The sequence below is a fragment of the Perca flavescens genome, chromosome 21, assembly GCF_004354835.1.
Source record: "Perca flavescens isolate YP-PL-M2 chromosome 21, PFLA_1.0, whole genome shotgun sequence".
Taxonomy (NCBI): Eukaryota; Metazoa; Chordata; class Actinopteri; order Perciformes; family Percidae; genus Perca; species Perca flavescens.
Genome location: NC_041351.1, coordinates 9,126,707 through 9,189,726, shown reverse-complemented (window position 1 = coordinate 9,189,726; position 63,020 = coordinate 9,126,707). Strand labels below are relative to the sequence as shown.

Here is a 63,020-nt window from a genome sequence, read left to right as displayed (position 1 = left end):
GTACCAATACAACAATGTAGAAACAGTGTCCACAAGTACTAGTTCTGCTGAAAATGCCACTCATGTATGGTTATTAATTATAAGATTGTTTATGCATCAATCTACAAGCCACATACAGTTGTAGCTGGTCGAAGTGTGGAGCTAGTTTTAACTATTTTATATATGGTAACGTGTGGTTGTTCCCATTCTAGGGGTCGGGGCCCCTTCAAAGAGTCACCAGATAAATCTGATTTGACAAATTCATTTTTCTCTAATCTGTGCTTTTATTCTGAAATATTAGAGAATTTTACTTATTTGGGCATCCAGCGATTTAAATTAAACGCTCCTTATCCCTAAATTGTTTTTTCTAAGAGGCCACAGGCCTAAAAGATCTGGAATCGCTGGTTTAATCTTTATATTTTATAAGTTTATCATGTCTGTTTATTGACTAATCAACTTTTACTTTTGACATGTTTTGCGGATAATAGCCTTGTGCTTTCACTTCACATTTAATATGCAGGAATTGTACTTTTTACAGTGTGGTATTCTACTTTTACTTATACTTCTGCCTCTTACTTGCCTCTCACACAACATGAAATGCCCCTCTCCTGTTCACACCCTCCACTTTGAGAACTTTTGTCAAGGATCCTGAAATAATAAGAAGGTGTGATCTGTGCGTTGGTTCTCTCTGGGTGGCTGCAAGGCTTGGAAATGTTATTGCTGAAAGAACAGATAGGTGCTAGTGGCTAAACTTAACTTGTTGTAAATCACACACGTGCACAAGCACATGCACTCACGCACGCACACACACACACAGGCAAGGCAACATGTGCCCATGCATGCTTTGACTTAAGCCTTTTGTCAGACCGTGCTGGCCTCCCACCTGGTTTCTTTCCTCTGTCCACTGTTATACGCACTGTGTTTTTGCCTTAAGACTAAACTTATGATTGAGGCTGGGTGTGATGTTGTGTGATGCTGTGTGTGTGTGTGTGTGTGTGTGTGTGTGTGTGTGTGTGTGTGTGCGTGCGTGTGTGTGTGTGTGTGTGTGTGTGTGTGTGAGCAGCAGGAATTGTAACGGGGCAGCAGCAGTGTTGGTAATGGCTGGTCAGCTGGTATGGCGAGTATTCAGGGCGGGGGCAGTGCATTGTCCTCTCATAGCTCCAACAATGCCCCTCTGAGCAGGCCACACATCTACCAGTCACGGGCCTCTCTCTCTCTGCCTCTGCTTTTCTTTCTGTCTGCCATATTTATTCAGTCATAGTGAAGTGTAGAGTGAGATGTGATACGAAGTACCCTCCCTAACATTTGGACGGAACGTCAAGGTCAACCCATAACCCCAGTTAATATGAGATCATGTTTTCACCGGATAGACTTCACACATTACATGTGCATTATCACTTTACATCATTAATAAACGCCTCAAATGTTGCATGTATTCATCACTGCAGCTCCTTTATGCATAATTAATAGCTCACATTCATTTAATTCAAATTAAAATACTTTATTTGTCCCTATGGTGGCACTTTGCAGAGGCATGTATAGTAGTACAGTAACACAATATAGGAAAAATAAAATTAAAAAAAAGTTAAAAAAAATGGGGGATAAGCTGTACACATTATGATAATGGTGGTATGCAAATTGTCTGATATGAGAATATAGCAATCACTGATTTTATCTAATGTACTCCATTCATGTATCATTTTACATTCCATAAATTAACTCTGGTTTTAGCTTCTTAAATGTGAGGATTTGCTGCTTTTCTCTGTTTTTACTGATTGTAAATAAATTTCTTTGGTGTTTGGGACTGTTTGAAGGACAAAACAAGTAATTTGAAGACATCACCTTGGGTTCTGAAAACTTGTTATGGTCATTTTAAGAGCTGTAACGATTAGTCAATGATAGGAAATTAATCAGCAACAATTTTGATAAGTGATTAGTCTGTTATCAAGCAAAAATGTTCTGTTTTATATAATTTTAAACAGAATAGTTAAGGGCTTTGGAGTGTTGGTCAGATAAAAAAAAAGATCTAAAGATGTTACCTTGGATTCTGGGAGATTGGAATGTATATATATATATATATATATATTTTTTTTTTTTACCATTCTGATATTTTATATAGACTAAACAGTTAATCGATCAACCAAAGTAATAATTGGCTGTCAAGGTTGGCGAGCAGGCAGCAGGGAAGACACCAAATGTAGAGGACAGGCAGACTGGTGCAGTTCAATGATCTATTAGGAAAAAAGGCTTACAAGGCAGAGAGTCAAAATGCAGGCAGGTATAACAGGTACCAAAACTCCAAACATAGATGAACCGACAAAGGGACAACTGCAAATGGACCAGTATATGTGCAGTGGCTGACGAGGGAATGAGATGCAGGTGAGGAGGCGGGCGGGGCAGGCTAGGAAGAGCTGATTAGTGAAGTGGGAACAGGTGATCAGGTGATCTAGAAAAGAAGGAAAATCTGAGGGCATCTGGTGGATGGAGGGAGAATGTCACAGATTTGGTTTGAGGAATAGGCCATGTGACTGGAGAGGGACAGAGACCCATACTGTGTCATTGGCAGATTAATTGATACTGGAGATACAGTAATGGTTAGTTACAGCTGTCTTCATTTTTCACTACTTCTTATAGAAGGAATGATTATCAAAAAAAATAATCAACAGAAGTAAAAATAATACAATTAATATAATAATAGTCGTAAGCTGTGGAGAGTTTCAGCCAGCCACATATGAGTATCTTAATCTGCATTATTCATTATAAATTTTATAATAAAATTTTTTTTCCCTTTCACTTTTTGATACACCAAACATAATCGATTTTTTTATCTCCAGCCTGACTCCATTTTGTTTCAAGGGAGAATTCTGTTGCTGATTCAGGTTTTGTCCTTCCATCTTCAGTGTAAGTAAAATGGGTCTTATTAAGGTGTTTACAACATTACATATCAAGGGTCTGTATTGCAATGTGTTTCATTTTAATTAGCATCATGCCAAAATAATAGATTCTCTTCACCTTTAAAGGATTCCAGCAGTGGGGACGCCACCCCTGTTACATGTTCACTGATGGAAATACACCCTCTAGTGGACTTTTAATGTAACCGAAACCTTACAGAGTGAGAAGCCCAAAGTGTCGATGCGTGCCAGCACATTTGTCAAAGACCGAGAGGAAGTTTGGAAGGCGTTTGGAGTCAAAAAATAAATCCCATCTGAGTAGTTTAGTATAAAAGTTGGCTATCAGCAAAACAGTGGGAGTGTTGGTGAAATCACAGATCAGACCGTCATGGAAAAGAAATTGAATGAGCTGGAAACCTAACTACAACTCTAACATTACTGTTGGAGGTCTTTAAGGGATTAGATTCACATGCAGTCCGTATATGATTTTTATCAAATTTGATATCCTGCAGTCACCAACAGAGAGCAGCAGAATACAGAAGACACACAGGATGCTGTCTGCAGCTTGTTTGTGTCTCTTACAGGATAGTTAACAGATGTTGGCTCTGTGGGAGAAGCTACAGTCTTTTTGTGAGTAAGAATTGTTTGGTAAAGAAACATTGGATGCAAGATTTTCTTTGGATAATTATGTATTTTAAAGGTAGTTTCTTCTACAAATGTATTACTATGAAACAAAAGTATCTCTGATAGTAGTTTTGTCATGCAATAAGAGTTATTTTGAGTGTCTGCCCCCAGAAGCAAATGGACATTAGAAACCAGTGGTGCAAAGTAACTACTAGTACGTTAGAAAGTAATTTGATATTACTTTATACTCCTACTCCATTACATTTCTAAGGAAAATATTGTAATTTCTTTACTCTGCTATATTTTATTTAATAACTTCAGATACTATTTACTTTACAGATAAAAAAATACAAAATCAACCTATGAACACTTTAAATATGATGCATTGTTCACATATCAAACTGTCAAAATTAGCTCCTCATCAACCAGTTACACCAAAAAGCTGTTTACAAGGTAAAGCATCAGCAATGCAAGTCACTTCATAATATATGTAGTAATATAACAGTCAGTGAGTGTTTGTGCCGCATGCGTGCTTTTACTTTTGATACTTTTAAGTGTATTTAATAAAAAATGTTCTGTACTTTTACTAAAGTGAGATTTGTTTATGCAGGACTGTCACTCTACATCCTAAGCAAAGGATGTGATTTCTTCTTCGACCACTGTTTTTGTAGAAAATCTCAAATCTCTCAAATCAGCCTCTTTTATCCCACTCAGATCGTGACTTTCTCTTGTTTGTCTTTCTATCTCTGTCTCCGTGACGTGATCCCTGCACCAGGACATCACCTGCTCACCTGGCTGAGGGGCTCATGCTAATCTAAAGCCGATTAGGTTTCTTATCTACTCAGGCGCTGTTATGTGCTTTGGTCCAACAAAAATACCACGCAGGGTTGGCCTCTTTACCGTTCCCGCTGACTCTTCACAGCTCTAACTAAGCCACACTGGCTTCAACATCATGGCTCCTCATGTGTGTATGTGTTTGCAGAATATGTGGATCTCAGTTCAGATTTACATGTTTTTTTTTGGCGGATTCTGTTTTCAAGAGAATGGATAAACAGAACCGTACTGATTGCTATTCATCAATATATGGACTGAAGGGATCAAAGGATTGCTTACTTGCATCCTCAGAAGTCAAAGCTCATTTTAGAGCTGATTTAATAATAAAAAATATCAGGTTGTGCTGAAATCAATAAAAAACTCCAGAGAACATTTTACAAAGAAAAGTCACTTGCAAACACATGTAGATGCACTCTTTTTTTTGTGAATGCATGTGGTGTATAACCCCCCCACCCCACCCATGTGAAGAGTCATCCGATGTCCATGTGAAAGCAGTAATGCTGCTAATTGTCCTTATCCTATTGACTTAATCAGGAACCCTGCAGCACTCACAGCACGCCTCGTCTCAAGTTTGTGTGACTCAAGGTCGAGACAACACAACATTCTTATTTCACTGTCGAATCACATCTCTAAAATCCTTTATTTGTTTATACAATCAACATAAGCGCTTCTCCTACACAGACACATAAAGCAAAAAAAAAAAAAAAAAAAAAAATGGAAAAAATGTACATGGATTTGAATAAAAGATTTAGCTTAATTACATTATACATGTTTTTTAAAAAAGTTACATTTTGTCATTTCTACACTATGTACAAAGACAGCAACCCAGTTGTTAGAATATACATACATGTGTGTCAATATACAGATACTGAATGCACAAAGGAAACACCAAAGAGGATCTGAGATTACAGTACAGGGGTCAGGAGCCAAGATTTAGCTGCCAAATTCAGTCATCCTCCACAGGTTTGGTGTTGGCCCTGCCTCTCTACAGGGCTCACATCCCAGTTCCCATGCCTCGCTCTTCGACCGTGTGCCGGAACATTCACGCATAATTCATACCGATTCATTCAATTCATAATTTTACTCCATCTCAGGAGCTTATCCAGTCTTCATCGGGGGACTGGAGTATAAAAAGAGCTGAGTGGGGCGGTTAATTTGTTTGCATTGTTTATATACAGTATCAGCTACGAGCCAAAGTACTATAGACAGGTCAACAAAAATAAAACACTGCGTTTCTTGGGCTGTAAATATCTTCCATCTGCACCATCATGCAACCACCATCCCCGCCAAACTATCTGACAACAATACAATGGAAAGAAATTACGTATTTACTTGTGATTGCAAAACATCTGCCATTTATCAATACATAACACATTTAATTGACTCATCATTTTTGAAAAGATCCAACCCCACCGAGTGTCTCTTCACAAAGTTGGACAGTTGGAAGCCTGAGATGGATTGGTTTGGTTGGGGATTACCAAAATGAAAAACCATCACATAACTCGTCCTACACATTATCTCTCTCTCTATGTATGAATATACCGTTTATAATTATTTATGCAAGGAGTCCATTTGAAAGGAGTCCATTTAAAAGGAGTTCAAACCCAAATATGTGTTTGTGTGTGTGTGGTAGTGTCTACATGATAAATGTTGGTAGAAAAAAACGTAGCAATCTCACACGTCCCCCCCTTCCCCTCCTTTTCAGGTGGGAGTGATGTCAGTTTTTTGCAGGAGGGGTTAGCTCAGCTGACTGTGGCGACCGCTGCCTCGCCCCCCTCCTCCACCTTTGTGCCTTTGCCCATGGACTTCATCGTGGCCATGATGTCGGTGAACGTCTCCTTCACAGTCTTCTCCAGGATCCAGCCCTCGCTCTCACTCTCCGGGTCCTCCGGGTTAGCCAGGGTGGACAGGGAGCTGTTGACGTACTGCAGGCCGATGGTCACAGCAACCTGCAACGGACGGGCACACATATCAGAAAAAGGTTTTGTTTGCAACAATAACACTCCAGGACTCACAAAATGAGTAACTGCTGATGTCATAATAAGACAAAATGAATTGCATCAGATAGGTGGAAAAATAACATAGTTTAACTGCATTTAAATTGATCAAATGTTGCTTGACTTAGGAAACATACTGTCATCAAGATAATAGTAGATACAAATCTGTAATATTATTATCAATATAACGGATGAAAGTTTGGAACAAGAGCTGCGACGATTAGTCGATTATTAGATCTGCAGAATATGAATTGGAAACTATTTGGATAATCGATCTATCGGTTCATACCCTTTTCATACACAAATGTCAAACTTGTTCCAGCTTTACAAATGTGAGAATTTGCTACAAAACAAGACATTTAATGATATCTGCAGCTTGAACTGTAGGGATTTTCACTATTTTCTGAGGTCTGTAGACCAAACAATGAATCCATAAACCCAGAACATAATCAGCACATTAATTAATGCAGTTGTAGCTCTATATCGATTATCCTTAATCGTAGAAATTGTTTCTTCTGTTACATAACGCAAAGAGACAGCATAAATTAGATGACAAAATTTACAGACAACAAAAAGGCAAATAAAGCAAAGGTTATGAGTTGTTGGTTTGATGTATATATAATATGTAAAATAAAAAAATAAAAACATAAACCCAGAACATTGTATTTATTTCTGTCCATGTGTGAAAGTGTGTATTGTAAGGGCAATGTGTGAAGAGGTGGAAATGTACTGTACATATTGATATTGTAGTAATCTACAGCCTAAAGGTTGAGTTGATCATTAGAAATGTCAAGAAGTAATTTAAGACTGTGACTTTAGATCAGATTGAGAGCTCAAGCTCCAGGAAGTGGGTCTGTCCTTGTCACCTCACGCAGATTAACCCATTACTCCACCTCTGAGCCCACTATCTGTGTCAGCATTGAGACCACTTGCATAACTACTCTTAAATCTGAGATTCCTCCGACTGTGCATCTGATCAGCTTCCAGGGTGTCGCCGAAATCCAAGTGTTCAGAGCAAGGGGTTGTCTGCTGGATTTCTGGGCCAGAGGTGATATCTAAATGGTGCTGTGTACTGTCTGCTTGAGGTGATACAGGGTCTCAGTGACTTTTACTGACTTCACGGATTTATCTGTACATGTTTGTCGCTTTTCCGTGTAATGGCGCTCAGATTCTTGGACATTAACACAAACAACAACAACAACAACAACAACAACAGATGTTGGCAATGGAGGCTCAAGGGAGATTTGACAAGAGGCAAGGTGCCATTTGGCTGCTGAAGGATTACAATTTGGGTAGAAAGTAGCAGGTAAGATGCTGTAAGTAAGCTGCATGTACGTACATGCCAAAGGTGGCGCAGGGTAACCTGACAGTAGGCAAAGAGGATAGAGTTGTTTGGGAAGATGCAGCAAGTGTAGATGGAGGGGGCAGAGTGTGGAAAGGAGGGAAGAGGAAAGGAGGGAGGTGATGGATGACAGACGTGCCAACTGGTTCAAGGCCTTGCATGTTTACAGGCTCCACCTCACGGTTTGCTGCTAGGCCATCACAGTCCTCAACTGACTTCTTTGGCCTCTCTGAATTTATTAGAAAATAGCTAAACAATTGATTCTGCTGTAAAGCTTCTGTTTTTATGCCAGAAGGCTGTTTTCACTTTCATCTGCTGAAGGAGGAAAGTTTCTCTGTGTTCACATTAAATCTGACTTTAAGGTGTGTACTTACAATCATGAAACCAATCGTGGTCCAATATGAAACTTACTCAAGAGTCATGAGGGAACTTTAACCTCCAGCACAGCTGAGTGACATTTCACTGCAGCATCCAGCAGGTGAGCTTCCTTATGCCAAAATCCCATCATATAAACATATTACTTAAAGCAGAGTATATCCATGTGTATCATATGTCTTAACACATACCCTATAAGGGTAACATTTCATAGTAAAGTGATGGTAAAGCCCTGTTTCAGTGGGAGACGGTCCTGGATGGTTCCATAGAAAAGCTCAGTTAGTCCTCATCCTTAAAGCCTTGTTTCTTTTCTCTTTGGTTTGAAAACACATCCGAAAAGCATACATTTCACCTTTTTTGTTTGTTTTGGAGTATAGAATGGGCTCATTGTTGCCCCTTGTGGCCGATGGGGTAAAGTAACACCCGCTACAACTCTAGCTGCGGCCGACTAGTCAAATAATTACATCCTATCAAATTTCCTAACCACTTTTCCTAAACCTTAATGGAAAACATCATGATGGCAGTAATGAGCCCATTACGGCTTGTCACATGATAATGAGGCAGAGAAGACGGCGCATTAGAAATTTTGTTTTTGCTGACACAAGTGACACAAATCCAAGATTCATGCTTTATCATAAGTGCATTCAAATTAAATTTTTTGGTTTTACAACAAAAAATATTTTAAAGGGCGAAGACTCACTATGTTGGTTTGTCAAATGCACATCTGGTTAATTTCCGCTTGCATTAAACTTAAGCAGGATTATATCCCACACAGTGGATCAGCAGTACACAACGAGGCTAAGTGATGGTGTAGGTAATCTACCGAAACTTAACATGATGGAGTAAACATCATTTTTGACGTAAGTTTATACATCAACAGGGAATATTTGTGTTGATGCATCGCTGGCCCTGACCTCCAGTATAGTGACCAGCAGCACCAGGGCTCCGATGGTATTCATCAGGCCTCCATAGTAGGACAGCATGGCGTCCCGGCAGCCATGCTTCCACACGTTGAGCTCCTCCGTGTAGTGGTCGTAGCTGTAGTGGGCAGTGTTGTTGGTCATCTGGTTCTGGATGCAGGGTCTGGGGGAGCTGGGGTTACAGCAGCTGAACGGGACCCCATCCATCAGATACTGGCCGTCCACGTTGCTCCCAAGGCGGCTAAGAGGATGAGGCAAAGTGTCACGTTAATGCCATGTTATGATGGGCTGGAGGTGAAAGTGAGGGGAGATTAAAGGTTAGGAACTACATTTGTAGTATGTGTGGGCTAAAATTACTTGAACTACTAGCTATGACTTTTCTTCTACCAAAATAACTATAAGGTGTGACGTTTTCTTGTCACACATTGTGCATTTTTTCTTTTCAGTTACAATTTAATTGAATAAAATTCTGCTTATAAGCATAGGAAGAAAGTCTTTGAGGCTATAGTTACAATATTATGCAATACAACAGCACACATTATTGCCAACTCTTCTTACCATATCGGTAACAGAGGCTAAGCATAAATCAACATTTAACCCTTCACAAACTCAGCATTATTGCAGAGTTGTGGTTTTTATTGCGCTAATAGTTTATTTCACTTTTTTCATTGTGTGGAGCTTAAACAACACGGTCACTACTTTTACTTAAAGGGCTCGACCCAAATCCTGTCAACTGTGATTGATGGTAGTAGGTCAATGGAAAGACACTAATGATTGGATCACTAAGACTTGAGAAGGCCAGATTTGGTTTAGTGATTCATAGGAACACCAATCAAGCCTAAAATAATGTCCCAGATAACACTTTTGGTCCATACTACAGAACATATATGCAATACTACACTATAAAGGATAAGTATACGTTCTGGATACTAATGACGGAAATTATGAACTAGAAAGATTGCTGTACTGATATTTAATAAAGATTACTGTCCTGTAATGGCATCACAAGTTTTCACCAATCACCTCTCTACGTTAGGCCTACTCTCCAGTATCATTGTAATCAGACAGCCAGTGTCCATACTGATTTTAAAATCCCGACTTCATATTGTGTTATTGTGCAGTGCTGTTCCTGGAGTGTTGCCAGATTCTTTCCTGATTGAACAGGACACTGATTCTTAAAAAGGGCACGGACGCTGTAATCCTTCAGATTAAACGCTAACTATGTGCCAATGCGCAAAATTGTCCTCTTCACAACCGTCACTCACAAACCCAACTGTTACTTGTTGCCCAAAAATCAGTGCAGATATGAGCAGGTTGTCACAAAGAGGCCACATATCACTAGACAGGAACAATGTACCTTTAATCTTGCTCGTGCCTTTTTGACCTTGTGTATCTTTTTCTGTACCTAATCACCTCCTCAAGTCCCTCCTCCATTACTTTATCCATAAAACTGCTTGTAACCTCTTCCACCCTCGCTGCGCCCGATGCCACTTCCCTGTTGCTGTCACCATTTCTGTGATGATAATCCTGAGTGGATGAAAGTGAATAATACACCTGCTCTGACCTACCTTCATCTCAAATCCACTTATACTGAACTCTTACTTTGTATAGACCACCCCTACAGCCCTCCACCTTGATACACTGAGGCTCATCTCTTGTAATCATTTCACGGTCACGTCACACATTAATGATAACTTTTTTTTTTTTTTTTTTTTTTTTTTAAAAGGTTATCACGAGGGATTTAGTTCCGTCACTTACTCTTTGACTTCCTTTGCCCCGAAGTCCAGGTAGCGGTTGCTAACCCACTGAATCTCAAACCAATCTCTGTAGTTGTCATTTCCGCAGCAACGGAACTCCATCTGCATCAGGTCCAGGGTCCTCTTCATGTAGCAGCGTCCCGGTGTGTCCGTGTCCTTGTAGTACTTCATGCCGTTCTTCAGCCCCTCAGCCAGGGTGAACTGCAGAGGAATCCTCATCAAGAAACACAGCAGGGCCGTCATGAACAGTAGGCCGTTGAACACCATGCATGACACCAAGAAGCTCTTCAACATGGACTTCCACTTTACAAACTTGTTAGGGTCTAGTGAGTCGTAGCAGATTTTGCCTCCAAAGGCGTTAATAGCGCAGGCTATTAGACCCATTAATATAAGCAGGTTGGGCAAGAAGTGGCTCTCTTTGTTGTCCATAAGTTCTGAGCGCTTTCGCAGCTCGATCTTAAAGAACAGGCCCATGCTGAAGACCAGCACGCCGGCCATTACAGCGAACCAGTACATGAACCAGACCGTCTGAGCGAGCTTTACTCGCTTCTTCAGGTCAAACTTGACCGACATCAAAACCATTGTTCAACCTGGGATGTGTCCTTGCCTGTGAAAAAGAGAGTCGAATAATAATCTAGAACAGCAGGAGCTTCAAGGTGTTCTTGAATGTGCGATCCGTCTCTTTGCTATCAAGGTCTCCTCGGCTGGTCCAACGGGACAGGAGAATCAGCTCAGCCTGTAATCCATCCCACGACAACACAGCAGAGATGAAGCACCCAGGAGGACCTGGGAGTAGCACAGGATTGTTATTTCTTCAAAGCTATCTCCTCTCCCATTGTGACAAAAACTTAAAATTTCATAATGCTTTTACCCCCCAAAGTTTTACCGGTTTTTCTTCCTTTACACACAGGTGAGGCTAATCGTGATGTTCCGTTCTCCTGGAGAAGTTGAGGATTGCCGAGGATCCTCATGATTAAACTCAAAGTTGCAGTACGTCATGCTAAGCCCCTGTAAGCAGCCTGATCCCATTTGCAGAAATCCCTCTACACAAGATGAGCCTAAATGTAAGCCTCTGCCAGGGGCAATAATTGGTTTGAGCGTGCACGTGGTCATGGTTGCCTTGATCGAACACCCCAGGAGCTGTAATGGCATCAGCTGGAGCCTGACAAAGACCATGGATATGAAAGTGGAGCTAATAATGGAACATACTCATTCACAGCTAGGGGTTCACAAGTTCAACACAAACCGGATGTCTTCACAGTGGAGCAAATTCATGTAGGCTGTGCTACTCAAGCTCCAGTAACCTATTCACAGAGACAAAAGAGCTTTCAGGCTCACACATCAACCCCCCTATTATGACTAAATATATGCTGCACAAAACGGAGATCCATTGGATGGTTAAAACACATGGTAACACATCATTAAATATGCACCTTTAAGACACCTGTAGTAAATGTAATCTTACAACCTAATAAATTCATTCAAGTGCTCTCTATTATCTTATTGTCACTTGCTATCTTGGCAGTTGGAATCAACACTGTTTGTGACCAACACGAGCCAAATGCTATTAAGAGTACTGAATGCTAAGCCTCCTCTTTCATCTATTAATTCTCTTAATGTTTCAATAACTGCATTTGTGTCTTTTTAAAATCATGTTTGTTGATATTTGTCCTCAATTAAGAAGTTTCCTCTGTATTGTACATACTACGATGTCCTAAGTGTCAATCTAGAACCAACCCTCAACACTTTCTTGTAGGGCTGGGCGATATGGAGAAAACCAAATATCACGATATTCTTGACCAAATACATCGATGTCGATATTGCAGGGTTGACAAATGGTGCTTTAACAAAATATTTTCCCCAATGAGATTTCAGATAAATAATGTCGACTAAATGGAAAAAAGTGGATAAAAAAAGTGGGTAAAGGCAAATAAATAAAACCCTGCTAGGACAGTCTAGTAAGTTCAGAAAATTACATCAATTTACTTTAATGCACCCTTTAAATAGTTGTTTTGTTTTCTTAATGTCATGCTTTGCCTCGTCTCAGTCTATTTTTAATCGTAAGTCACCTTTTAAGTGTGTGAGGGAGCGTTACTATAAATGCTAAATAGGGAGGGTTAAAGTGAAAATATTACGTTTACTTTTTTGTAGCGTCATTAAAAATTTTATGAAGTGCATTCTGGATCTGCTTCATATTCATTTGTGTTTTGTAAGTGGGCTGGGTATATTTGGATGCAAACACTAGAAACAAACATGTTGTTGAGCAGGAAGCCTTTTATTTGTGTCTCATTTCCATTCCAGTACATTTTATTACAAAGAACAGATTAGACTGAGTTGTGTTCTGTAAGATCAGACCACCACTAAAGCATTCAAGTGCAATTGAGGGTCAGGGGTCAGCAGATTAATACAACATTGTTAGTTAGTTGCAGCTATATGCTAACTACACTCAGTGCCAGTTTGTTAGGTACACCTAGCCATGCAGTCTAATCCAACATTCCTGCAATAAATCCTACATTTATGAAGTTTATGTTTGCATTATACAGAGATAACTACAAACAAAAACTGCAAACATCTACCAATTTCTTAATACTTCCTTCCCAGTGTGATGTTTTTTTTTAAGATTAAGATTTTTTTTTTGGACAGGTGAGAGAGAGGGGGAAGACATGCAGGAAAACAGGTCAGAGTCGAACCCTGGACCTCTACGTCGAGGCATTAACATCTAAATATATGTGTGCCTGCTCTACCAACTGACCAACCCGGCCACGTGTGAAATTGTCTTTAACTGCTATTTTTAAGAGTTCTGCATTTTTCTGTTTAGTGTCAATTGTGCGCTAAGCGTGAGCAGAAGAATATAAGCCTGCAAATCTCCAAACCAGTTTAACTTGGGCAAAAGAGTGGATGCAACAAATCAGCTGAGATGTGATGTTCTTCTGTACCAAAGGTCCCACTGTGATTTGGTGGATTTTATTAATTTTTTTTTTTTTTATCTCAGTGCAGTTTTAAGCTTGTCATCCATACTACCCTTTTCTCCAGCTCTATGTATCAGGGCAACGCAATCAGTGGATGACATCTACCAACAACAACAGAAAAAAATAAACACAGTCACGGACTTAACAAAAAAAACCTAAAAAAAACTTAATTAAAACCACTGAGCTTTGTGAAATAACCTGGACAAAATAATATTTGTGTATTTGGGTTGAAAACATTTCATTTGATGGTTTGACTGACATGTTACTTTGGCAGATAAAAAGGTTTTAAAATGTTTAATTCTAGGGGTCCCAGTTGGTTTTCCGGTCTACTTCTGGAATGACAGTCCAGTTAGGGGAAGGTGTTCCTGCAGCGAGCCAGTTGAAGTCATCCACCTGGTTCCAGTTGTTTCTGTCCTGGTCTAAGCCAGCCACAGTAAAGTCCTCCTCTAGGGTGGGATAAGACCAGGAGAACGGGGCGAAGCTCACTCCACGACAGTCCTCTATGATGGCTCGGCTGGTGACGTGCAGATACACCTGTGTGTCCGTGGTGTTGTGAGTCCGCAGCTGCTGACAGGGGACAGCCAGAGTACTGTTTGTACAGTGATCAATGAACACTGAACTAGACACAGGCCCACACAGGATCTCACAGCTATCGATGTGTTTCAGGTGCAGCGTGCTGGGGGCACCAAACAGACGGACCTTGCAGTTAGTCAGGTGAGTCAACAGCACGTCTCGTTTCTGTATCTCCTCAGCTGTCTTTGTCAGACTCACATTGTCCATGTTGGAGAAGCTGCACTGCTCGGGCGCTGCAGCTCCATCCACCTTAGTGCTACCAGAATCTGCAGGTGTGCCGGCATCAGGTAAAGGTGTGGCTGACACTGGTGCAGAGACTGGATCTGTTGCTTTAGTGCGAGCTCGAAAGCCAAACTTCTTCTTGGGCAGGGCCTCCTCTCGGATCTCAGTGAGGGAGGTTTGGAGTTTCTGGAGAGCGGCCTGGGCTTGTCTCAGGTCGTACTGCTTCAGAAACAACATGCTGTCATTAAGAAACTTCTGCAGCTGGACCGTTTTGGCCGTCGCCTCCTCCAGTGTTCGAGTCACCGCAGCCCGGTCAGCTCCGGAGCAACTGGACAGCAGCTCCTCGATGGACGCCCGCTCTTTGTTGAAAGTGGTGTAGAAGTACTCGCCCTTTTCCTCCGCGACGGACTGGCTCTCTTTCGCTTCCTTCCTCCGCTCAGCATCCTCCACCCTCGCCTGGTGCCTCTTCTGTAGTCGCTCTTGTAACTTGTCTGCGCCGCTTTCGCCGGCAAAGCCAGTTTCCTGGCTAACTTCAGCCACCACGTCCATGTTGTTGTTGCACTGTCAGTTCGTTGTTGCGGAAGTGATAACGTCACACACTTTCTTCTTCGTGACTGTTGTAGGCCAAAGTTAAAAGGTGCTTACTGCCACCTATTGTATCGGACATGTCATGGCAGTGAATCACCTGGACAATGATTGTAAATAAACAAAAAAAAAAAAAAAATCAAACAAAACCTAAAATCTATTTATGTTGTAGTAACATGCCTTCAACCAACCAACATATAATACTTAATCAAAATGTATCTGGCAATTGTTGGTTAATGTGCCTGTCTAAAATGTTTTATTATTATTTATTTATAGTTTATTTATATGGACAGATTGAATGTAGACAAAATGAAACAGCTATCTGATGCAGGCATCATGGTGTTTATAGCGAATGCAATACATTTTATGAAACTAAGAGATTAGAACAGTAAGAAGCAAGATACAATAAAACACACATTGAAAGCTTGCAGATTAGGTAGTTCAAATCTTTAAAGTCGTTTACAAAAACAGGTAGGAAATGAAAAGAGGAGAGATCGGTACAAAATGTATATGTAATTTTTGTATTTTTAAAATTCAATTTTAGATAGATTCTATCCCTCTATCTTTCTTATGTCCTTTTTATAGTTTTTTGTTTGTTTATATTTTTCCTGGTTTTGTGTATATCTGGACAAGTGTGTTATGTGTATTTTGCTTAACAGCAGAAGCCAATTGAAAATCAAATAAAAAACCTTACCCTGTCTCCACAAAATAGAAAATTAGCATTTCCCTTCATCCTTGACATGCACTCAGTAACCTTTTTAAGCTATCTCTGTTTATAATACTTGTTAAAACCTGCCATTATTACAGTATGACATGCTACATTTTATATTTATTTATATTTGATATTTATATACAATTTTTAGTTTCATATCAGAAGGTAAAAACTAAAATAGCACATATTAATATAATTTTAAGCAAACTCTTCATAACACAATCACAAAATTGATTACTTTAAAAGGCTATTTTTTAATTATCGTCCAAGTATAAAATATGTAAATTAGTGGGTAACTAGGCCCTTTCATATACAGTATGGTCATCATAGCCTACCTGAGAAACGTCAAGGTGTGGCACAAGCACACATCAGAGGCCCGCCCTCTACCGTTGGTAATAATTAATTCTAATAACATGTATCTGGTATTCATTAGGCCAGTGGTATTGCAATTCATAGTAATACAAAAAAAAAATGTGTTTAACAACTTGTCGTTGTTTTTATATTTCTTATTCAGATTTAGAGACTTGAATGCCACCGTTGTGGACTGATGATTTGGGTTGCCTTGTTCTGTGCACTACCCCAACAACCCGTGCGGTGATGGCGAGGAAACCCCGTTGACAAGGCACTGCTTTTTCATGACGGTGAGTTTCCCTTTGAGTGTATTATAATTTTGTGATAAAAATTTCAAGGAAAAAACACACACAACCTCCTTCCTCCCTTCCTTCAGGGAGGGAAGAGAGTTTGAGCGGAGAGAAAAATCTATCCGAGACAGAACAGGGACAGTGCGAAAAATATATGAGTGGGAGAGGGAGAAGGAGGAGGAGGAGAAGGAGGGGGGAGCAAATTAAAAGTTGCCAAATGGAGATATTGGGTTTCAAGAGGAGTGAGACAGGAGTAAAGGGTTTGCCTCTTTGAGTCGTCTTTATGTTGTGCAAATCGCGATAAATATGTATGGCTCGACACGGTTTAGTCCTCTGGCATTTTCGACGGATTCCACCCGACGTTTCCAAAATAGGCGTCGTCGACATCGCAGCTAGCTTACCAGAACAGGCCGGTGTTTATCGTTAAAATGTTGCGTAGCGTCCAGCCCGGAGAGCTACCCGACCAGAACACGGGCTGGTACAGAATCCCCCGATTGAAACGCGTCCGTTCGGTATATCGAGACAAATGTGACGTTTTTCATGCTGGCAGATGAGCCATATAGAGGACAAATGAAAGCCTCCCCAACAGAGAAAGAAAGATCACGTCAGCGACGGGCGTTTTGTGCTGCTTGAATGCGATTATCATTCTGTCGATTCAGTCTATTTTTGGAAATAAAACTTGCAAGCTGTACATTAGCTGGCTTAAACCAACCATACGGCTCCATACAGTAGCAGGACTACAGCAGGGACCAACGTTAGCTTGCTCTACGCCGAGGCATGCATGCTACGGCGGATTTCGGAGACATGAATTTGAGCTCAAACATACACACATTCCTAGAAAAGATGGTTTTATTTTAACAACCCTGATCAATATTGTCGCCAAACGTGCAAATAGTGCTTTTGAGCTACATTAAACGCTCATTTCTGTCAGAATAGGCATGCTTTATGCTTTAGTTTACTTTTTATTTAGTGGAATATAAAGTGCTCAACTGTTGACGTTCACGTTGGTAACATGTTGGTATTAACATTTGCATTTTTGGTTTGATTCTTTTGGATTATTGAGAGAAAGGATTGGGGTGTTATTGATTATTTTGCATATAAACCGCCCGCATTTGGAGCTTTGTTGTGTAATAAACTTATTACTTTGTTAATCGTTTGGATTACGTTTTTTGTTTGGAAAGGTCGACATTACTTCCTCACAATTTACAAAGCATTGATTGTCCACTTTTGAAGGACCGAGTAGCCTCACTGCCTGTGGTAGCACTGACGACAAAATGTCGTCTATTTGGTGTGGGTATTAAAAAAAAAAAAAAAAAGACAATATTCGGTAATATAATGAGCGTTTAGCAGGTTTCTTGGTATTAAAAGTCACAGTGCAGTAAGTTTTAAAAAGCCTATTTTGTACAGCAGCCCAGTCGTTCTTTGTTCTCCTTGAACTAAAGATGGAGGCTGAACGTGGCTCTGTTGTAAAGACAGCCTATGTCATGGTAACAGCCATTTTGTAGCATTGCAGCTACGTTTTGCACTTACCCAGGAACACAGCCTACGTTTCTCCAGGACTTCAACACAGTACAACGCAACCTATGATTGAAAGAGCATTTATATTTCAAATCCTGGATTAATTGACTATAGGAATTTTGAATTTCTGACATATTCCCTCACCATGTTTTCCACATTGCTTAAAACAACTATTACGATAGACAAAGTCAATTGATAGGTATCCAAACCCTCATAACCCGTTACTCTGTTGGATCAAATTAGTACTCATGGGTGTAGTTTGGTCCCCTTTTTATAATGTAGCACCAAGATAGCTGCACACTGTTGCTGGCTGACATAATATAAAGCCAACACCTCTTACTAGAAATTCAAACAACCATTCAAGGTATAAAGGAAGCAGGGTGGAGTTATTTACACTCGATTGGCCATTTTCAGTCTGGGCAGACCACCAATGTGGGACAGCAGAGGAGGGTAATGGGTGGGAGTTTGTGTGTCAGAGACAAACATCTGTAGGAGGGGATGAAGGCCATCCTGCCCTTAACTTACTCTCATAGCACTGAATAACATATCTGTCCGCCTCTTTCTCCCCCTCCCCCATTTCACACACTCATCTCTTTCATTATCTCACCTACATTACTCTCCAACACTCCCACGCCCTCTATTTCACATGTTTATTTTATTTTCGCCATATTACTAAATGCAGTTTCTCACCCTGCAGCCCAGGAAGCAAAGGGTGTTAAATGACTGAATTCATGCTTCCTGCTGGAAATCTGTGAGTGAGATGTACTTACTACTAACATAATGCTACATATGCTAAGGCTTTACAGCTCATACACTACTACTTCAGTTAAAAAGTGATCAATTGGGGTTCATTGTCATGATTAATGAAGCCATTGCTCAATGCAAATTTAAACATGAATAACTACTAAAATTCACACCAGCCATACCATCTCCTCACTTGCTACATTCTATCCCCCCGTACTCTTTCAGGTGTCATGGATGATGAGGACGATCGCCATCTTCTGGATATTTTAGGGTAAAAAACCCTTTATAAAACTGGCATTTATGTTATTGACATACCATCACTTTATGAATGGATGCACTGACATTTATCTTCACCATGCAATTCACAGTGTGGCCACACATTTTTACACTTGTCCTTAAGTTTTGCTCAAGTATCTGCAAACTTATTTTTTCATCTTGTGTTGAATTAGATAAAGTTACTAATCCAATGTCCAATCCAAAGTATTTTCTGTCACTCTACTCCAGGACCAGTTAAGCCATTTTTAAACCATACATAAGTGAAAAGAAACTTATGTTAAAATCTGTTCTGCACCCTTTTCAGAGATGTGGACGCATTGAATGACTATCTCCATGGCAGCAACAGCAAGTCTGTTAGTATCTCTTTCAGTATTTACAGTCATACCTTGCCAAGTGTTTCTGAATAGATACTTCATTTTAATGCATAACAAATCCACTAAAGCTCTTTTAAACTGCCTCTTTTGTTTCTGCAGATTGAGGAGGATGATGTAACAAATGCAGCTTATGGGTCGGATGGATCCTTCTTTTCTAGTGACACGGTGAGTGTACCTGTGATTACCTTGATCCAACAAAACAAACTACATGATACAAATGATATTATAAAAAGTTCATGGAATAGTTCCCTGTTTTGTATAGGTGATAAAAAAAAAAGCATCACGGGTGTTATGAGATAGACCTAGAGTGAAGGCAGTCTTATACACGGTTCACATGCAAACTGTTTTTTTTTCTCCACTTTCTGCTCACTTTCTCTAAATGCTTCATTTAGGTTGGCTCCAACTCTGGCCTCAAGGATGGCTCTTCAACAATGGGTGAATTCTGTGAGGATTCAACAGGGGCAGGCCTCCAGCTCTCCAGCACCCTTTCATTTATCGAGGATGAATTGGGGTCTGGGAACTCCCCTGGAGGGGTGGATTTCGGGGGAGAGGACCAGCCCTTTGACATACTACAGAAGTCTCTCATGGAGGCCGACATCACGGAGCAGACATTGGCCCAGGAGGCCTTGCTAGACTCGCAGCCCGCTCCCACTTTGGTGCAGGCTCCTGTGTCCTTCCCCTCCCAGCTGGTCTCTGGGGGTTATGGAGGGGGAGTGGGTGTGGTAACACCGGCGACAGCTGCGTTCCCCACAGGTCAATTCCTGCAAGGGGTGTCCCAGCTGCCCAATGGCTCCGCCCAGCACATCCAGGTGTTGGGCTCCTTTGGGGCAGGTGGTGGTGTGATGACTCTGAGCAGCTTGGAGAGAACTTCTCAACTTGTGCTGAGGCCGGGTACGCCTGTAGCTGCAGCGGGTGCCGCTACAGGGGGGCAGGTGTTTGCCCCTAACCAAGGGCAGGTAGGCCAAGTTGGCTTACCGTTCAAAAACATCCCCCTTCAAAACATCATCATCCAGAGAGGCCCGGGAGGGACCCAGACTCTTGTCAGACCTATCCAGCCTAAACCCCTTCAAGCTGGGACTCAGACTGTCTACAGCCTTGGTCTTCAGGCCACTCCCACCACCATGGCTAATGTAGTTAACGCTAACACTGCTTCTCCTGGGGGACAGTACACAGCCAATGGCTCCATTGTAGTGCAGTCGCCCCTGGAGCAGCAGCAAGCACAGGCCCAGACAAATATACCACAGGGACAGTTCTTGCTGCCCAGCTCTTTGGCACTCACTCCAGCTAGCACTATCCACAATGGCCCCGCTGACCCCAACTCAAATGCCCTAATTAGCAGTCAAAACGCAGTGCAGATTGTTGCGGGGCAGAACTTCACTGCACCACCAGGAGGCCAGCTAATTTTTAATCAGGGAGCAGTCAGTAGGAGTCAGGTTGGAGGGGTTGTGACTCAAACATGGACCGGAGTTTCTTGTGCGAACCCTGTGCAGACATCGTGCGCTCCTGGGCGTCTGACTCTCGTTGGCCCAGCGGCGGCAGGGATCGGCGGTCAAAGCCAAGTGTCGTCCAGCCCCGTTCAGCGCCTTCTAGTGACTCAAACTCAGAATTGCACTTCTCTGTCCCCTTTAGCTGGTACTGTGACGCAGGAACAAGACTACAGACAGGTATAATCACAAGTTGCTGGTAGCATTTCATTCATTTTCACCCGTTTCCTTTTTCCTGAAAACTGTTATCTGACATCTTTTTCATTACACTTTTTCAGAATTCTTCATCACCTGCCCTAAAACAGGCACAGCTCAGCGGCATCCATGGTAACAAAGACTGATAAAAATGTTTTTTCAATGTATGACGTATTTAAATGTAGTCTGTCACATTAAATAAGATTGCCTTGTTGTCTGCATGATCTCCCTTTAGCCATGACAACCATGACTCAAAATTCAAAACTGAACTCTCAGGTATATCACTCATCCTACACCCTATTTTTTTTGCACTCATGTATATGGTGTGTATTTAAGTTGGATTACGCTGATAGGGTAAATAAGCTACTAAAATGTACACATTCTCTTTATAGGTCAGTGCTCAGAAGAGACCTGCCCTTCCACCACTTACAAGAGGAGAAATGTGAGGAAAAAAAAGAGTTTTTGTGTATCATTAAAGGTCCCATGACATGGTGTTCTTTGGATGCTCTTATATAGACCTTAGTGGTCCCCTAATACTGTATCTGAAGTCTCTTTCCCCAAATTCAGCCTTTGTACAGAATTACAGCCACTAGAGCCAGTCCCATAATGAGCTTTCCTTAGGACGTGCCATTTCTGTGTCTGTAGCTATTGAGGAGGAGAGGGGGGGCAAGGTGGAGGGTGGGGGTGTGGCCTTGACAAACTGCCACTTTGCTTGGTTTAAAGCCATGATGTCTCTCTCTCATGGGTGAGCCAAATTCTCTGGGCGGGCAAAGCAGAGAAAGGGGAGGTAACCTTGCTCCTTATGACCTCATAAGGAGAAGATTCCAGATCGGCCCATCTGAGCTTTCATTTTCTCAAAAGGCAGAGCAGGATACCCAGGGCTCGGTTTACACCTATCACCATTTATAGCCACTGGGGAACCATAGGCAGGCTGGGGGAACTCATATTAATGTTAAAAAACATCATAAAGTGAAATTTTCATGCCATGGTACCTTTTAAGATATATTTCTTCATACGTCAAATACTGTCTTGTGTTTGTCATTTGGCCATTGAAAGAGCTGGTCTCTTTTTCCTGTCATTCCTGTAGGATTTTACAACAGCTGAGGAAGGATCATACTCGAGTTCAGACCCTAGATCCGCGTCGATTCAGTTCAATCGATGATGCACTGCAAAGACTCCTCCCGTACCACGTGTTCCAGGGGGCTCCACCCAGCCAGGAGGAGTTCTCACAAGGTACAGTCTTAAATTGATTAGCTTTACCCTAAATCTGCAGGCAGGGCAGAAAACTGCATCCCTGAAGTATAGCACGTTAATGCATGTACCTGCAAAAGTAAAATTTAGTTTGCAGAATACTTGTAAATCTTTTTTTTTTTTTTTTTTCTTTTTACAGTTGATGAAGAATTTGAGGTAGTTGCAACTCAAGTGCTAAAGAGGACCCATGCCATGGTGAACAAATACAGACGGCTACTGTTGGTGGAAGCTGAGGTAGGCGCACACATGAGCAAATACTTTTATACACACGTTTCATGTCATGACATGCACCGGGCTAACGGATTGCCTCTCCCTTCCCTGCAGCGTTCCAGTCCGTCATCAGAAATGGTGATGATTGACAGGACCTTCAACCAAGAGGAGCGCGGCAACTTGACACAAGACAAACGCATGGTACTAGTGGATCCAGGTAAATAAAATAAAAAAGGAATAGTAAAGCAAATCATTTTCTCACAGAGGTTTTATTTAACTCTCCCTCTCTTCTTCTGTTTTTTTTTTTTTTTTTGAAGACACCTTCTTGGAAGACTTCTGCTGTGGGATGAAATCGAAACTTTTCCAAGATCCCTTCCCCTCTCAGTCGTCGTCCAAGTCAGACAGAGGCTCTACGGAGCCGCCGTACAGGACAGACTCCAAGCCCGGGTATGGGGACCCGGGAGGGGGTGGAGCTGTAGTACCAGGTGCGGCAGATAGACTCCACCCTTCACTCTTAGAAAACAAGAGTGTCCTGGAACTGAAGAGATCCCAGCAACACTACGGGCCCAGCAGCGGCAGCAACAACGGCCTCATCGCTGCCAACAGTTTTCCCCAAGGTAACCCCTCACCTTTGACAGCAACGTCAAGAGGACAGACACACTACCAGGTGTCTCACCCGCTGTCCTCTCAACCGATCCAGCCCCAGTACCCCCCTCAGCTCACCTCGCCCCCTCACACCGACACAGACTCTGCTCTAGAGGCGGCAGTCAACAGCATCTTGGAATGTTAAGACTGATGTCATCCCCAATGTATGGTTTTGACTTCTTTTGTTGTGCGTACGTTTTTTGTTGTTGTTGTCCCACTCTCCTGTTGTAATATTTGTTGTATTCCCCCGCAACCCTGTGTGAAGAGAGGTTGACTCGTCTTTCAGGTCTATTATCTTTGTGATACTATCTCCGGCCATGTAGCATGTATTTAGTTTGTTTTGGTTTACTTTTGGGGGGGCTTTGAGGCATCAAGGTGCCAGGTGAACGCAGGCTCTTAAAATGACCCATAAAGAACCGGGAATGTGTGCAATGCAATGTACGCACGGGCGGAAAATGTTCTTGTTCTGTTTACTTCAACATTATTTTAAAGGAGTAGGGTCTGCAATTTCAGTAGCTTGAATATAAGAGTGTCCCTTTCTTCACACAAAGCCTCATTAATTTTGTGCCAGTTGAATACCCCCCAATACCTATTCTGAAAAACAGGGAGCGGGAGGAGGGACAAAATGACGACTCTGTGCCTAATTCTAGGTTTTTATTTTGAAGTGTTTACATGAAGGAGCTCTATTCAAAAATACCCATTTACTTAGTTTCTTCCTGCATTACAAACAGGCGCGCACACACACACACACACACACACACACACACACACACACACACACACACACACATACATGCTTTAGTACAACGTGTTAAGTAGATCCATGCTTCAGTAGAGACAGTAGAGACACATTCACATAGACAAATTGCACTAAATGTACTGTTGCTTATTTCAGGAACTATATGAATATGTGGCTGTCGTTGATATCCTGTGTCTGCTAGGCTAAACAGAATGTGAATATTTGGAACAGAACCAAAATCTATTCGCCTGCTTTCAGCTGCCTGCAACAAGGATAGCCTCTTAATCACACTAGAAACCATTGAAACTTGTCACATATACATATATAGTAGTGTTACTGTACTCAGCAATGCTTTATTTCTTGTGCTTAAGTCACATTTTCTTTGGCATTTTTCTTTTGTACCTTAAAGGTATGCAAGCCCTGACACAGACACAGGACAACTACTCGATCTCAACCACTTTTATCATTTCAAAGTGTTTTTTGTGTCAGGGGAGCTTAGTCCTCAGATTGAGGAAGATATGTTACAGTATCTTTTTATTTAGATTTTTTATTTCTTTATTTTTGTTTTTAGAAATAACATTTAAAAAGATGACTGTTTTTGTTTGTTATGATGTGTTCCCCGGCTTTGTGAAGATGACAATATCATCATTAGTTAAAATGATGATCATTGATTGTACGTATGTTGGTCTGCCTTCTGCATATAATTCTATATTGATCATATCCAGCTATCTATGCTTTGACATGACATGTCTCTAAGAGTTTGTGTGTGTGTGTGTGTGTGTGTGTGTGTGTGTGTGTGTTAATCTGCACACATACACACTGGTCTATGACTATGTGTTTTCATGTAGTTTGGTTGTTTGATGCCATACTCTTCTTGACTTTATTCCCAAGTGTTGGCTGGGTCCCCCATTATGTTTTTCTCACAGTTTCTTCTGAAGCATTTCCCATATTTCCTCTCCTTTCCCTCTCAGCAGCACAACCAAAACTCAAGACAGGAGAGAGTGTGGCCTTGTCCAGAATCACTATCAGATCTTTATGTCTTTGTGCTGGTGACAACAGCTCTGTAGTGTTTCCTCTGCAGCTGTGCCCCTGAAGCTCCCACTGTGTTCTGGTTGTGTCTGAGAATTGTTGAGTTTTCATTTAGTTCTTAGAGCCCAAACTTCACTTACTGTGATCAATCATCATCATGATAAAGAATTAATCCCAAATATTGGCTATGTATTTCTGTTTTTGGAAGGGCATTTATGCAAATCTACAGAAATCTATGGTATAAGCAAGAAAGGGGGATTTCTGCCAAAGCCAACACAGAACCAAAGCGTAGGTTAAATGCTCTTGGGGGTTGATTCTAGATAGTGTCACCTTTTCTCCTATAAACGTGTCTATGAAATATGCTTGCCAATAGGCTACAGGAGCTGCAGACTATAGGCCTTTTGTATGAGGTGATAGAGAACACACCTGTCTTCTATTTTTGTGTTTGAGTGCCAGTGGCCATAGCAGCCCGCCTGTATCTCTGCCTCAACCCTTATAGACCTCTTATATTTACCAGTGCACACTGAGAAAACTCCTGCTTTTCAAATGACATGTAAGGGTCAGATTTGTTATTTGCTCCTTCAAGTGGTTGCTGCAAGACTTTGTGCCTCTTTAGCACTTATATCCACAAGAAAGTTAGTTTTGGAGTTGCACAAAGTAGGGACGTGTTGGTGAAACGTGTTATCTGGATGCACATCATTGTCTGAGGGCTTGGTGGGAACATACTGTGCTTTTTCTTTCCTGTTTTCAGTGCAGAGATGTTTTTTCTGTCTTCATTTTCACTGTTGTTGGGTCTCACCTGATTTGTTGTTGTTTGTTGTTTTGTACAAAAATGAAAAGTGAAACACAAAATATTTATAATTTTTGTATGGAGAAAATAAGAAGAATGTAAAAAAAGAAAAAAGGAAATTGTTTTTTATTGTGTTGGCTAAGAAGTGGCGGCGTCAAGAAAAATCATTACAAAAAATACTGTCATTTCTTCATTTTGTAGCTAATGTGTGTTCGCTACAGCAGCAAGGAGAGTCAACAATAAATTCATTTTGAATACAATAACAAACTGTTCCAGTCCAGATCAGAACCTCCTTCAGCGTCCCTCCATTACTATTCTGTGAGTGTTCACATACTGGCACTGACGGACTGAGCGTGCATAATAACATCATGTGACAGGGAAAAGAAAAACAAGATTTGTAACCCTCTGCTACACAGATATGATCTTTTCACGGATACTGAAGTCAGGACGTTTTAGATTCCCATGTTTTTTCTACATCTAGGCTGCCAGAGTAAGATTTTAATCAAGTTAAAAAATCTGTTGGTTCCCTTTAATCCTCTCATGGACCCCAGCACCAATGCCTCTGCACAAAGAAGCAAAGAAAACTCAAACATTTGGCTGCCCAGCCCCTTTGGTTTTGGTTACACAACACAACAATGACACCTAGTGGAGCCCTTCAGAAACACAGTGGGACTCTAAACAAAAGAAATTAAAAACTTCAGTAGTTCTCCCTCTCTCTTGAACATTTTCCCTTCTCAAACTAAAATAAGATACAAAGTAAACTAAATAATATAAAACAGATAAGTAAATAAATAATGCAGTGCCCGCAGTCTTTTATTTCAGGTGCCCTATGCAGGTGCAAATCAGATGAGAATGAAACAGCTGGTATCAGAATCACAACTCTTCCAGTTGTTAAAGAAAAGTTAGACATTTTGAGAAATTTCCTTATTTCCTTCATGGCAAAGAGTTAAGTAAGATGATAGATAGCATACTCTCATAACTGTCCATTAAATATGAAGCTACAGCCAGCAGTAGGTTAGCTTAGCTTAGCATAAAGACTGGAAACCGACAATTTGTCAAGGACTACTGACTCTGAGCAGTGACCAGGCAACCAGCGTAGAAACCAGGAAGTTACTGGTCATGGTATCCTGATTAAATTGTACGCATTTGAAAAACAAGTTATAAGAACGGGTTTATCAGTGAGCTTTAAAGGTGCTGGTAGGTAAATTTTGTTTCCTTTGGACAGAGCCAGGCTAGCTGTTTCCCTTGTTTCCAGTCTTTATGCTAATGGTGCATTCTTTTTGTATTGTAATCGCGACGAGTGTGACGTCACATCCATGTCGGAAAAAAGAATAACCGCGGGTTATTCTTTTTGTCACACAATACTACGAGTTGGAGAAAAGATGGATTTTTGTAAAATTTTTAGTAACATTTAGGATTCTATTCACCCAGTTATTGACATATTACACAAATATATTTCACAGTTTGATACATGAAAATTACGTTTTGATTAACGTTAACGTTAGGCTACTGCTCTGCTTTCTGCTCCAGACTCGGCTTAAAGCCATTGTTGTCATATAGCAACCGAGCGTCTCTAGCCAATTTCAGCTGCACAAGCTACAAAAAAACCAATCAAGCGGTATTTAACTCTTAATAAGACTGTAACGACATGCCTATAGGTAGCAGTATACATTGCTATGTGTACGACTTCTTCATTTGGTTACAACAAAGACTAAAGTGCTTAAAATTGTAGAAAACCACAATGTTTACTACATGTGATGCACGACGTAGCCATCTTTGAAAGTGAACTCGGGGTCCTCTGAGTTCAGACGACTTGACGAGTCGTATATACGACCTCGGTGGCGTTCTTTTTGCAACTTCCGGTTCGTAACTCCGGAAAACGACTTGTAAATCGACTTCGGTGGACAAAAAGAACGCACCATTAGCTAAGCTAAGCTAAGCTTATCAGCTGCTGGCGGAGGCTTTATATTTTGATAACTTTTCATTTGACACCAATCAACTTCAATCAATTTCTCAGACATAAACCCCGTGGAAATGTTAGGACCTGGATAAATAAGATATTATTAAGAGACGGATGTCTTAAAGTCCTGAACCCTCCCTCTGTCCAAGCTGCTGTTCCCTTGTACAGAGTCACGCTTATCCGAACATCTTCCCGCGACATTAGTGGTACTTCCTCCAGCGATCACGCTCTAAAAAAAAAAAAAAAGAAAATAGCCACAGACATGCTCAGTTATCTCCAAATCTATGCAGCCCAGTACACAAAGCAACATTGAGAGGAATCACTTACTTATATGAGGGTAACTCCAGATGTAGCCGAGCACACAGTAGCCTGCTAACAACATGCCCACTCCTCCTACACCGCCTTTCTTCACATCAATATACCTCTTGTAATACCACTGCCAGCCTGATGGAAGCACAGAAGAGGAAAGAAAAAAACATAAAAATACATAAAAACTAGGGGTGTGAAAAACGTGACAAGATTTCTCGTCGAGGTGAAAAGTTGTCTCGTGAGGCGATGTGATGTCAGCGTGATGGAGCGTGAAATTACTATTGAAGATCCCCCTGCCACTTTTAAATCATTTGTGTGGCAACATTTTGGTTTTCCTGCGGAAATAATAAACTGCAAAAGAGTGACAGACAAGACGAACACAATATGTAAACATTGTAAGAAAAAAATGCCGTATACCGCGGCTAACACGAGCACTATGCAAAAACACTTACAGCACCACCACAGCTCTCTACTAACTACTACACCCGGTGCAATGTTGCCACACAAATGATTTAAAAGTGGCAGGGGGGGATTTTCAATAGTAATTCCACGCTCCATCACGCTGACATCACATCGCCTCACGCGACAACTTTTCACCTCGACGAGAAATCTCGTCTCGTTCTCGTGAACCCAATCTCGTGATGTGTCTCGTCTCGTGGAGTAAGCGTCTCGTCACACCCCTAATAAAAACCTTATACTTTACTAAATACTTAAAGAAATTGTTTGACATTTTCTTTTCCTGCCGAGAGTCAGATGAGAAGATTGATACCACTCTCATGTCTGTCTGTTAAATACGAAGCTACAGCCAGCAGCCGGGTTGCAAATAAAACGAATCCCGCTATGGCCACGCCAAGACACCCGCCCTACGAAGTAGCTCGATTGGTTGGGGTTAGGCATTTGACCTCGAGTGGTTAAGGTTAGGATAGCTGATTGGTCAGGGGATAGGACCTGAACAAATGGGGTTACGTTACCTTGCGTAAGCATGGACGCCAGGCCAATAAATGCTATTGAAGGGCGGGTCGTGGCGTGGCCATAGTGAGATTCATAATATCGCAGGCGGGTTAGCTTACGTAAACAGTAGGCCTAGTGGTGTGTTTTCTGAGTGATACATATACTGTATTTGTTTGTGTGTGAGATGAGTGTGTTATTCACCTCTTTGCACCATTTCCACCACATCTTTTGGATGGCTGGGCGTTTTGCAGGCCAGCCACTCAGGCAACTCCCTCAGTCTCACCTGTCCAAGACTCCGCTGTGTCAGAGAACCTACTAATAATGACACCCATAAGAATCAATGCACTGACACAGATGAATACACACTCAAAACACATCCTCTGCAGATACCAACACAATGTTTGTTTTTTCAGTACCTCACTTTGAGGAATACAAACATGTTTTTCTAGGAAACCCTTTCTGAATGTTTAACTGTAGAAGCCTAAGTTCGATGAAGAAGTTTGCCTAAATAAAGTAGTCCTTGGTTAGCAATATTACCATTTGTCATGATCAATCAGAAACTAGTCTCCCTTTGCCAGACCTTCCTCCACAGTGCTGTGGTGGAGGGTCTGGCTAGTCCACACAGCATTCCGGGATGGGAAAAAATGTGCTCTGAAGATTAAGTAGATAAAACTACAAATCTAGTCTGGCTATCACCAGACCAAGCTCAATCTTTTAAGACTGAACATTAGTCTGGGGAGTGTGCTCTGTATTTTCTACTGCACAAGAGGCGTGATCAACGGGCATAGTTCAAATGACTCTGTACGAAATTGTATGGTCCTTCAACCAATCAGACCAGCGTAGCAGTGACAGCGGCATCTACGGGTTGCTGCGCTTCGGGGGCCGCTATGTTGAATGTAAACAAGAAGCTGCTTGGTCGCTTCTCTATCGTCATCGTGTTAAACCCGCCAATAGCGCGCCAGGTGGATGAGCCAGTTTGTGATTGGACCCCGCAAAATTCTAATGGAAGCAGGATAGATGAACGTACAGGTTTCCAGCCTGAGATGCGGGGCAAAATCAAATCGCCGGCAGATCGGACTGGGTTTACCCGGTCTACTACAAATCTGTAGTCTTATACATTTCAGTCTACCAAAAAAGTTCCAACGTTGGATAAACACTTTTTATTGTCAAATACTGACCTTTAGTTCCATTATCAGCAGCGTGTTGTTTCCTGACCTCGAGCTGCGACTTCAACCCATCATCAGCTCTCAACGTCTCCACCCTCGCCGCCAGCAAAGGGCTAGACAACTTTGTGAGTGATGGTGATATCGTAAGGAGTCCTGTCACCTTCAGCCCCTCATTCATGCTGACAGTATGTGGAGGGGATGTGGCTTTGCTCATCAGGGATGATAGATGGCCAGAAAGGAGGGGAGCAGCAGGGGAGGTTAGTTCAAGCTGTTGCAGGGGGAGTAAAGTTGCTTGTTCAGACTTTGAACTTTGTCTCTTAACTGACTGTAGCTCTGTATGTTGTGAAGTGTTGCAGGGCGGCTGATCTGACAGAGCTTTGGTCGTAACCAAACAGCTATCTTGATTCCCTGTTGGAAGTGGAACTGGACTGAGACTTGTACCAAGTCTGTTTTTGCTGCTTCGATCATCAGTAGTTTCAATCTGGCTCAGGATGCTTGGCCTGCTGGACTGACGGGTGCCGTTAGCTCGGCCTAACGTGGCTTTAACATCCTGGAGGGTAATCCTGGCCAGGTGACCACTTCCTGATTTCAAGAGCATCTTATTCACATATAAATCCTCGACTTCCCCATCGTTGTCCACCAAGAAGTCGTCATGGGCTCTCGCACTAGTAGTTTCATTTACTTTAGAGTCCAGAGAGCTAGAGGTATCTTTGGTTTTGGAAAGGGATTGTGCAGCCTTCTTCGTTTTAGAAACCTTCATTTTAGAGGCAGCTTTGGGTTTGGTGTCTGTGGACTGAAAGGCAGGATGAGCATCATCTTTTATCGAGTCTTCGTCGGGATTAGTTTTGGTCACAGCTGTAATTCTGGAGCTGAAAGGACCTGCCACAACTGGAGTTGAGCCTAAAGTCAGGTCCTCTGAGGCAGATCGACTTCCCTTCAGTGATCCCTTAGACACCTGTTTGGATTTTGCAGCTTCTATCAAAGCGCGGAGACTCTGCTTTTTGGGCTTAGAGGTGGTGGGAGACAGAGGTAGCGATGGGGAGGAGGTGAGGGACATGGTCGTGGAGGAGGGCGTGTTGGCTGTCTTGATTTGTTCGGACAGCTTCGGTTTCTTCTTCTTAGTTGATGGTAGAACTGATGCAGAACTCAGCGATGATGACTCTGACGACGATGATGCATTTGGTGGTGCAGACGATACCACAGACATCTTTTTACTCTTCTTTGATAGTGGATTTGCTGTTATTGACAATGTCTGTGTGGACTTTGCAGTCGGTTTGGACAATAGCGCGGCCAACTGAGAAGACAATGTTGTCTGATTCACTGTGACATCGTGTTTGGTTGGAGGTGTTTTGGAGCTTGCTGCTGCCTTGCAATGTGGCAGGTGACTCTTCAACCTTTTGTAAGTTTTCCCGCAGAATGGGCACACCTCTGTGGGGGAGAACAGAGACAGAGTGTGTGGTTAAAACAAATAAGGCATGGCTAAAACCCATCTATGTTTAGATGTGGTCAATATGTACAGTTAGAGCTGGGCAATATATTGTGATATGAGACTAGATATCGTCTTAGATTTTGGATATCGTAATATCATAATATGGCATAAGTGTTGTCTTTTCCTGGTTTTAAAGGCTGCTTTACAGTAAAGTGATGTACTTTTCTAAACTTACCAGACTGTTTTAGCTGTTCTATTATTTTAATTTACCCACTTTGTCATTATATATCGACATTACTTTACATTGTGTAAATATTTAGCGAAAGCACCAATAGTCAACACTACAATATCGTTGCTGTATCGATTTCAAGGTATTTGGTAAAAAATATTGTGATATTTGATTTTCTCCATATCGCCCAGCCCTATGTACAGTTATTTACATTATTGATGAATCTGCTGATAATCTTCTTGATCTTTTGTCTATAGTAAAAAGGTCTATGGTTACAGGGCTCCAGACTAACCTTTTTTACTAGGAGCACTGTAACCCTAACTAAAAAATGTTAGGGGCACAGGCAGAAAATTGAGGGGCTTAAACCTTAAACCGACCTGCAACGCATTTTTCACATCTCGCCCATTTTAACTGTTATACTGATAAATAACAGAAACTACAATATGCCGTTTTATTTAAGCTCACAGTCACATTTTAATTGAATGGTGCTTAACAAATGCAGATTTAGAAATGTTAACTATAAGTATTGTAAATGTGAACATTATTATTGTTTCAGCCCCAAATAGGGTCTCCCTTCCTCCTCGCTGCCTTTTGTTTTTACACCCAGTTTTTACACCCAGTGTGGAAAATATTGAGTGATGAGGGAGCCAGAGACGATGAGCTCACGACACTCAAACAAGAAGTAATTTCACAAGCACTAATTTGTTTTACGAGGGAAATAGTTAAATATTTAGCAGCCTATATGTATTTTTTTTCATAGAAGTAGTCTCCGCTCCCTTCTGTCTCTAACGTTACCTCTCTGGCCCAAATGAGGGAGCGGTACCGCAGCGTGTGGCTAATGTTGGAGCTGACATTAGCAATGTTAGCACAGATGTAAAAATGCAAATAAACCAGTAAATGCAAAGGCATTTAAGCGATATCCCGCAGTTTTGGTGTTGAAATAAAATTCTGTCCTTTTTGTCTGAGACTGAGACAACACTGAGTGAAAATGAGGTTGATTTGTGACGAGAACGAACACAACAGCACTGCCAAGTACATCTAGACAAACAAAAAATATATTACAATTTTTTTTTATTGTTTGTTAACATGGGCAAACGGTGCATAATCTAATTACGTATATGTGCTAATTTGCATGAATACTACAACAGATCTAAACATAGAGAAAGACAATAATATTAATATCTCTATGGCTCTGGGTATAGCCAGGTGAAAATGTCTTGTTGAAATATAACTTGAAATATAAATATAGTGAAAGACTTAATGTTATGGTCTGAATGGAACCCATTTAGGCTACCCATGAGCATAAATAGATGGTGGAGGCATTATGTCCTTACTCAGGACATAATGAGGATATAAAATCAGTTGAGTTTGCTTCTGTTGCTATTTGGCCTAGGTTGACCCCCGTTTTGGCTTAAAATGACTGGACTAGCTAAAGGTCTTTCAACCATAGACAGTATATACTTTCAACACAGCTCAGCCATGAGCTTAACCGACCGGAAGTGCCGGCAAGCGGGGTTAAGGGTTAAAACCATGTAACCGTAAACAAAGACGTCAGGACGGCTAACGTTAGGCTAGGCTTACTACGCAGCATTTTTCTTGCCAATGTACGGTCAAACAAAGCAAACAAAATGGATTATCTTCGGCTGCAGTTCACCACTCGCAAATGTATTATGGAATATGCAACATCATGATTTTGACGTAAACGTCTGCAACAGCACGTGCGCACGATGCGTGACAGACGCTACGAAAGCGAGAGACGCACGAGGGGTATATATATGACGTTACCCACGTTGACTAATCACGCCTCACGGACCCTCCCCCTCTCATACACATTGACCAACCCTGACAGACTCGCTCCCTCCCATGCTCCCTCCTCCTTCTCAACATGAAATAAAATAAAATAAATAAAGTAATCAAATTTGCGAGTTGTTTTAAAAATGACTCGCACCGTCTTTAATAATGCTGGTCGCAGTCTGGAGCCCTGGGTTATATTAATTGCCTATATTGTCTTATAATGTCTAAAACTCTAGATATTTGGTTTACCATCATACACATGACAATAAAAGCTGGAACTAGATATATTTGTCATTTTTGCTTTAAAGATGACACTTACAGTTTGTATTATTTATTGCATGATGCACATTTTCTTTACTTTATGGGCTGACCTTGACATTGAAGGGAAAGTACAGTAGAGGCTATTCTACTGTAGATTCTACTGTATTTCATCACTCCAATACAAACGCATTATAATATTGTTTGTGACCAGGGCATGTGTGGTGGCTCTGCTTTTCTGAATGACAAAACAATGTTGAGACACTTACCAGAACTCATTTTGCATGCGTCTGTAAAAACCACGCAATCAGGTTAAATCATGTTTCCAAAAAAACTAGAACAGGAAAGTTTTACCAGCGTCAAACAATAATCCATTATCACATTTATACGCAGTGTTGTCACTTTTAAACACTTTTAGTTAAGACACGTTCTCACATTCAGCTCGTAAAACTGTTGCTGTTATCAGGGAAGGACCCAATAGGCGGCGCGTTGGGAGCCTGAGTGTAAATAGCTAAATACATGTCGCTAAAATAGCTTAAACGTATTGCTGTATAATTAAGCGGCAGACTTAAAAACTATATTCATAAGAGATGATGGGTTATAACGGGGTTGTCTGGTACAGTTAGATACATGTATGATCATGTAGTGATCTGTTCAGTGGGTGTGGTGCACGGATTGAGATGATTCACTCGAGCCATCTTCCGTCTTCGCGTAAATCCCCGAACAAGCCCAACCGCTATTATTATTTTATTTATTTTTTTATGTGGTCTGTCAAAATTTCCCACTAAAGCCTTTGGTATTTCTGTCAAATTAATATTTAAGTTGTCCACAGTAGTGTTGATATTATCTGGCAGAGCAAGTCATTTAATTAATTAAAAAAATTCGACAAAAAAATCTCAGCACAGATACACAAGATAAAGTTGGTTGATGTTTTTGAAGCTTTCAGCCACATATGAGTAGTATTTCGGTTATGTATGCCAGGAACCATGCTTGACTTTTAATTCATTCTCTCCAAGGTGAAAATAACAAGTGATGAAGGAATATCTTTGTGCGTACAATGAAATACAAATACAGATTTGCATTTATTGGAAGTAAAAAATTAAAAATAAAATTAAAAATTAAAAATGCACCTTATTAATTTAAATCATATTTTACCTTGTATATGACAGTCAACTTGTATTTTAAAAAACTGTCCAAAGAATGTTTAGTTTAGCGGTACTTTTAATGTAGGAATACTAAATGTGGTTGTTCATTTTGTAACAAATCTGAGCATATCCAAAATACTTAATATGTAATATTAAGGAAAAGAAAGAGCCTACTTTCATTAGAAATGTGTATTTTATTGATAAGGGTTAGAGTGGCATGAAACTTGGCACAGGAATGAATTTTAAGGTGATGAAAAAAATACATCTAAAAATCAAAAAAAAGGTCATCTTCATTAGAAAAGCAGTGATTTGAAACACATTCAGAATGGAAAAATGCTCCATTTCTACAACCATTTACATACACAGAGATAAACCGGAATATTATTTACATGGCAACAGATTACAGTATATACAAAGCCAGAACTGGAAGCAAACTGAAGCTCACAGGAGGTTTATTTTGGGAGAAAAACTACAGACTGTCGATGTGAACAGTCCCAAGAAAGCATGGGGTGATTTGGCAGAGAAGCACAGATTTGAACAGTGCCTGGAAGTTGTCCTCTAACAAAGATTGGCCCCCTACAAAATACAGTAGCATTTTTTCCCCAATTCCATCCCCCCAACAAATTCTTAAAAAAACAAACAAAAAAAAACTACTACTAAACAGGACAAGATGGCCAATGGTAAAACACAAACAAACCTTCAAGGGTTTTTTTTCAGAGACGCTTACAGCAAGTTACAGCTTACTATTACAATGTTGGTTACAGTAAAATCAAATCTCTGTACATCTATTAACAGACATTCATCATTCAGGCAAACAGGGGAGGTCTGTCCCTTTACAAGGCATCTAATCAAAGATATAAAACAAAGAGAGAGAGGGAGGGGGGGTCTCTGGGTCAACTTTCAGGGGTCAAAGCCAGGAGGATACAGTACCAAACACCACCCAGCTAACCGTACTGAGGCCTGGCTGAGACTCACCGCTCTGCCACCCTGATAAAAATTCAATTATTCAGTTAGTTCACCAACAATGACATCAGCATGTACGCTGGTTTTGATTCAACCCTGAGAAAACAGTGGACTGCATATTCACTTGCTGACACACCTGCCTAATGTGCCATTTAAGGTAATTTTGTCCTACAACCAAAAGCAAGGGACAACTTGCATCTTAATTATCTGTTGAAGGCAGCTAGGATTGGCTTTAATTGTATAGAGGCACAGGCACAAATGCAGGATTTAAACAGTGATTAGTTCTACATAAGACAATATAGGGAAAGGTATTGTAGGTTCAGTCTCGCGGTTGTGCCCCTTTTCTAGCATTTTTCCCCACAGACAAGGTACCAGTGCTGGAGCCATATTTGAACCGTTCTGAGAGCTTTTGCAATCAACGAGCTATTCCTTGTCCCGGTGAAAATGGCTCTGCGACTGGCTCTGGAAGAGGGAGGAAACGGTGCTGCAATATGAGAAAAAAATGAGGACAATCATGCAGTCACCAGATCCTCCGCAAGTTGGCAAACCCTTCTACAAACTACAGGGGCTTAGAAACTATGTTCACAAAGCAGCACCAGAGGGGTGCAGCAAAATTAAAGGAGTGGTTTTGGATTAGATGAATTCAATGCTTGTGTACACAGACTGGCAAATCAATGTTGGCGCAAAGCTGATCTTGGACCATCTAAACTCTTACATGTTGTCTAAACAAACTAATTCCTGTATTTGTTGCTTGGCAAGTTATGTATCTGGTTTAGAGACCATGAGCCCGGTTTGTAATAGGTCAAGCTGGTTTGCGGCAGCACCGGCAACTTGTGAGTCGAAAAGCCGCAGCAAATCTTGTGCTGTAAGGTGGCGCTCAGACCAGAGGAGAGAGTCTCTAGACGAAGCAGCAAAGTGATAAAATGTTATCCAACTTTAAAACCGCCTGCTCGTCTTTCTTTATAACCACAGACTGCCCTACTGACTCGTTCTCCTGCCAAACTCTGAACTAACAATAGGCAAACTCTTCAAAAAGAGGAGTGTAAAAACTAATCTACAGTAAAAACGGCTGATGAAGAATGCTGACATCTATCCGATTCTTCAAGGTCTCGTCAAGTCCTCGTCAGGAGCGGGGGAGGAGGAGGGGGGAGGGGGGTACTTGTCCCCGTTCAGGTCCTCTATTTTCACAGGTTGACAGGGGTCATTGGAGCATGAGCTGCTTGAGGTTGTCATGGAGGATGGTGTCCTTGACGTCCCGGAACACCAGCCTGATGTTCTCGGTGTTGATGGCCGTGGTGAAGTGGTGGTACAGTTGCTTCTGGGCGGCATCGCGTCTCTTGTCCCGGAAGCACTCCACCATAAACGCCTGGACGTCCGACAGGTTGTGCTCCTGCCCAGTGTACTCGGCAAAGTAGTCCTTGAGCGGAACCCTCTGCACTTTCTCCTCCAGCAGGTCCGTCTTGTTGAGGAAGAGGATGATGGAAACGTTGACGAAGACGCGGTTGTTGACGATGGTCTCGAAGATGTCGAGCGACTCGCGCAGCCGGTTGGTCTGCCTGTCCTCCATCAGCACCTGGCAGAGGCAACCCAGAGATTAAGTACAATTACTACTGCTAGTACTGTTGCTATTGTACCAGATGTAATTTAAACTAGTGATGAAAATACACATAGTTGCAGGCAGAAATTAATGGCACCCTAGGCAGTTTTTTTTCCTTCTTCCAATTGTTAATATTTTCCTGGTCAGTACATATCTTGGGCATACTTATGTAATAACCAAATTTAAAGAATCCTATAGAAAAATGTTGGTTTATGTTACGAGTTGTTAAAAATGTACATTGGATGATATATCGCTATGTATACAAGGAGCACTTTTAATGTACACATTGTTAAAAATAAATGACAAAAATTGTATTGTGTGTGCATTTCTTGCGTTTTTCCAGACTGAACCATGATCCTAAAACTAGGGTGCACATTAAACTATACATTTGGGCAACATTTCTCTCCTACTACTAAATCAGACTTATGGCCAATGATTTTTCTTTAATTAAAAAAAAAAAAAATAACAGTGTTAATGGTAAGACCAAGAACAACTTTTACATGAGCACAAAATAAGCGCCCACATTATGCTCATTTTCAGGTTCATAATTGTAATTTGAGGTTGTACCAGAATAGGTTTCCATGGTTTCATTTTCAAAAAACACCATCATTTTGTTGTACTGCACACTGCTGCAGCTCCTCTTTTCACCCTGTGTTCAGGTCTCTGTTTTAGCTACAGAGTGAGACAGAGTGAGACAGCAGTAGCTAGGTAAGGATCACATCAGCTAGCTAGCCGTTTAAACAATTTCGGTCAGTTACAAGGCAGGATTAGACGGGAGACTTCTTCTAAACGAGGGCGCACTTCCAACCTTGCGTGGAATACCTGCTGAACAGGGACATGTAAGTAGTTCTTTTGTAGATTATGGTGAACTAGTGTGTGTGTTGTAGCAGTGTTTTGCCATTGAGAACAAGCTAGCATGCTACGGTTAGCCTCCTAGGGCCCTCATTTCGGCTAGCGACGTAGAAAGCCGTCCAGATTTTGACCACCTCACCCGGAGACTGAAGGCAGGACACATTGAGAAACCCGTATCTCACTCAAAACAGCATTGATGTTTTTTTTCTTCTAAGTTTGTATGCGTGTGGAAGCACCAGAGACACAAAATAACACCCCAAAGAAAGAAAAAGTGATTTTTTTTTTTTTCATAATATGGGCACTTTAAGGCAATCTACACACGGTGTGGAATGAATCACAACAGAATAAGAATGGGTCTATAGACACAGCGACGACAACTTATCAAAAAGTCACCAGACATTATCTGTTAGAACAAACTGATTAACGAGCCACTTATCAGGCTATCTCAAGTGTGTGTGCTTGCACGTGTGCGAGAAGAAATGAGATGCCATGGCCAGTGTTCGGCAAAGCGGCACGTTTTCACCTGGTCGTATTCAGAGGAGGAGACGAGGAAGAGGATGGAGGTGACCGAGTCGAAACACTCGAACCAGCGCCTCCGCTCTGACCGCTGCCCTCCCACATCCACCATCTTGAAGGGAACACTCTTGATTTCAAAGTCATACTCGTGGATGCCCTTGGTGGGTTTACGAGCCAGCAGGATATCCTGTTGACTGGGAAGATAATCCTAGAGGAGAGACGGAAAAATGCAATGAATATACAGTAGATGAATATCTACATTTATAGGAGTTTTTTTTTTTTTTTTTTTACAACAATCACAATATGAAGACAAAATTGTTGCTTTTATGCGAAAAACATATTACAGCTGAAAGTAGAGAAAGCTTGTTTTGCATTGAATTAGTAGGCCTATAATAATCTGTCTGATGGTGCTGACAGAAACTCCACTAAATAAAACAATAAATAATCCCCTGGGTGCCCAATCCAGTGTTGCAACAACGCCACTCTTTGATTATAGGTGTATGACATCTCCCTACAGCCTGCAATCACATACAAAATCATTTAAACTGACATGGCAAGAAGAAATATTTAAAACTTTTGTAATTTTAATTTGACTTTATAATTCCTTCTTTCGCCTTTTTAGAGGGAACCGAATTCAATGCTTTTTAAGCCTGTACAAGACCTGCAGATACCCTGGTGTAGCATCTGTTACTATGTACATCTTTTCAAACAGCCAGTTTAGTTGCTCATCAGCTAACCTTAAAATTGTCCCGACATTTTTCAAATACTTTTTTTTATATTTAATTTTTTTAAAGATTATCTTTATTGGGCAGATAAAGGGGAGAGAGAGGGGGAATGACATGCAGCAAAAAGGCCGCAGGTTGAACCCGCTGCCTTTTGCTGCAGTAAGGACTGAGCCTTTGTACATGGGGCGCACGCACAACCAGGTGTGCTACCCAGGCGCCCCGACACGCATTGCAATATTAACTATAACATGTACAATGTCTGATTATAACAATCGGTGCAGGCAGAAACAACTTACCAGCTCGCCAAGCTTATCCAGATTATCCAAGAAATACTTCACTGACTCACCCTGCGACAGGACAGAAGAGGAATTTGTTAATTCTACACCATTTATTAGATTCAGTCATTTTAAATCAAAAACAGCACAGGCTACTGACTGCTAATATTGCATTCAACAGAACATGTGTGTTGCTGTTGTAGAAGCAGGACAAAATCTAACTTTAGCTGCCACGAAAACACACACACACACACACACACACACACACACACACACACACACACACACACACACACACACACACACACACACACACACACACACACACACACACACACACACACACACACACACACACACACACACACACACACTTTGGTTTTCCTTACCAAAACTGTCTCTGCCTGAGAGCAGAGTCTGCTCTGAGTAGCTGAAGCAGGATGCAAAGTTTTTGGTATTGCACTAGACACGTGTTTGTAAGTGTTTCTTTGATGTATAAGCGTGGCTAGCTCTGCATGTGTGAGTGTAGGGGTGTTTTTTTTCTAGACCGTTCCAACGCTGTTCATACGCAATTACTGCAAGTCCAGACATGAGGCTGCCAAGACTGAGATGCATTCCTTTATGTGTGTGTGTGTGTGTGTCCTCCACATTAACCAAAAACTGACTGCAAAAAGCAAAGCAGATTATCCTTACCGTCCTTCCTGTGACCCGCAGTTTCTTCAATACCACACCACGCATTTACAGAGGATTGCTTGCATGTGTTTTGCATTAATGACACGGACACCTTGCTATGAAACCTACATTGTATTAGTAGTAGTATTTCTGAGTGTTAGCGGCATGAACCATGCATTTTCCTCACTGTAATCTTCTGTACTCACCTTTTGATCTTTTAAAAAAACTAACCTGACCTGAAAAACCTGTGTGTGTGTGTGTGTGTGTGTGTACGTAGAAAGTGTGTGCAAGGCTAAGATTACACACAGGAGGTCTAGATTGGTGTGGTGCTACACTAAAGCTAAAAGAAAGAAGAGCTACCTTTCGGTGAAGCTACTTTTAATTCTGTACACATTTCGAGAGCTGTACACATACGAGAGCTCAAGTCTGAGCAGGACTGGGGGTTTTGAAATCCTCAAAAATCTGTCCGATAATAAAAAAAAAAGGAGAAGAGAAACAAGAAGAGCAATCACTCTCAGCTCTTTCTGTTCATTGTACAGCATGACAACGCCTGCAGTTTTTAAAAGCGTGCTGTGAAAGCAAAACTGAAACAGAAGATAACTGAACTGAACTGTGGCACTTAATAGTTAGGCACATCTACTGTGTTTTACTATCTTATCATAACTGCGTGTTACTACATTGCAAAAAAAGTCAAATAAGAAGAGAGAGTAAATGTTTATGGGTGATTTTAAAGACTGGGAACTTTGTACTATGCAAAACTAGAGGATCCAGAGGTGATTAAAGTCCAAACGTGTTTTCAATGATAATTAACAAGCACGTCTAGGGACACGTCTGATTTGTGATGCAAATACTTAAATGCAAATATGCCAAAACACAATGGGTTGTATCTGCTGACAGAAAAACAAAATAGTCCTTCGGAAACAAGAGCGGGGGGTATTTAAACAGTTCCCAACAGAACAACTCTTCAGCTGCTGCTCCTGGGTTTTATGGGTTATTGTCTGAATGGTAGAGCTCATGTTTAGAGAGGATGCACTCAGGTTTAAGACTTCATTTGCATTAAGACTTAAAAAGGACAAATCCGGCGCAAAATGAACCTAGGGGTTAAAAACACGTGTGTACCGAGTCGACCGTTCTCTGGGCTATGTTTTCATGCTAATCAAATTTGGCCAGTTTTAGCGCAAACCACTAATTAGCTTATGAAGCTAGTTGTCGAGGCACGGGTAAAGTAAAAAGAAATCGCTATTTCTACACCACTAACAAGGCTCAAAATAGCACCACACTTCCACGGTAGGGTGAGGGTCCCTGGAAATGTCTATCACAATCTTCAAATTACTTGTTTTGTAAAAAAAAAAAAAAAAAAAAAAAAAAAAAGAATATTTATATATTTTATTTTGTTTTGCATCTGATAGTCTCGCATTGTCAGACCTTCCTCCACAGCGCTGCAGAGGATGGTCTAGCGAGTCCACACACCATTCCGGGATGGGAGCAAAACCGATCACAATTGTCTTAGGCGGCGCTTAGCTCGGACACAATGACGCCGCTGCTGCAAAATAGCCTCGGGAAGGAACTTGTTTTGGTGGAACACGTGTACGTTCAAAGGTTGTTTTAGTCGTGCAACTGAAACTGAGATTGGACAGATAGTCTAGCTAGCTGTCTGGATTTACCCTGCAGAGCTCTGAGGAGCAGTTAACCGTAGTCCTCAGAAATCCACCGGAGTTTAAAATTCCTACACGAAGGAAACGGAAGGTGACGGACATCCGGCCAAAAAGAGAGACATACGGCAGAATTCCCAGCGACACCTGAACAATCCCGGAAGTGAAACGTCGTCAATATAGATTACTTGTCCGATGATTGACTTACTAATTAATCAACTAATCGTTCAGCTATATAGTAATCTGTATGTATGCGTAGTCCTGTGTCTGTGTTATGCTGACGGTAAACAAGGAATAAGACTTTAACAAACAAACTATGTCACACACATTTTTTCAACTAAGCAAAAATAACAAAAAAATCCTTAGTTCAAGCATCTATAATTTGAAGATTTGCTGTTTTTTTATTTTCTAATATAGTAATTTGATTATATATGGTTTTGTATTGTTGGTCCGACAAAACAAGCAATCTGAAGATGTCATACTATTGTATGGGCCTTTTTCTGACATTAACATACAATAATATGAGAAAATAGTTGTTAGTTGCACCCCTACATGCACACAGAATGTATATTTGTGTGTCCTCGTACTTGTGTAGCTGGAGATGTGACACTCTCAGGGTTTCTTTGCACAAATAACGCTGAGTGGGAGAGCCAGAGCTCTGTTTGTAAGCATAAAGCTGTTTAACTACAGATCAACATTCCAGCTCTGATCACTCTTATTCCCCTTTCAGTCTGCACAACAAGCTCACACCAACAAGCTGAGTGTGTGTGAGACGGTTAACAAAACGCCATTGAGAACAGTTCGGCCTTATGCAACTGACTGGAAAATGAAAATGTTCCAGTATTTCTCATTACTGACAGCAACTTGGAGAAATGTATCCCCTATTTTTGTCTCGAAATGCTGGATAATGTAGAAAGCTCATCACATCAAATTAAACTAATTTGGTTTAAAACCGCAGCAGACTGTGAACGTATTACCAGGCAAAATATGTGCACAGGAAGGTCCCGGTAGGTGAACATACTGGCGACCACAGGCTGATATTCTGGGGTAAAACGTCAAGTGTGTGTGCATGCTGACAGCCAAGCCTTAAGGAGCGGGGAGAGGTGTAAACAGGAAGCTGAGTCAATCACATGTCTGACCGCTCAACAGAGAGAGAGACAGAGAACCAGAGCAAGAATTACAGGGAGAGAGGAAAGGGAGGATGAATTAAAAAGAAAACCAGTTTCACTTTCCATTTCCACCACCCAGACTTTCATCTTTCTCATTCTGGGCTTTTTTTTTTAAAAAGCACAGAAAAACTATTACTGGATTTGGTGAGAGAGAGGAACTGTGCCGCCACTGTCTTGCAGTAAGGCTCAATGTGAGTGTGGACAGCCACCTACCAGCTGAAACTCCCTGCGGCGATCATAGGCGTTCTGTATGCCCGAGTCCTCCCACAGAGCTTTGATGGCCGACAGGTACTGCAAGAAGACGGACGTCTCCAGCTGCCCGTTGGCCATCTTAGCCGACCGGGTGTTGAACGCCATCAGGCTGTCCCCATGCTTCTGGTTTTCTGGGTCACCCCACGGAATGTGCAGCTTCTCTCGGGCATCTACCAACACACGTACACCTGGGAAGGAAGGGAAAGATAACACAATCAGAGAGGCCCGCTGGTAGTAAAATCTAATAGGCCACATGTAATGGAAACCTATTGTGGAAGACAGACTAGAAGAGCAGGTGAACTGCATGCCAACCAAAAATGACAGGTGTCCTACAAACCGTTTTTTTTTTTAAGAGTAAAATGTTAAATGTTAAATGTTAAAAAAACACCACAAGATTAACATAAGACTGTATCACAAATATTTGTGCAGCTGTTCCAATGATTACAGTAATCCATTAATTTGAAACTGCTTCTGTTGTAATAATAATAATAATAATAATAATAATAATAATGATTCACTTCATAAACAGTTACAGCAACAGCTGATCTTGCAAATGGTACATAAAAATACTTAATATTTGTTAAGCTCTTAATATTTTATATTACATTTACATACTTTTTGATACAGTCAGAGAGGTATTAATTCAATTGACCGCATTTTGTTTTGCGTCGTTTTGTTTACACCAGCTAAATTATAAAGTCTTATAAGTTGTCCATGCTCTTTACAGTACTCCCTGTAACGTTACATACAAAGGGTGGACAAACAGGAACACCTTACAGCACACTGGTGGTGGTGGGTTTACCCTCCATTAGCTACATCCCTATGTTAACGTTAGCTGTTGAGCAACTAAACTTGCCGATGGCCATTCGAAACTACTGGCGTGTGTATGACTATGTTACAAATTTAAAACGTCAAATAGGTTATGGCTACACGGCTAGAACTCTTAAAAAGCGAGATTTCCGTAGAAACACGTTTCATCTGGGTGTGCCGACAGCAGATGTAGACTGTTTATGTATGTCCTCTAAACAGATGTTGAAACTTTCCAAACCATTTCAAGTGCCCCTCTGTCGCAGAAACGAGGCTTATCTCGTCTCCCCATGTACCTGCCGTTAGCAGCGAGGGTTACCTTTGATAACATTGCTGTAAATTGTGGCTCTGAAGTCCTCTCGGGCTTGCTGGTCGAAGTCCTGGCCGTGGATGATCCGCATTTGTTTGAGGAAAGTCGACTTGCCGCTCTCGCCAGCGCCGAGCAGCAGGATCTTCACCAGCCGTTTCACGTACGTTTTCTCCCGGGAGAGACATCTGTCGATCTCCTTGGACTTTCGGACCTGTTCCACTTCGCCGCTGTTCAGCAGGCAGACGGGTAGACAAACTTTTAACACGGACCTGGTCGGCAGGAAATCCGCCATGTTCGCACAAACTTCATCGATGCTAATTTGATGCGCGTTCGCGGAGCGCAGGCACGGGACCAAGCCCCTTCCCTAAACTCAGGAAGTAGTGCTGCTGACTGTTTACCATCAATCTGAAGTCACTTTTTGCTTTGCCGTTTGTGTCTTGCTGACTGACAAAACGTAACATTTTAGCCCACGTATGCCTTGACAAACACTAATATATCTACAAGAGTAGCTCGAAATATGTCAGTTTATATTTGAAATAAAGCAGTTATTAGTCTTAACGGTTTTTTACGACGCTATCACACAGTTTATGATCAAAATACACATTCATGTGCTTGTGCAACTCACTTCAAACGCTATGTACTGTGTTTTACTGACAAGATAATACAACATTTGCAAGTTAATTTAACGCTACGCTACTTGACTGATAACGGCACGGTACTATTTCGCCCTCTGCTGGTTCACTTTGGTAATTGCGTAATTTATAGAAAAAGCCGCGCTCGGATTGGTTGATTCCCCTTCTCTCTTTAGGTATGCTGCCTTTAAAGGCCGTTGAAAATATGATCATTTATGTTTGAACGTTCTTCAAACGTTCAATAAACATGTAAAATGCAGACAGAAAAGACTCGAACACAGAAGAGTTATCAATATTTGTTGAATAAAGTGTGATTTCTTTTATTAAATTGGAATATCCTTTATACTTGTAGGCTATGTCATTGATAGATATTGTATCGTTATTGATGATATTGTACAATATTGTATAATGATATTGCATTTGCATAGTTGTTTCTAAATGTCTCAAAGCTAATTTAATCATAAGGTCCACTTTCATGCGAAAAATGACAGTATATTTACAATATCCAACCTTCCAAACAGGAGTTTATGGTGAACACATGAAGGCAGCATCAGTGTCTATCATTTCACCTTCTTTTCAGCATCCACACACTACACAGGGCTCACAGGCGACAGTGGCATAACACGTGTGTGTGTGTGTGGGAGAGAGTGACAATTAGACACCATGACCATTAGAAACCCTCTCCGGGATCACGGACAGAGGTATCGACCAAGGATCGCTTGTCTCAAGAAGGTAGGCTGTCCTTTTACATCAGAGATGATGACCACAGCCCTGCTTAGGCTGGACTATACCTATAGATATGATAGATTGGTAATTATCCAACGCAATGCTTGCACTTGAACCGTGGCTGTTGATATTTGTTCATATAAACTGCGTTAGCTCAGAAAAAAACTAGCCTATCCGTATTCTCCACAGATCCTCAAGGCAATCCTGGTTTCCTTAAGCTTAAGTGTAGAGATTTATTTAGGTTAGACATTTTTTTTTTTAAAGCAGCAACGCTTACAGGTACCATTTGGACTACAGAATGCTTTGAGGAAATACAACAAAACAGATAACACATATACCATATTTCAAAATGCGTGCAAATCTGTATTGTAGTTCAGTAGTTAAAGATCAAAATTAGTGAAAAAAAACTTCACACGTAGCCTACCAAGCATTTAGAAATACATGTAATCGAATGACAAGCAAACAAATGTCGTCTTGGTTTCAGTGGGTACTCTATCTGTTTGTCACACTAAATGTTACTAAACTGTTTTGTTGCATCCTATCACAGTGATAAGGTCATTCAGTATAATAAGCACTAAGCCTGGATCAGTATCAGTGCTTCCATAGACACCAACCAACCAGCTGCTGGAGAGAAGTAAATCCAGGCACTGTGTATTGGACGGCCGGTCCTGTGGACAGAGCAGGGCTCAATTTATCATCTCCCATTTCAAGTTCTATCCACTTCAGGAGCTGGAATATGTATCATAGTAAAATAACTTTGGCATTAGAAAAACAGGAAATAATTCAAAAGCTCTGTCATTAGCAAAATATTCTCAGAGTCTATTAATCCCAGATGAAGCACTCACAATGTCCTGCTCACCAGGGACATGCTAACCATAGATATAATGCTAACTCATTTCCAGGAGAACTTTGTGTTTTGGTCCATGAAAGCCCACTTTGGTCCGACTCAGCCTAGGGCTTATAGCCTCTCCAGGATGACTTCAAAGCACAAAGCCACTTCAAACAGGCCCGGGAGTCAGCTGCATACACTCTCTCATAAACACACACACACACACACACACACACACACACACACACACACACACACACACACACACACACACACAAGCTGAAATAATGTACTGCATGTTTTCTTGCTTTCCAGTTCACACCTGAGCTGTGGGATCTGATGATATGATAAAAAAAAAAAGTATTTAGGAGCAGTGACTCACCGCAAAACCTCCCACACAAGCCAGACAAAAGCCATGAGATCAGGGCATGAAACAGACCTCTCATCTCACCTCTCTCCTTGTTTAAATGCAGCACTGAGATTCAGAGTTAATTGTAGTGTTGTAGTTTTTGGTATAATTGTGTTGAGAGAGTCATTAATGATGCAGCATTTTCCTAATAAGAAGTATTAATTACAGGTGTTGATAGCGGACCTTATTATCCCATGGGAACAATTTGCCTCAGAGATTTCAAATCTATGAAAGGCAATTAGATGCCATTTTCCAAATCTTTTATCAAACAGAAAAGAGGTAAACAGGGATGTTGTGCATGATGGGGATAATGATAATTATTATCAGCACCATCATATAGACAGTGGAGCAGATTTCATCCACAAATCCATCTAACCTAATTTTTTTATCCACACATTTTACGTGCTGTCCTGATTTCCCCATCATGGAGGCTGCCTCCACAACCTGTTGTCAAAGAAACCTGTTGGCATGGTGACCTCTGCCCCCCCACCTACTCACAATCACTTGTCGTGGTAACCTCCTCCTCACCCCTTCATAATCATATTCCTTCGCAGGCAGAGAAGGTGCTGCTGGAGATGCAGGACCTCAAAACAGGAGTTAAGTCACAGCCCCAGAGACTGGTTATTACAACAATACCACACGCTATTACTGGTAAAAAACACACACACACACACACACACACACACACACACACACACACACAATGTTATTCATATTGCTGAGTGAGTGGGCCTGCATAGTCTCACTGGAGGATACTGGAGCTCCGGGCTCAAACTCGAGAGCTACAGATTTAATCTCCATGACAACCCCTGCGGTCTCAGGGAGTCAGGGAGAGGGAAAAAGTAGGAGGTGAAGGAGGAGGATGATGATTGAGCGGGCAAGAGGAAAAGTGCAAGTAGCAGAGACAGAAACAAGAGAACAACAGAGAGACAGCTAGGTGGAGGAGAAGAGAGGAAACCTAGTGAACTTTGAATCTAGGCAGTTTGAAACAGCTGAATGAAGAAACCAAGCAAATATGCAAACAGCTTCTCCTCTCCTTTTTATTCCTCCCCTCACCATTTCTCTCATCTCTTTTCCTCTTTGATTTTCTTTCCTCTCCTTTCCTTTTATCCTTTTTTATCTCCCTTTCTTTTCACCTCTACTTTTTGTCTCCTTTTTCTCGTCTCCTTTCCTCTCGTTTTCTCTCATCTCCTTTCCTCCTTCCCTCTCCTTCTCTTTCCTGTCTCTCCTCACCTCACCTCATATCCCCTTTTCTTTTTTCTTTCCACTCTTTTCCTTACTCCTCCCTCCTTTCCTTTCCTCTCCCTTCCTTTTCTCCTAGACTCTTCCTTTCTTTCTTTTCTCTTCTCTGCTCTTCTCTCCCCTCTTTTCCTTTCCCCTTCTTGTGTTTCCTTTCCTTTCTCTCCTCTCCTCCTTGTTTATTGCTGTGCTTCCTCCTCCACATTAGCTGCAGAGGCTCACAGTCGGTAGTGTTGTATCAAGGGTCTGGCATTTAGAAGCCCACCTACCTATCGACACACACAAACCTATTTCTTGATGTTCACTGTCACTGATCACGGTTTTGTCACCTATGACTTCTCATTTCCATCGTTCCTCCTCAGGGGAAGACATAATTGCATGGTTAGCGGACAGATTCCAAGTAGACACACAAGGTGAGAGATGTGTCAGCTGATGCCATTCATATATTTACATGACATACAGAGTGAGTCAGCTGAAAGTGCCTCTTTTGATTAAATTCCTGCTCGTCTCTGCGCCTGTTGTCTTCAGAGGCAAGGAGTTTTGGCTCAATGCTGGTGGCGCTAGGATACATCTACCCTCTACAAGACCACAAACGCTTGGTGATCAAACCAGATGCATCCCTCTATCGCTTCCAGGTAAACACACACCACATGTCCAAATCGCAGACCCCAAGGAAACTATCTTCCAAAATTGTATATCTAGTTTGACTGATGTCATTTTCACCTTGTAGCACTTTGGATAAGATGCATAGGAAACTTCCATTTTTGGTTGATTTAAAGTTGCCCGGAAGAGTTTGTAACCACTAATAGCGCAGACTGTTCTAATTCACTGATCCTACTTATACCTATAAAAAATAATGCACTATTTAATTTGTATATAGTCTCGCATTGTCTGTCTCCACAGTGCTGCGGAGGAGGGTTTGACTAGTCCACACAGCATTCCGGGATGGGAATCTGGTGCTCTGGTTTATTGGCATTTCTTTAAACCAATCACCATCATCTTGGGCGGCGCTTAGTGCTGGATGGAGCCACGGTTCCGCTGCAAAATAGCCTTGGGAAGAAACTTGTTTTGGTGGAACCACGTTCAAAAGTTGTTTTAGTCGTGCAACAGAAAACTCAGATTGGACAGATAGTCTAGCTAGCTGTCTGGATTTACCCTGCAGAGATCTGAGGAGCAGTTAGACCATCGTCCTCAGAAATCCACTGGAGTTTTAAATTCCAACACAAAGAAAGCGAAAGGTAACGGACATCCGGCCGAAAAAAGAGTGAAATCCGGCGGAATTTCCGGCGGCAACGGAACAGTCCCGGAAGTGGAACGTCTTGGATATAGACTAATTCGTATATAACCCATATAATCGTGAGACAGGACGTGCAGGGCTACCTCTAAGGAGGAAGTCAGTTGACGTAGTATAAAGAGCGATATAGTACGTTTATCTACTTTACGTAAGAAAACTACTTCTTTTAACTCAAACCACGCGGATCTTCACTGCTGGGGCTTGCACAGGCACACTGATCACTCGTGTTGATGGACATTCGTAGGAAGGAAACTTTTCGTAACGTTGAATAGCGCTATGGAGCAATGTTTTTCCAAATGGGTCACAGTTTTTGTTTGTATCGTGTATTTGCAAGAGGATGCACAACAGTTAAAACAACAGTTGGTGGTGTTGGTGGTGGAAATGAATTCCACACATTTGTCAATCTGCAAGTATACACATTTTGTTGAGAAACACTAAATGTAAAAGAATTGCTTTTGTTTGTTTTAAAGAAAACTCCACAGGTAACCGTTTACATTAAACACAGCGGTTAACATCCTACAATACAATACAAGATGTTTTTTTTTAAACTCACTGACTGTTAAAATATGTTTGAAACTCTTTAGTAAAATTATTAATAGGCTATATAATGTACCATTATGATTGTTTTAGTACATTTAAACATTAGTCCATGGACAGCTTTTATTATGTGCAAAGGCTGAAGTTTCGATGCAATGGGCATTTTCACCCGAGTCCATCAAAACTAAATGCTGATAAAAACGCACATCAGTCAACATTTGTTGGCTTTAAATATGCTCTATAATTATATCAGGAAGCTGGCTGGGTAGGGACCATAGTACCGTGATAATGAGACTCATTGCATTTTTCATTGCTGCCTTTCTTGGCTTAAGCACACATTAGCTTCTAAGGAGATAATTATGGCTGCACCTTTTGATCATTGAACTAATAGTTTCATAGTTACGTCTATAAAACTCCAAAAAATATGTCCCGGAGCGGCAGAGCCTAAAGTGATGTTTTGTCAAACCAACAGCCCAAAACTCAAAGATATTTAATCTATGAGAAGCTGGAACTGGTGAACAGTTTTTCTTGATATTAGACAAAACAAGAAGGATAAATGAAGCTTCACTGAGGAACTTAGGGCATTCCAGCTTTAAATATAATGTTTGCAAAACTGCCTGGAAAATAGTTCACCATCAGCAAAGAGAAGAGTGTCACTATTCCTTTTGTTATGTAAAATCTCAAATTGGTCTGCTTTTAGTTTCCTGAGCAATGATACATTAATCTTACTTTGGTTCTGGTCTGTAAAAATAAATCACAATAAAACGTCTGACTTTTGTCCTCTTTAGACACCGTACTTCTGGCCCACACAGCAGTGGCCTGTGGAGGATACAGATTATGGTGAGTGTGACGGAAGACGTTCACATTTTATCTCACGTCCAGTTACCAACACTTACACTTTCCCTTTCACTATAAAAGCGATCTACCTGGCGAAAAGAAACATACGCAAGAAGGGAATCCTGGAGGTGCATGAGCAGGTGAGAACGCTACTAAATGAGAGTGATTCCTTTCTGTCTGCTGGCATTTGCTGAGGTGTTATTGTATGTCCTCAGGAGCACTATAACCATCTTCACAAGTGGATGAATCATAAATGGGATTTCATAGTGATGCAAGCTAAAGAGCAGTACAGGTAGGTGTGTGACATACTCGGACACCACTCAGTTTTAAGAGAAGGTGTTACGATGCTCTGTGTTTGTGTGTGACTTTTAGAGCTGCGAAGGAGAGGAAGAAACCGGACCGTGTGGTGTTTGACTGCCAGGAGAGAGCCTACTGGGTGGTTCATAGACCTCCGGTGAGAACACCCACACACACACACCAACACACAGATAGTTATTAGACATGCACTGCTCACACAGGATACAGCTTCATGCGTGGATTGCCAGCAGACAGACGTCTGAAAAATATATTGCACTCCACCTCTATACTTCCCAGGGTATCTCATTATCTCTACCCATGATGCCTCATTACCATTACATGTCCAGTCAGAGGAAAAGTGCACTGCTGATTAATATTTCACACTACGTGGGAGACATGGGTTGCAGCGGTTTGCAACTTGAGCTTGCGGCATCGTGAGTCTGAGTTTCACCCTGTTTGGATCCCTGACCAGGCTAGGAGGCTAACCCTTAACCCCCAGGGTCCCTGAAGGCTCAGGTTGACTAAGTGTCATTGAGTTTGTGGTAATTCAATTTCCCATTAAAGCAAATATCAACTGATATGGTGAAACCTTAATGTCTGCTTTATTACATAATCTTGAGGCCCAGACGTTAATAATTTCAGGGCAAATTGTGTTAATATGTAGCATATTGCTGAATAAATTTGTATTTCATCAAACTATCTCAAACTAATTGACACACAAGAAGCCTGGGGCCTTTAGCTCTGTCAGAGTACTTGTTGTTTCGACTTTTGTGGGAACATTTTATGAATCTGTCTTGAGTAGCTTGTTGTTTGCACCTTTTGTCCCACTTGGCAGTTGCCTCCAGCACACAGACTTATCCTTTTCAGAATCTGAAATGAGAATCAGAAGATTTATTGTCATTGCAAAAAAATTAAGCACGAAATTCTTAGCAGCAGTTCACCCAGTAAACAGAAATCTAAATGTAAAAAGACAAGAAATAAATAGTAAAACAATACAATCATAAATAGAATAAATATACACACTAAAAGTATTGGAGTTATTGCACATGGTCCGTATGTGAAGGTGTGTGAATGTGTGTGTATGTGTGTGTGTGTGTGTGTGTGTGTGTGTGTGTGTGTGTGTGAGAGGTGTGGGGGGGAGTGCGCTAGTGAGTGTGTTCAGTGTGGTGATGGCTTGTGGAAAGAAGCTGTTCCTGAGTCTATTTGTCCTGGTCTTATGTCTATTTGTCCGGGTCTTATAGTCAAAGTCAGCTTCTATCTCAGAAAATATCATACTCCTGGGGACAGACGTATGCTGCTGTTAAATGTGGTTTCAAAGCAATACATTTTTTAAATCCTCTGCTGGAAACAAACACATTACTTTAAGTTTTTGTAATGTGGAACAGTGAATTCACAAAAATCACATTTAACACGTGACTGGCCTCTTATCGTCTCAGACGGTCGGGAAAAGTGTGACACATTAGCAGCCTGTGATTAGCATTATAAAACAGCCATCTGCTTTAATTAATGAGTCCTTTTGTAAACACACAATGTGAAATAATTTGTTGTTGGTGTGTGTGTGTGTGCGTGTGTGCATGTATGTGCGTGCGTGTGTGTAGCCAGGGACAGTGAGCGCCATGGACTATGGACTGGATCGACTAATAGATCCCAACGCAGACGAGGTAACAGGTGAGTCTCTGTGTGACCTGTATGAAGATAATTCCTGCCAATCAGCTTATATTAAATAAGAGGCTTTAATGCCAGGTGCAGTAAAATTATGCTTGTCTTCCCTTTCCCTGATCTGTCTGCTGTTTCAATCATTTAACTTACCCTTTACTAAAATTAATTTATCCTCTCTTTCTTTTCTTCTCTTCTGCAGGCATTTTCCTCTCTATTTGTTTTCAGACTTTTAAACTGGTTATGAACACACACACACACACACACACACACACAATCAAGCAAGGCAAATATATTTATATAGCACATTTCAGCAACAAGGCAATTCAAAGTGCTTTACACAAAACATCTAAAAAGCTACACAGTTAAAGTGCAGTGTACTAAATTAATAATAATTAGATTTAATAAAAGGCAGTGGCAAACAGAAAGGTCTCCAGTCTTGGCAAGCGAACGGCAGTTTGTTCCAGATATGCGTTGCACAAAATCTTTGACCGAACTCTTGGTGGTTGAGTTGCATTGTGGGTAAGGTAGGCATCAAGTTTTGACAAGGAAGAAGAATGCATGAAATAACATTGTTATGAATCCAACAGTTATAGGAGTGCAATGCTAAATCGGGTGAAGTACTCTTTTAACCATATGTCTTAACCCTCAATCAGCCCTTTGAAGAAGTAAGAATTATCCAAAATATCTATTTCATCTCAAATGTCGAAACCTCACAATGGTCCTCAGAAAGATACAAATACACACACACACGTACAGCACAACATCCCTCTTTGTCTATGTAGATAGATTTTTTTGTGATATGACATGTAATCTGTAATGTAACATTTCATATATTTTCTGCCCCAGGCCAAAACACCTGACTTCTACGCGAGAATCGTGAGTGAGAATTTAAAGTCGACTTTCTCTGACTTTTCCATGATTTTTATTGTCATCCTGTTTGATCTAAACCAACACTTATGTTATCCATCAGTGATCCCTAGAGACAGGTCGGTTTTCCTGACATTTTTATAGCTGTCATCTCTCTTCCGCTTCCCTGTAGATGATCTTTACTCAACAGTCCATCATGAGGCCCAGAGTGAAGTCATCCGTGTCACTTGGCGCGTAAGATAGTTCATGATATTCTCCGTCTTCTTGTATCTGTGACAACACCACAGTCAGTTTAGATTGGTTGCATCATATAGTGTTTATCTCAAAATAACATCTCCACTGAATGACCAGCAAATGTAGCACAGGTGAAAGTCATGCACAGATGATATAGATATAGTAACTGTAGGTTTTGTCATCAGCATGTGAAGAGCAATACATTGGACTATTAAGTACTTTGAGAGTGCGTACCTCCACCAAGGCAAAACCTGTTGCTCTGGTCACTAATTTACCACGGCAGTGCTTGATTAAGCCAGCGAGGTGACTCTTGTGCATCACTTACTGCTTTGGCTAACATTTAGTGGTGTGAGCAAAATAAATGGCCACTCCTGTAAGGGATTAATTCCCTTTTACACTGGAGAATACTGAATTACTTTTTAAAAGTATGTCAAAGTCTTTATTATGGAGTCATAGGAGTGCCATAAAAAATAATAAATCTGTAAAAAAATAATATAATGAACCTGGAAATATAAAGATGAATAAATACAAGAATAAATAAGTAAATGAAAATAAAATTAAAAAGCAAAGGCAATAGTGAAAACAATGAGGAAAAATAAAGGGATAAAAATAAATTGACATTATATAATAATTTGTAATTTCCATGCAAAACATAAATAAATATTTTAAAAGATATACATTATATTATTATTATTATTATAAATAAACAAATAAATGTAAAAATAAAGGAAAATGCTTGTAATTATTCTTTAATATTCTGTTATTTCTTTTTATATTTCCACATGTATTTTCTTATTCTTTTACAGATTTATTCTTTTATTACGAAGAATGGCACCATTCTCTTTAGCTGCATCCTCATCTGTAATCTTAAAGTTCTTTCCTTCAGACAGTAAATTCTTTCTTGCTGTTTTTGCAGAGTGGTGAAGTACTGTGCCACCTATAACAACCACGACCCTTTCCTCTCAAAGTGTCTTCCCAGCAACCCCTGGCTCACTGACGATGTCACGTACTGGACCTTAAACATGCCCTAGTGAGTCTGCTGAGGACGATACATAATTTATATTCTGTGTATAATTTCAAATAATTTGTTCGTTTTATGTGCATGTGTAACAGTGTGGAAATACCAACTAAAATGCGAGTGGAGAGGTGGACGTTTAGCTTCGCAGAGCTGCTCTCAGACCCTCGAGGACGAAATGATTTCAGACTCTTCCTAAAGAAAGAATTCAGCGGTACGATGGTTGTTATTTTAATTAGATCACAGCTTTGATTACAAAAGTGTTACTGTTGCAAACGTGCTGCACAGTTTCTGCTCACACAGCGTTAATATTTTTTTGCCATTAGAAGGGGCTAAGAATAGTTTTCTATTATTTTCAATTCTATTCTGAACCGTTATAGGTGAGAACTTGGCATTCTGGGAGGGTTGTGAAGATCTGAAGTGGGGCGAAGCTGCGACGATGAGAGAGAAAGCAGAGCATATCTACAAGTAATGTCTTCATTTATTCTCTGCGTAGAATATATTAGTCCTTTTCTGATAAATGTTGATAGATGTTAGTGATAGATCAGAAAAACAATTAGTCCATTAGTTCAAGCCAAACATTCTCTGGTTGCAGTTCATCATCATCTATTTGTGTTTTGGACTATTGGTCAGACAAAGCAAGACATCTTGGAAGTTTCTTCACAATTTTTTTTAACATTTCATTGACAATGAACTAGTAACTATAGCTGTCAGATATTTGCAGTGGAGTAAAAAGTAAATTTCTCTCTGAAATGTATTGGAGTGGCATGAAAAGATCATAAACAAGTCAATTACAAGTCCCTCAAATTAGTGCTTGATGCTAGTAATAACGTTTTGTCTGTTTCTTCCACTTTCCTGATCCCAGGACATTCCTGGCACGTGGTGCCCCGCGGTGGATCAACATCGACGGAAAAACGATGGAAATCACGGTGAAGGGCCTGAAACACCCACACAGATACGTCCTGGACGCAGCCCAAACTCACATCTACATGCTCATGAAGAAGGTCAGTAAACACAGCAGTAGTCAGTTTTAAACACAAGATAAGTATGATGTTATAGTTCCTGCAAGCTTGTATTCACAATCAGAACAAGCACTGATTCACGATGAGTCTGTGTGTATTTTGCAGGACTCGTACGGCCGGTACCAGAAATCTCCAGTGTTTAAGGAAACGGTGAAGAAGGCCATCTGTCCTGAGGAACACCATTTCACGTGAGTGACAGCTTTTAATGCATACATTTTTGCATTTGATTAATGACACTCTGTTAGATGACATTGAGCTTTAATCTATTCCCTTTAATTGGGAAATAAACTTGAAAAAGTCTGTCTTTTGATTTGATTATCTCAACCAGCCCGATAAAGAACAAGTGCGCCAAATGAGAGGGGAAAAAACATTGACTATTCATTGCAAAGGATGACTTAAGAGTGACATTGGTCTGGGAAACCAAGTTTATGTCTCTCATCTGTCTGGCTGATATTAGTGTCGCCGTAGCTTCCTAAAACCACCACATCCGTCACTTTCCAAAACTTGATTTTAACGCTGCCTTTTCCTCCCTCCTCTTCTCTTTGCTGGTCTCTCTCTTTTTCTTATTTCCACCGTCTCCTGTTTCTATAACCCTCCTTTCTCCTATTTCTCATCTTCCAGGGATGCCCAGTTGGAGCAAAATGCAAAGAAGAGACGGCCCAGTCTCAGCCCCATCATCCTGCGGCAGATGGAGCAGGAGCAGAAGGCCAAGATGGCCGCCAATGTCGACATCACACAGGTCATGAGCAAACTCAGCAAGCAGGGCAAGGAGGCGCCCCCTCCTCCCTGTCCTCTACCTAAGAAATAAACATAAACATGTGATGTTCAGTGTTTTTAAGAAATTAAATTAAAATTAAATTTAGTGGAATCATTTTAAATAAGATGCTGCAGTTTATTTCTTAATGCTAATGTTTACACTTTAATGCCATTTTACTTTGTTTAATAAAGTTTAATATTCAAATACTCATAGACATACAGTATATATCCATACTAATGTCAAAGAATCACAAAGATCTATTTCCAATGTGACGTTCAGTTGAAAGAAAACCGCTTAGTTGTTGGTTGTTTCAGCCACAAAAGGCCACAAAATTAGATCTACATCATCATCATGTATCAGTCAATTTCTTTCAACAAGTACAAGTATGTTTACAGTACGTAAAGCGATTGGGAATGGGAACGTGCACCACTGAGAAAAGAATCAGACAAAAGATCTGCACACTGTATTATAAATTCCCAGCAGTATTAAGTGTGTAATGGTTTGAGCAGAGAGAGAGAGAGAGAGAGAGAGAGAGAGAGAGAGAGAGAGAGACAGAGAGAGACAGAGAGAGAGAGACAGAGAGAGAGAGACAGAGATATTGGTCAGCATTGTCAAATCACCACCACAAAGCAGAACGAGCAAAATATCAGGTGATTCTGATCTGCACGATTGTGATCAATCCATTTGAACCAATCAGAGCAGAGCTGAACGACGCCGCCTGATACTCCCACAAAGGGGACAGGGCATGGTTCTGTGAAAAGGAACTACAAACATCCTGATCAATATTATACAGGCATATACTAAATACGACACATAGGTTGAATCTAATTTTTATCATAAATCACATAAATCGTCCAGAAAAAAAACAAAAAAGTGGAAATCTAGTGGAAGTACAAATAGTAAACTAATATGAGGCTATTTTAAAGCTCACCCAACATCACCCCACCTACCTCTAATGGTAACGAGCCCTGCACATGTGAGACTTTTGGGTGTTTTTCCACCACACATTAAATGTATTTACCTGGCAAATGTCTCATAAAACTATTATGAGAAATAAGGTTTGTGATTTGTGTGAACTGAGCCTTTAAACACATCCTAAACTTCTCACATGTCTATAACACAAGTCACGTTGAGAACTGACAACAGGCATTAGACAAACGGCCATATTGAGACATCTGTTACTATCTGTTACATTTCTGTCCATACAAGCTGTAACTGTTGTCTGTCTTGTTTTTCTTATAACACACACGTTGTACTGTACATCTTCACTCATACACTGTTGTTTATTGTACTGTGTTTTCTTTGTCATAAGTCATGAGCTAATAAAACACCCACAAACCACCTCATGTATATGTTTGTCTTGAGTTGTCATTCATTTACTGTTTTCATGTAGTTTGATTGTCATGTATCCCCAAAAATAGTTAGTTGGAGCCTAGTATCTATTAATAAGTTTGATTCTAATATCAAATTAGGGATATTATAATACTCTGTCTATTTGGGGTGGACATGTTCTGAACATCATGGTGTTTAAGTAAGTATAACACTTTTAATGAAGCGTCTGCTGAAAGGTTTTCAAAATGCATTTTTTTCTTTCTGACTTGTGTCTGTTGCCCTTTGACCTCACAGCTGTGCCGCTTCACCACCCCCGTCCCCCACCTTGCCGTCTACTCTGGCATCACTGACTTCCCGTCTGCCAATGCCTCGCCCTCTCTCCCCTTCCTGGCCCACTCCCCAGCTTGTCCGTCCCCCATCAGCGTGGCCTTGGACAGCACCTCGGCCTCTGAGCGGCGAGTGGAGGCCGGTGAAGGGGAAGGCGAGGGGAACCCTGCGGCTCAGGCCCCGGCAGGTGGAAATGTGTCCAAGTCTCGCATGGCTCTGTCCCTGCACCGTCTGCTGAAGCGTGGCTGCACCCCCGCCACCCTGTTCGCCAGCTTGTCGCCCAAATGCCACTCAGCTGCCGGGACAAGTAGCCACATTCAGCCAATTAGCCCGGATCAACCTAGCCAGGCTCTGCCAAGACGGATTGGCAAGTGAGTGTGAGAGACAATGCAACAAACTGCACACAAAAACAGTCCTCTCACTTACTGCAGTCAGATACTCTTTAATCCATTTACTCTTTATATGTGATGATTTAGTTTAAGGTTATATGTTAACTCATCCAATTACACTCTGTCCGCTTAAAGTGGGGGAGTAAGTATACAAAGAGCTACAAATTCTAAATAGTTTTTCTAATATGAATGCAAAAACCTTCAAATTAAAGCTGAAAGTCATTCTCATTTTTTACAATTCAAATTCTCTGTTATTATGTTAAGAATATGGATATCACACACATGCCTGACCAAGTCTTCTCTGTAACCCTCCACAGTTTTTTCCAGATTAAAGTGGATATTCCTCCAGAGTGCCGTATCTACCCCATAGAGTCTGAGGACGAGGACGAGGAGAACAGGGCTGCCTCTCGGGGAGGAGTGGGAGCCAAAGAGATCATCTGCCCCTGGGAGAGCCTTACTCCACAGAACGGGACGGGCTAATCGGCTGCATTTACACAGGTATAAAAAATAAAAAAGGTGGGGTTTTAAATCTGTGTTTGTCTGAGCAGGCACATTTTTCCCATGTTCTGACAGAGATAAAAGATCTCACGTAGAGCATAAAAGGCGGAAAATCCCAGTGTAAATGTGACCGCATTCTCACCACTAGGCCACAACATAAATATTAAACAACATGACACAACGGTCAATCTGTAGAGATGGCTGTTTAGACTGAGTACTTACTGTGTCCATGTTTTAACTCCTTAAAGGAAACCGGCTGTATGTTTAGAGCGTCAAACACACACTGCCTGTAGGTCTGAAAGGGCCCACTTTTACGTCTGCTGCAGTATAATCCTCTTTTCCACTGTCCACGCTCAGTATCTTTTAAAACTGTTTGAGTCCCAATTCCTTAAGTGCAACTCTTCTCCTCGAAAGAAATGTTTGGCAAGCCACCAAAAAAGGCTGTAATGGTTTTTGGAATATTGAATATCCAAGACCAATCAATAAACCAATGAATATTGTTTATTCATTTAACTGTTCGATGATATTTTCTTTAAATTGTGTTCCAGCTGATTGGCTGTTTCAAAGCCTTCTTTACACAGCCAGGATTATAATTCTAAACCCGCTGTTAGTAGTTTGTATGTAATTTATATACAGAGGACATAATCTTGGTGTCTTTGGCACAGCAACAGAAGTTGTATTGAACCATATTTTGGCACATTTGGTGTTTGGAACAAACCTGCATCTTACAGGCAGTTCAGTGTATTCCTTTAACTTTTGAAAGGAATACACTGAACTGAACTTATTGACACGAGCCCTTATTGAAGTGAGCACCAGCTGAGCCAGCTGTTTAGGTTGGATTGCAGCTCAACTAGAGGACAACAGAGTGCACGAACATCCAAGCCCTTTGGGAAACTGAGCTGTAGCTTTCACATTCAAACCTCGTTCTGTATGTATTAACAAACAGTAGCCCGACAGCAGCCTTATCTACCTTCACACACCTGAAATATTTTGTGTTTTTTGGCCTCAGAAGTGTCTACAAAGCAGGCATGTACACAGACATTCAGGGCCACAAGATAACAAAAACTACAAATGAAAAGAAATGCTATATTTTTGTGATTGCCAAGGAGCTGAAATAGAAGTTATTATACAAAATGCATGTTTACATCCTAGAGAGTGATGAGCCAAAGCAAACAGACATATTTGGACTCTGCCTGTGCACATGTCTGCTAAAAATATAGATAACATGTTGATATATTTATTGAATAATGATCAGTTTTCTGAAGTAGAGAAGTGTTCTTGTGCTGCTCAATAGACTTACTGTAGATGCCTCATCTGCAATTTACTTACCTCTGACACACATTACGTGAAAATGACGGAAGAGATGCAGTTTTAGGTAAAATAAGAGCACATGAACAGCTTGTCTGCATGTTGCTTTTTTTCTGATCCGCTCCCGACAGGGAGTTACTGTAACGTGGGGTCAGGTGATAGTTTTGTATTTAGGTCCACTGCTGTTTTGTAGCTGTCGTATTATACTGTGCACTACTCTGAGCGAGGTGTTGGTATTTTTCTTATGTCTCTCTCCATTGAGGGTGGGGGGGAGACACAGTACTGTCAGAATGTATTATCTTTACCATGTTTACAGATGCAAGAATGTGAAAAATACCTTGAATTTATTGTGTTTGATTTGTACATTCCATGGCTTGTGTCAAGTGCCTCAATAAATGACTGTCTTAACAAACAAGGTTCACCTTCTTATTGAGATGTTGCCTTTACATGTTAACTTAAAGGGTCAAATTACAAAAAAACAAACATTTTCTCATTTATCTGGACATGCAGATAGTTTTTTTTGCCCAGGTTTTCAGATCTGTCTACCATCTTCAACAATGCAGGGGAAGGGAATGTATGTGTCTCTTTCCAGAAACAGTGTTCTGGTTGTACTGGTCAATCCAGCAGTTTATCTATAGGGACTACTTCTTTGATAGAAAGAGGTTCCAATGACAACTGTTCACAGTGACTTCTGTAAATTATTCAGGGCAACATGGACACTTCATCTGGAAATAGACGTTGCTGTTGAAGTTTTTTTTAAATGTCATTTTTTTAATACCGTGTTACCCACAAAAAACAAACATATCTGGTGGCAGAAATCTCAGAGACAGATCAAAACCTATACTAAGATGTTTTTATGTAACATTCCACTCCAGCCTCAGTAGGCTAAGTGGTGATGACAGCGATTAACCACTAGGTGGCGATATAACAATGGCAATGGGATCAAGGCGCCATTTACATAAAGTAACACAAGCTGGTGGATGGATACGGTGCATTAGTTCACTGAAACCTGAAATAATAAAAGAAACAATCTGCATTTACCATTTATCAGAATGTTTGTATACATTTTTCCCTTATTAGTATTTAGATTATGTGAAATATTTTGAACAAACCAGACAGAAACAGGTTTGAGTGAATTTGCCGTGCTCTAATTTCCACTTAAACCTAACCAAGGTCAATATTTTGGTAAAGGTACGAACAGGACCATTCTACAATCTGATGTCCATGCAGAGTACATAAAAACAGGCACGTGTGCTTGTAGTCAACATCATTTCTCTGCCATCACCGAGGTTACTGAACTGAGGCCGGAGCACAGCTTTGATCTCTGTGTGTGTGTGTGTGTGTGTGTGTGTGTGTGTGTGTTTTTTGGTGTCTCTGAGCAGAACCGTCCGATTGCTATCTCACAATACCCACACAGGGACGTCCACACACAGTCCATTCATACATTAGCTTACCAAGGTGGAGGGAATTTATGCAACACATTTAACATTCATCTGAGGTGTGCATATATTAAAATACATTTGTGCGGAAGCTTCTTTTAATGAAGCCCTTGGTGTTTGGTGTTACACCTGAATGGGTTTTTCAAAAGCCATATACACACTTATCATGGCTTTTATGTTGTTGTTTTTGCAAGGTTTTTCTGTCACACAGCCTCAGTTGGATTTGTTCATTATCTGTTTTCTGCCTTCGACTCTTTGATTTACCAGTTACCGATGGCTGGAATTATTGGACTGCATTTGCAAAATAGAAGAGAAATCAGTATTTTAAGCAGGAAATTGCAGCCAAAACCAAAAAACATAGCCTATCTAATTAGGCCTATATGACAAAAATCCTTTAAACTGGCCTATGTTGATCTGAAATCAAGACAGATATATCTGCTTAGACACTAAAAAACTGGACCCCAGGACAAACAGGAAAACAAAGTACCCTTCAAGGCAACACACACACACACACACACACACACACACACACACACATAGTCTCCGCAGACATAAACATGTGTCAGCCGCCATGTGTGACCTCGCTGTGACATGATGAATGACCAAATCAGAAGCGTAATGAAACGCCGCACATTTGCCTGCTGCTGCTTCCCTATGTATGCATGT

General features: G+C 41.0%; 6 protein-coding genes across 10 annotated transcripts; 2 read left to right on the top strand and 4 right to left on the bottom strand.

Moving 5' to 3' along the window:
- Positions 1–5,129: 5,129 nt before the first annotated feature.
- prph2a (peripherin 2a (retinal degeneration, slow)) lies at positions 5,130–18,002 on the bottom strand. The gene is made up of 4 exons (XM_028566993.1): positions 17,952–18,002; positions 10,721–11,326; positions 8,957–9,203; positions 5,130–6,277 (listed from the first exon to the last, which is right to left on the bottom strand). Exons 2-4 carry the CDS (start codon positions 11,299–11,301, stop codon positions 6,071–6,073), a joined length of 1,035 nt encoding a protein of 344 aa, XP_028422794.1. The 5' UTR covers positions 11,302–11,326; positions 17,952–18,002; the 3' UTR covers positions 5,130–6,070.
- tbcc (tubulin folding cofactor C) lies at positions 12,974–18,010 on the bottom strand. 2 transcript variants are annotated; one of them, XM_028566991.1, is made up of 2 exons: positions 17,952–18,010; positions 12,974–15,168 (listed from the first exon to the last, which is right to left on the bottom strand). In XM_028566991.1, the coding sequence occupies exon 2, from the start codon at positions 15,030–15,032 to the stop codon at positions 13,989–13,991; it is 1,044 nt and encodes a 347-aa protein (XP_028422792.1). In that variant the 5' UTR covers positions 15,033–15,168; positions 17,952–18,010; the 3' UTR covers positions 12,974–13,988. The 2 variants fall into 2 exon arrangements, with proteins under 2 accessions (XP_028422792.1, XP_028422793.1); XM_028566992.1 differs by having other exon boundaries at positions 12,974–15,134; positions 17,952–17,984.
- Positions 16,124–23,368, top strand: bicral (BICRA like chromatin remodeling complex associated protein). 3 transcript variants are annotated; one of them, XM_028566987.1, is made up of 14 exons: positions 16,124–16,172; positions 16,295–16,421; positions 18,637–18,690; positions 18,909–18,954; positions 19,264–19,312; positions 19,433–19,498; positions 19,726–20,997; positions 21,096–21,144; positions 21,248–21,288; positions 21,405–21,454; positions 22,100–22,245; positions 22,403–22,497; positions 22,588–22,690; positions 22,791–23,368. In XM_028566987.1, the coding sequence occupies exons 4-14, from the start codon at positions 18,914–18,916 to the stop codon at positions 23,261–23,263; spliced, it is 2,385 nt and encodes a 794-aa protein (XP_028422788.1). In that variant the 5' UTR covers positions 16,124–16,172; positions 16,295–16,421; positions 18,637–18,690; positions 18,909–18,913; the 3' UTR covers positions 23,264–23,368. The 3 variants fall into 3 exon arrangements, with proteins under 3 accessions (XP_028422788.1, XP_028422789.1, XP_028422790.1); XM_028566988.1 differs by lacking the exon at positions 16,124–16,172 and having other exon boundaries at positions 16,204–16,421; XM_028566989.1 differs by lacking the exons at positions 16,124–16,172; positions 16,295–16,421 and having other exon boundaries at positions 16,457–18,690.
- A 4,187-nt stretch (positions 23,369–27,555) lies between these two features.
- On the bottom strand, positions 27,556–34,233 carry si:dkey-21c1.4 (uncharacterized protein C17orf80 homolog). Of its 2 annotated transcripts, none has more exons than XM_028568145.1 (5): positions 34,042–34,233; positions 30,075–31,490; positions 29,098–29,211; positions 27,964–28,080; positions 27,556–27,865 (listed from the first exon to the last, which is right to left on the bottom strand). In XM_028568145.1, the coding sequence occupies exons 1-5, from the start codon at positions 34,049–34,051 to the stop codon at positions 27,837–27,839; spliced, it is 1,686 nt and encodes a 561-aa protein (XP_028423946.1). In that variant the 5' UTR covers positions 34,052–34,233; the 3' UTR covers positions 27,556–27,836. The 2 variants fall into 2 exon arrangements, with proteins under 2 accessions (XP_028423946.1, XP_028423947.1); XM_028568146.1 differs by having other exon boundaries at positions 29,098–29,208.
- A 1,302-nt stretch (positions 34,234–35,535) lies between these two features.
- Positions 35,536–45,181, bottom strand: LOC114547969 (guanine nucleotide-binding protein subunit alpha-13). The gene is made up of 5 exons (XM_028567548.1): positions 44,717–45,181; positions 43,552–43,778; positions 39,867–39,917; positions 38,853–39,053; positions 35,536–37,453 (listed from the first exon to the last, which is right to left on the bottom strand). Exons 1-5 carry the CDS (start codon positions 44,997–44,999, stop codon positions 37,082–37,084), a joined length of 1,134 nt encoding a protein of 377 aa, XP_028423349.1. The 5' UTR covers positions 45,000–45,181; the 3' UTR covers positions 35,536–37,081.
- A 746-nt stretch (positions 45,182–45,927) lies between these two features.
- Positions 45,928–58,411, top strand: LOC114548152 (regulator of G-protein signaling 9). The gene is made up of 17 exons (XM_028567911.1): positions 45,928–46,071; positions 47,858–47,954; positions 48,905–48,955; positions 49,071–49,177; positions 51,162–51,213; positions 51,292–51,350; positions 51,426–51,502; positions 51,583–51,664; positions 53,106–53,168; positions 54,013–54,042; positions 54,206–54,267; positions 55,184–55,297; positions 55,381–55,496; positions 55,663–55,750; positions 56,148–56,286; positions 56,410–56,492; positions 56,926–58,411. The coding sequence occupies exons 1-17, from the start codon at positions 46,003–46,005 to the stop codon at positions 57,110–57,112; spliced, it is 1,476 nt and encodes a 491-aa protein (XP_028423712.1). The 5' UTR covers positions 45,928–46,002; the 3' UTR covers positions 57,113–58,411.
- Positions 58,412–63,020: the final 4,609 nt, after the last annotated feature.

What these genes read in the sequence shown, in the direction of transcription:
- prph2a (XM_028566993.1), bottom strand. Translation starts at nt 11,301, where the DNA reads ATGGTTTTGATGTCGGTCAAGTTTGACCTGAAGAAGCGAGTAAAGCTC. An exon ending in GGGGCAAAGGAAGTCAAAGA is followed by an intron (nt 9,204 to 10,720) that starts GTAAGTGACGGA and finishes TCATCCTCTTAG; the next exon opens with CCGCCTTGGGAGCAACGTGG. An exon ending in TGCTGGTCACTATACTGGAG is followed by an intron (nt 6,278 to 8,956) that starts GTCAGGGCCAGC and finishes CGTCCGTTGCAG; the next exon opens with GTTGCTGTGACCATCGGCCT.
- tbcc (XM_028566991.1), bottom strand. Translation starts at nt 15,032, where the DNA reads ATGGACGTGGTGGCTGAAGTTAGCCAGGAAACTGGCTTTGCCGGCGAA.
- bicral (XM_028566987.1), top strand. Translation starts at nt 18,914, where the DNA reads ATGGATGATGAGGACGATCGCCATCTTCTGGATATTTTAGG. An exon ending in CCACTTACAAGAGGAGAAAT is followed by an intron (nt 21,455 to 22,099) that starts GTGAGGAAAAAA and finishes TCATTCCTGTAG; the next exon opens with GATTTTACAACAGCTGAGGA. An exon ending in TACTGTTGGTGGAAGCTGAG is followed by an intron (nt 22,498 to 22,587) that starts GTAGGCGCACAC and finishes CCTTCCCTGCAG; the next exon opens with CGTTCCAGTCCGTCATCAGA.
- si:dkey-21c1.4 (XM_028568145.1), bottom strand. An exon ending in TGCTGATAATGGAACTAAAG is followed by an intron (nt 29,212 to 30,074) that starts GTCAGTATTTGA and finishes TGTCATTATTAG; the next exon opens with TAGGTTCTCTGACACAGCGG. An exon ending in CTGGAGTTACCCTCATATAA is followed by an intron (nt 27,866 to 27,963) that starts GTAAGTGATTCC and finishes TTTTTTTTTTAG; the next exon opens with AGCGTGATCGCTGGAGGAAG.
- LOC114547969 (XM_028567548.1), bottom strand. Translation starts at nt 44,999, where the DNA reads ATGGCGGATTTCCTGCCGACCAGGTCCGTGTTAAAAGTTTGTCTACCC. An exon ending in TTACAGCAATGTTATCAAAG is followed by an intron (nt 43,779 to 44,716) that starts GTAACCCTCGCT and finishes CTTCCTTCCCAG; the next exon opens with GTGTACGTGTGTTGGTAGAT. An exon ending in CCTCCTCTGAATACGACCAG is followed by an intron (nt 37,454 to 38,852) that starts GTGAAAACGTGC and finishes TGCCTCTGCCAG; the next exon opens with GTGCTGATGGAGGACAGGCA.
- LOC114548152 (XM_028567911.1), top strand. Translation starts at nt 46,003, where the DNA reads ATGACCATTAGAAACCCTCTCCGGGATCACGGACAGAGGTATCGACCA. An exon ending in CTGACTTCTACGCGAGAATC is followed by an intron (nt 54,043 to 54,205) that starts GTGAGTGAGAAT and finishes GCTTCCCTGTAG; the next exon opens with ATGATCTTTACTCAACAGTC. An exon ending in CCTGAGGAACACCATTTCAC is followed by an intron (nt 56,493 to 56,925) that starts GTGAGTGACAGC and finishes CTCATCTTCCAG; the next exon opens with GGATGCCCAGTTGGAGCAAA.